The sequence below is a fragment of the Chelonoidis abingdonii genome, chromosome 9 (genome assembly GCF_003597395.2).
Source record: "Chelonoidis abingdonii isolate Lonesome George chromosome 9, CheloAbing_2.0, whole genome shotgun sequence".
NCBI classification, from domain to species: domain Eukaryota; kingdom Metazoa; phylum Chordata; order Testudines; family Testudinidae; genus Chelonoidis; species Chelonoidis abingdonii.
Window position 1 is genome coordinate 32,140,248 of NC_133777.1, and position 51,115 is coordinate 32,191,362.

General features: G+C 47.4%; 1 protein-coding gene across 1 annotated transcript; it reads left to right on the top strand.

Annotated features, from left to right (window-relative positions):
• The first annotated feature begins 19,745 nt into the window (after nt 1-19,745).
• Nucleotides 19,746-41,732, top strand: METRN (meteorin, glial cell differentiation regulator). Its single transcript, XM_032774012.2, has 4 exons — nt 19,746-19,933; nt 26,939-27,366; nt 36,082-36,141; nt 38,752-41,732. Exons 1-4 carry the CDS (start codon nt 19,845-19,847, stop codon nt 39,066-39,068), a joined length of 894 nt encoding a protein of 297 aa, XP_032629903.2. The 5' UTR covers nt 19,746-19,844; the 3' UTR covers nt 39,069-41,732.
• Nucleotides 41,733-51,115: the final 9,383 nt, after the last annotated feature.

The window sequence follows — 51,115 nt, forward strand, 5'->3', positions numbered from 1 at the left end:
TAGATGAATTTTAGTTATTAACTGGGAACATATGTTGGAGTAACAGTAGTGAGTAAGGACCTTGGAGTATTGGTTATCACAGGATGAGTATTGAGCCGCCATGTGTAGCGTTAAAAAGACTAATGCTGGTTTATCTCTCTTCTGCGCAGCTTGAGGTCTTCAAACCACAATTTGAAGACTTCAATAACTCAGACATAGGTTAGGAATTTGTTATAGAAGGAGATGGGTAGGATTCTGTGGCCTGCTTTGTGCAGGAGGTCAGACTAGGTGATCATATTGGTCCCTTCTGATCTTAAAGTCTATGAGTCTATGAGAGTGTAGTTACTGCTGAAAATGTTTCATATTAACCCAGACAAGTCAATCTGCATGGCATTGTATTAAAGGAGGTCCAGTTCTTGTACAAGCAGGACACAGTCCCAGCCAAACTGGTGTAAAATAGAATGCAGTCATTTAAAACAAAGCAGGGGGCTTAGCCAGAGAACTCCAGAGGTCCTAATGACTCAAGGAATAGCCTACAGGGAGTCTAGGGCAGAGCAGGAAATGTAGCCTTCCAAGTCCCAGGCCACTGGACCATCCTTCCTCTTCTAGAGTACCCCTATGGCAATGATGTCATAAAGAAGGAATTTGGGACAAACATTTTCAGACTTGGGGCCCTCAATTTACGTTCCTAAATCCCTTGTGAGGAGTTTAACTTTAGGCACACAGGTTTGACCTTTGATTTTAAGCATGACATATTAAGCCAAACTACGAACTATTCCTCCAGGGGCTGACTGAATCTAGTTTTTTGTATGCTAGAGCCTCTACAGGCCCCAGCGAAGCTCATACAAGTTTCACTGTATGAAAATTTTGTGGACTGTGCAGGTCATTTCCAGGGAGTTAATGATCACTCCAGCAGCCACTCGGAGCTCGGTGGGGGGGATCCGGCCCCCCTCATACCCTAGCATTCACTGAAGAAGAGGATGATGTGGTAGAGGAGAAAGGAGAGTTCTAGAATTCTACCCTGATACCTTGTGTATCATTACTCTGCTCCTAGCGGATTGGGGTGAGTTATTAGTTAGGTCCGGAAAGGCAAGGCAGGGTTTTTCTCATTTTCAGGAGGGAGGAGACTAGAGAAAAGAGCTTCTTCAAAACAAATCTATCAGCTGGAAAGCAAAGGAAGAAAAGCACTTAGGGCTGTGTGTCGCTGACCTCAGATACACATATCACAACAGTATCCGTGCTCAGGAGCACGGTGCAGTGTGAGAATTGCAAAGAACTGCAGGTGATTGGCCCTTGTACAGCACCCAGTACAATGGGGCTGTGACCCCAGCTGGGGCCTCGAGTTGCTATTGTCATGTAAATAGTAATAAACTGGACAGCCTTCCTAGCTGCTGGATTCCACCAAGACCCCAAACCCCCATCCATTGACCCCAAGGCCAACAGCCTAAGCTTCCTAGAAGAGCAGAAAAGGATTCAATAGGATCATTGGTGATTTGCTTATTTGCAGCTTTCCTATGGAATAGCCTTTCAAATACACAGGAGGTCCAGCTAGCTGCCATGTTTCTGGGGAAAGAAACAACAGAGCCATGGTTAATGATGTTGACATTGTAGAGCTCCTAATTAGGTTTCAAACTTAACACCCTGTTAAGATGAACTGTGGATTTTCACACATTCAGCTACTGTTTGCGGCTGACAGCAAACTCAGAAATGTCTCCATTCACATCCAGACTTTTCAGCACCAGTAGGGCTAGGAACTCAGCTTGCAGGCTGGTGGGAATGGTTTAGAGGTCATGATGGCTAGATCCCACTTCCTGGCAGTGCCCAGATGGTGTTATCATCTGATGGCAGCACAGTAGGTGGCCTGGGTGAAAATGAGTTGGTGAGTCTCCATCCAGGTCACAATGGGCAGGCAGCCATGTCACAGCCACCACAATAGCTGGTAGGATCCATAGAGAGGGAAAAGGAATGAATGGGCTGCAGGGACTGAACTCCCACCTTCTCTCCCTCTGAATCTTGCTAGCAGGGCAGCAGAGAATGCTTGCTCGTACTACCCCTGTTCTGAGAGCAAGGAAGAGTCTTTAGTCACCAGGGCTTCTCTCACCTCCAGCACTAAATCCACTTTTTAGATCTGTCAGAGAAGACATGGATCAGGACAAAGCCTGAGGCTGCTTCAGCTCTGAGTTCCTGCTGCCAGCTTCAGAGTGCTTCCTGCATTGGGAAGGGCCTGGCGTGTAGCTGTCACCACGGCAGAGTGTGTGCTGAGAGCTCTCTTGGGAACTGAGTAACCACATTCCTGGGCAGGCTGTGAGTTGAGACTATGTGGCTGCCAATCTGGAATTTCCCAACTATGCAGTGGAACCAAACCTATTTACAAGGATCTAGTGCTCAGAACAACACCACTTCATATTTCCAGAGAGAAGCAGCCAGGCCTTCCACAATAAGAGCCTGTACAGTTCTGACAGAACTGGGGTTGTGCCTGATGCAAATACTGCAGGACCCTAGGAACATTTGGAATCAAGATCTGGGCTTGTCAAGGTTCCCTGCCCACTCTGAACTTTAGGGTACAAATGTGGAGACCCGCATGAAAGAACCCCTAAGCTTATTTCTACCAGCTTTGGTTAAATGTTAATACTCTGCCACCACCAAGTGCTTTAACAAGAAACAGGGAAAGGACCACTTGGAGTTCCTTTTCCCCCAAAATATCCCCCCAAACTCCTACACCCCTTTCCCTGGGAAGGCTTGGTAATCTCCTCACCAATTATTCCTGGTGAACACAGATCCAAACCCTTGGATCTTAAAACAAAGAAAAATCAATCAGGTTCTTAAAAGAAGAATTTTATTAAAAGAAAAGGTAAAATTCATCTCTGTAAAATAAGGATGGAAAATAGCTTTACAGGGTAATCAGATTCAAAGAGCCCTAGCCTTAGGTTCAAAGTTTCACAAACAGAGGTAAACCCTCTAGCAAAAGGAAGATTTACAAGTTGAGAAAACAAAGATAAAACTAACACGCTTTGCTTGGCTGTTATTTACAAGTTTGAAATATGAGAGACTTGTTCAGAAAGATTTGGAGAACATGGATTGATGTCGGGTCCCTCTTAATCCCAAGAGTGAACACCCCCAAAAACAAAGAACACAGACAAAAGCTTCCCCTCACCCCCTAGATTTGAAAGTATCTTGTCCCCTTATTGGTCCTTTGGGTCAGTGTCAGCCAGGTTACCTAAGTTTCTTAATCCTTTATCATAGAATATCAAGGTCGGGGGACCTTGGGAGGTCATCTAGTCCAACCCCCTGCTCAAAACAGGGCCAATCCCCAGACAGATTTTTACGCCAGTTCCCTAAACAGCCCCCTCAAGGATTGAACTCACAACCCTAGGTTTAGGGGTCTAATGCACAAAACCACTGAGCTAACCCAGTGAGCTATTTTAGTACCTCTGGCCAGGATGGATTTTATAGTATTGTATACAGGAGGGTTGTTTCCCTTCCCTTTCTAGTTATGACAGGGCTTCACAGCTCAGACCCCTCTAAACAAAACCACACGAAAGTATCAACTCAGCTGGTAGCATTACAAACAATTCTATTGAGCTAAAGTTCTCATCTGACCCCAACTGCCAGAGCATCTGAGCAAACTTGCAATATGCATCATCACAACACCCCCTCAGGGAGAACAGTGCTTTTATCCCCATTGTACAGATGGAGAAATGAGGCACAGAGACATTAAGTGACTTACCCAAGGAAGTCTGAGATAGACCAGGGAATTGAACCCAAGTCTTTCAGGCTAGCACCACAACTGATCTATTCTCATAGAGCAGGAATAGGGCTGTTCTGTATTAGGTGCACACACCCCTCCCGCAGTGGGCACTGAGCAGGCTGTTGTTTGGAGCCCACTTCACTAGCCCCTGGGTGCCCTTTAAGCCTCCTGACTGTGAACAGAATCCAGGCACTGCCCCCAGCTGAGGTATTTAGGCACACTCATGCAGATCCTCTGTCTAACAGCTGAACAACCACAGCTGAGCTACCGAGCCCCTGAGGGTATGGCTACACTTGCCGCTGTACAGTGCTGGGAGTTAAACCTGTCTTCGTATAGCTGTGCAGGGAAAGCGCTGCAGTCTGTCCACACTGACAGCTACCAGCGCACTGTCATGGCCACATTGGCAGCATTTGCAGTGGTATTGGGAGCGGTGCATTATGGGCAGCTATCTCAGCGTTCAAGTGGCTGCAACGTGCTTTTCAAAAGGGGGGGTGGAGTGTGAGAGGGAGTGTGGGGGAGAGAGAAAGTGGATTTTTGGAGCAGACACTGTGTCACTTCCCTGCCTTGCAAGTTCTGACCCCCTTCCGCACCCCTCTTTCTCTCAAACAACAGCTGTTTGTTTTTTTCCTCACAGACCAGATCTCCCCCTCTCCTCAAGCAAGCACTAGCTGTGGGTGTTACAAAGGGAGCCCCCTGCCTCTGCTCATTCACAGCAAACAGTAGCTGTGGGTATATTCCAATTTACATAAACCTATTGTAAAAATTGTATAAAGTGAGTGCACGCGCCACACTAGCACATATTCCCAGTGTGCGTCCCATGACCGATTACGCGGATTCTGGATTCATCGGTACATCCAAGCTATCACCTATCCTGCAGTCCCCCAGCCCATTGGAAGCTGGAGATCCCAATGCAAACATGCACCGTTATTCGAAATTCGTCACTTTCAACTCCTCCTCCGTAAAGCAACGCAAGACAATCATTTCGCTGCCTTTTCCCTGAGCCTGCAGACCTCATAGCATGCACCAACCCTTTGCCTTTGCACTTTCACCGAGTGACGGAGCACAGACAGAGGCGGCACGCAGTGCTACACAGCAGCAATTCAATTTCTTGGCAAGTAGCAGAGATGGTACCATCTTTGCCTATTGTACCTGCTGCCATGAAACGGGAAATAAACACTCTTAACGCTGCTGTATGGTGCTCCCGGCTGGGCTCGCGGAGGTCAGCTGGGGGTGCAGACAAACCAGAAACCGCCCGTCTCCCTCCCTTTAGTTCAAAAATAGTCAGTCTTGCCTAGAACATGGGGCAAGCGTACAAGAGCACAGCGCTGGTCAGAGCCCCGCCAAGACACAGAAATGAGACTCATGCCATTTCTAGAGGGTCCCCTCAAACAACCCCACCGGTCTTCCCCTTCCCCACATACGGCTACCTGCATGTCCCCAATGGAGAATAAAAAGAATGCAGAAAAAAAACACGACTTTTATAGAAAAAATAGGGGGGGGGAGAAAGCCCCACTGCATGAATCCAGGCAGAAATAAAGGGAGAAACCAGCCTCCCGCGCTATAAGTCCCAGGGAATACAGAATTTCTTTAACAAAGCGGGGAGATGGACCAGCTCCAGCTAGAAAGACGGTAAAACCACTCGTAACCATCCCAGAAGACCATCATCCCATTTTACCCAGCACCTCTGGCCGACCTCACGAGCCACCAGGAGCACTCACGGGCTGAATATGACTAAATAATCAATTGTACAGTCTCCACCCGAAGGGAACGTTCACGCTGCACACCCGTCTACAGCACACATAGACATAGAGTACATTGAAAAAAGCGAAAACATTTTTTCCCCTTCTAGTGCGGGGGGAAGGGTAAATTAGACGACATATATCCTGAACCGGAAAAGTTTCGACCCTTCAGGCATTGGGCAACTCACCAAAATAATATTTTAAGACGAGGGACGAGAAGCTGGAGTCCCAGTACGCCCCTCCCCCATACATCCATTATCTTTGGCTTTCCGGTTACGACTTGTCACACGCACGGCGTGCTCTGACCATCATAGCTGAGAATTTTTCAAAGCATTGTCATTTGATCTCTGTAACGGAAACGTGAAGAACAGATTGTCTCCCCATACAGGCGATCAAGATCCAGTACTCCCAACAGCCAGTAGGCCTCTTTTGGATTGGACACACGCCACCATGTGCTGACAGAGCTCCCGCTGGCAAAAGAAATTCAAATTCTGGGGCTTTTCCTACTACCAGCCAGCAATCCAGTAGTCAGATGCTTTCCAGACGATCACAAGGGCACGTGGAATATCCGCCTGAGGCCAATACCGTCAATTCGGCCACACTAACCCTAACCCGACATGGCAATCCAAATCTATCACATACTCCTCTCGCGGGAGGAACAGAAATCGTTTAAAGACCTCTTATATCATATAAAAGGGCCTCGGTTGACGGGTGCAGATCGTTTTAGGGTTAAATCGGTTTAACGCTGCTAAATTCAGTTTAAACGTGTAGTGTAGACCAGGCCTGCGTTTGTTTTTTTGATAAGCAGCTCCGGAGCCTGGAGTTCACAACAAAACAAACAGAGGCATCACAACAAAACAAAAAGAGTAATCTTTACTTAAAAGCATTATGGGAAGCTTCCAGAGGTCAGTAACAGCATACTAAGATTATTCCCTGTTTACACTGTCACCCCAGCACTGCAGGAGCAGCGCTATACTCTTTATTCCTCTCATGGAGGTGGAATACAAGCAACACTGTAGCCACGGAGATATAGCGCTGTATGTGCCTTGCCAGTGTGGACGGGGAGCGAGTTACAGCGCTATAAAGCCACTAACAGTGCTGTAACTCTCAAGTGTAGCCAAGGCCTGAGACCAGTGCTGACCCAGTAGCTTAAAAACACAACTTTCTTCAGAGTTTGACATTGTGGGTACTGGAGTTTTACAGTTCCTCTCTTCAGAGGCACATGGAAGCAAAGGAGACACCCAGATATTGCATAGGATTCTAAACAACATTACTCATTACTTAAGTTTGAGCAAAAGAAATACGTAGATCTACACAAAATAATAAAAACATCTATATACCTTTCCCTGCCTCAGTTTTCTCACCACCCAGGAGAGTGCTCTGGGCTGTGGCAGAGCCCTCCAAGCAGTCCAGGACCCCCTTGCAGTACAAAGCTTCTTTTCTGAATCTTTTCTTTGCTCTGACCTCTGTCGTCAATGCCCTTCCACTCTCCCGCTCAGGCTTTCACTGCTTCTGCTTGTGATCACTTGGGCTCCTTAAAATGTCTGCTGAGAGATCCTCTAGTCTATAGCCATCCACTCCCTTTGTCAAGTGACTATCTGTTCAATCTCATCAGGTGATCAAAATCCCTCACCAGGTGATCCGTTACTTAGTTACCAGCCCAGACAGGTTCTTCTGGGCAGCAACAGCTCTATGTGCAGGAGTGATTCTGTTTGAATAGAAGATGATCAAGATTTAACAACCCTCCAGTATTAGATCCAGGCCCTCATACCTTGGAATTTCAGTCCAACATGGAGATGAAAGGACAACAGCGTAGACAGCAAACCATTCAAAAAGGAGTTTGCAACCTGGCACAGAGCCATACAGAACGTTAATAATCTCACTCATACGTAGATAGATCCCCACATCATCACTTAGGATTTGCTGCTCCAGATCAGAGCAGTGCCTCTACTGAACCATTTACCAAGTGCTCTGTCATGCCAATCACTATAAATAGGAGGGAGGGTATTTTTAGTTAGATATATACGTCATTGTTCTACTTAGTCCCTCCAAAAAGCTTTCCCAGTCCAATGCATTTCAAGAAAAAGAAAGGCCTTGTCCCTGTTTTTTTCTCCCCTGATGTTCCCATTTATAGCTTTCTGATGTTGGCAGGTGTATCTCTGGTCCATCTAGTCTGGTTTCATGCAGTGGCCAATACCTGGTCTTTCTGAGGAAAACTGGAGAAAACAACAACAACCAATGAACCAAATTAATCCCTGCTGTAACTCTATAGACTTCTACAGTATTACACCAGTGATGCATTTGTCTCAGTGCACTTGTGCATGTGGAGGACCATGTCCTTCATGACCCCCTTTATTTATGCCCTGAAACATAAGCTTTGAGTGCCACGAACTTAGACCCAGATCGTCAGACGTATTTAGGCTCCTAACTTTCATTGAAATCAATGGAAGTTAGAAGCCTAAATAACTTTGAGGAGTCTTTTTAGCTCCCTGCCACAGCATTTGACTCAATGACCTCCTGCAGCAGTGAGTTGCACACACCACCCAGGATATGAAGGGCTTCTTTATATCTCTTTTAAATGCACCTGCCATTAATTTCTGTGAGTGACTCTCTATTATTACTGCTTAACTCTAGGTCCTTTTCTCCTATGTGCCCATATTCGCCCCCAGGTATCCCTGTGGTACCTTGCTTAGGTGAAGCCAGCCATTTTGCTCTTAGCCTGTGACCATCAGGCAGGCTGTTGCTCTTCATTTGACCAGAAGACAGGAATAAAGTTCTCCCTGAAAGAATCAGACAGTGTTTTTGGCTCCAGATAAAGTAAGAACAGTTCTGTAGTTTTTTTAAACAAGTTAGATTTCTAAAACCAAGTTAGGTGGCTGAGGAAACAGAGACTGAATGCAGATTGGCTCACTATGCTAAATGCAGTCTCCTAGACAAGACTTATAGGAACCGATGGCTTGACAAGAGCAAATCAGATCAGAGGACCTTATTGTCTAGTACCCCATCTCTGACAATAGTGAGCTCTAGTAGAAGGGCAAGAAACTCCGGGGGAATTATGAGATAATCTCTCCTTAGGAAGTCTCCTCCTAACCCTTGTGTGACGTTGCAGTCTATATGATTTTACAAAAAATTGATAACGAGTGAATATAATGTAACTGGAATATGTTTCATGCAAAAGTCTCTTGTAAGGTATCAATACAAAGCTTATTGTCTACTGAGTATCAGAGAGGTAGCCGTGTTAGTCTGGATCTGTAAAAGCAGCAAAGAGTCTTGTGGCACCTTATAAACTAACAGACATATTGGAGCATGAGCTTCCGTGGGTGAATACCCACTTCGTCAGATGCCACAGGACTCTTTGCATTGTCAGCTGAGTTTGGTCATCCTATTTGTATAAATGTATCATTCTTGTATCTGAAACTAGAAATATGAAATATAACTCTGAGGGCCTATTGTCATTATGCAAAGTGTGGGCCATTAATGGTGATTTGGAATCTTAATATCTCCCATCAACCAGGACAATTGACTGGATGGCTCTGTTTGCAGGCAGGGCTTCCTGTGAGTCAGGCTGGGAGGAATGAAGGCTTGGGGTCTTACAGTGACATGTGATCATGTCAGATGAACTGGAATTCATCTTTAACCTGGTGCTTTTCCAGTGAGAGGTGGGGGTGGAAACCCACAGGGACAAAGGATTTGCGCCTTATGCAAAAGGTATATAAATGGGTGGAACAGAACAGAAGAGAGAGCCATCATGAAGATTCCCCTAGCTACCACCTGAGCTGGAACAAGAGCTGTACCAAGGGAAAGAATTGTGCCCAGGCCTGGAAGGTGTCCAGTCTGAAGAAAAAACGTACTGAGGCATATCTAAGGGTGAAATTATCTGTATTCAGTTTGATTAGACATAGATTTGCACATTTTATTTTATTCTGCTTGGTGACTTACTTTGTTGTCTGTTACTACTTGGAACCACTTAAATCCTACTTTCTGTATTTAATAAAATCACTTTTTACTTATTAATTAACCCAGAGTATGTATTAATACTTGGGGGGCAAACAGCTGTGCATCTCTCTCTATCAGTGTTATAGAGGGTGAACAATTTATGAGTTTACCCTGTACAAGATTTACACAGGGTAAAACGGATTTATTTGGAAGTCATTGGAAGTTTGACATCTGAGTGTTAAAGACAGGAACACTTCTATTAGCTGCTTTCAGGTAAACCTGCAGCTTTGGGGCAAGTAATTCAGACCCTGGGTCTGTATTGGAGGAGACAGGAATGTCTGGCTCAGAAAGACAGGGTGCTGGAGTCCTGAGCTGGCAGGGAAAGCAGGGGTAGGAGTAGTCTTGGCACATTGGGAGGCAGCTCCCAAAACAGTTTCTGTGATCCAACCCGTCACAGAGATTGGCTTAAGCCTCAGTGCAGGAGGCTTTGTGTCCCATCCAGAATCTATTTACTATTATAACTCACATTGACATCAATGGGAGAAAGACTGAGCCACAGAACTTTAAAAGTAAGACTCGTCCCCATAGAAAGGGATCTGTGAGAGCATTATACTTAGTTGCTAATGTACAGTGCATGCTGTCTCCCCAAATATGGCTGAAAGCTGCCGTCTCACAGCCCCCCACCCCATGCATGTGGTAGCTCTTAGAAGGAACGTGCCCCTCTAAAAAGAACTTGGCTTAGTTAATGCCAAGTTCTCTTTGAAGATCTGGATAATGTATAAGGGCTAGCTTGATGGAATATTCATATCTACTCTGCCTTCAAACACATCCCTTCCTGACACTGCCATTTCCTTAGGACTAGCTGCAGACCTAGCTCACACACACACTCCACTCCTCCTTTGTGCAGGGGCTGCCAACATCAGACAATTCAAAATGCTAGCCTGCTGGCAGGGAGTAGCCACAGGACTCTGCTTGGCTAGCTCACCTGCAACTGTCAGCATGCTGCCATGTGGCCAGCGTCTTCAGCAGCTGCTTGTTTATAGCCTAGACAGTATTAATCTCTCATTGATTTTCAGTAGGAATTTTCCTGAATGAGAGCCAGAGGATGTAGGAGCTAATACGATGTAGGTTTCCCATCTTTACAACTCAAGTGATGGCCTTTGATAAAGAAGAAGGTAAATTCTATCATGCCTGACACTCACAGGTCCAGGAAGTAGCAGCTGCAGTAATATCTAGCTCTAACGTAACATTCTCCCATCATAGATTTCTAGGGGCACTTTACAAAGGAGATTGGTAGCATTACCCCCATTTCAGAGATGGGGAAACTGCAGCACTGAGAGATTAAGTGACTTGCCCAAGGCCAGTGACAAATCCAAGCATGGAACCAAGGCTTTCTACAGCCTGGCCAAAAGCTTTCTGCAGCTTCTCATTCACATTTCCCAATAGGTAAATGTATGTAACAATCACACCTCGGTCCTGCGCCTCTTCCACATCTTGTCTGGATGAAATCCACTACATCTGTGGGACTCTGGGAAGGGAATGCTGGAACAATGCACACACTTCTTCCCCTGCAAGAGAAGCATGCCCATCCTCACCTATGGAAACTCATCTGCTCCCAGCCCAGTGAATAACATGTTATACAGCTACTTTTCCCTCCATATGGGTGACATGAGGCTGGTCATTCCAGAGGAAATAACTCACTAGCTCTTTCCCAGTCTGCAGACATATGCTCACTTTGCTGAGTTAGCTGCACCTATTCATGTCGGTAAACAATAAGTTGGCCCTTCTTGCTTGTGGTTCTTCTCTGATAAGCGCTATATATACTTCAAGCTGTATGTGCCTCCCTAAGAGATCAGGGATCTCAAGAGGTCTCAAATTTCTCAGTGGTGGAATCTGAGCAGTTGACATGAACTGTTCATGCCCTGGAAGGCCAGGAAGAGAGATCCAATCAGAGAATCAGGGAGGCATCTCAGAACTGAGCAAACACAATGACTAGACCCCCTTCTTCCACTCCGAGTGGGTGATCTCTTCACAGTGGACAACATGAGGAAGCTCAGAACCTAATGAACGTGGCACCTGGTTTCCCTTCTCATTGCAAGAGAGGGCGATCCTTAGGCTTGATATCAGGGTTGGGAGATCCATTGTCAGAGGAAGGCGAAACTCATTTCTCAGAAAGCATTTCGTGCAAACTTCCACCCCAACACCCTCCATGCGCAGATCTCAAAGCATTATACAAACACTAGGCATTCTCAACCCAGCTGGCCAACCAGGAGAAACTGCCACAAAGCGGTTACATCATATGTAACCTATAAAATGGCACAGGTTAAGAAATAATTAGCCTAGATGTAGAGGAGTATAGGAAATTAAAGTTGTTAGTGTGAAAAAGTTAGAATTAAATTGGAGAAACAGTGTTACGGCAAAGTAAGAATTAGCAAGGCTCTGACCCGGGGTTATGTTACTGTTATGTTAAGGTTTGAGCAGGATTGTTAAGACTTGTGAATGTTTTATTAACATGCTATCTATATTTATAGTGTGGGAAGGGTGCTAGTGCAAATGTTAATTGAAATACATGTAATGTAAAGAGCTATTAAAAAGAGGCAGAAATATAATTATGGTAAAGTGTAGTTTAATATTAATTAGCATTATAATAGGTCAGAAAAAGAGTAGGTTTGCTAACTTGAGGAGCACTCCAATTAATATCCAAAGGGACCCATCAGGTTCCAGGGTGATAAGGCTGTACTTCATGCTGTTGTCAGTGGACTGAGCACTCCTTGATACACTATTTCATCACTGAGTGTCAGTGGTAATTGCATGCCCATCTGCTTACCTAATCACTAATCTACTAAACACATTTTGTGTAACTGAAATAGAGGCTTGAACCTGCGGTTTTTTGCATCCTTGTCTTTAACAACTCAGTACTGATTGGGAACATTTCAACCTAAAGGTTACCTATGTGCCAAAGGGCACACCCAATGTTGACCAATAGATGGGCTCGCGGTTAGGGCCAGAGGCGGATTAAAGTATACTGGGGCCCTGGTCACAAAGAGCAGTTGAGCCTCCCACACCTTGGCGGCTCAGAGGTGCTGGAACTGGGGGAGGGCAGGAGGGCCAACCCTGTCCGCTTTTTAACATGGGAGTATTGACCTCAGGCTGGTGAGAAGTGGCAGTGCCGGCAAGGGCTGCCCTTTGTGGCAGTGGAGCTGTAAGATGATCAGATTCCCCGCCACGAAGTGCAGACCCTGCTAGCAACACATTCGCCATGGTGCCCCACCCCATGCTGCTCTTCTCCCCCCAAGGCCCCACACCCTGGCCCAGCTGGAAGCTGGAGCTCCCCACAGCAGCACAGACTCCCTGGCTGGCTCTTACCACAGCCTGGCTCTGGCTTCCAGCCTGGCCAGGTGGCAGGCCTCAGGGGGGAAACAGGGGGAGAGGAGGAGGAGAGGGCAGAGCCCTGGGGGAAAGATGAGGAGCAGGGGTCAGGGCCACAGTTCTGGCACCAGTGCCCCCCCTTCTACACTAGTTTTGGGGCCCCCAAATTGGCCAGGGCCTCTGGGCACAGGCAACAGGGGCTCATGCATTAATCTGCCATTGGTTAGGGCCCCACATGGACTGCACTCTACCATAAGATCCCTGTAGGACTGTGGGCCAGTGACTTCAGCCCAAGTCCTCAGAGGTATTTAGGCACTTACCTCGCATTTAAGTAATTTTGAGGGTCTGGGCCTTAATCTCTCTGCATCTCAATTCTCCACTTGAAGACTGGAGAACAGTACTCATTCCTTTCTCCCACACATTATCTGCCCTGCCTTTTTAGATCAGAAACTCTTTAGAGCAAGGCTTGTCTCTTACTATGTGCGTGTACATGCATAGCATAGTGGGCCCTACTCAGACGTTACTTTAATGTCAATATAGGGCTGCTAGGCATCCAGTTTTTGATGGGAACACCCAGTCGAAAAGAGACTGTACCAGCTCCGCTCAGCACCGCTTACCAGGCCATTAAAAGTCTGGTTGGCAGCGCAGCAGGGCTGAGGCAGGCTTCCTGGATGCCCAGGCTCCATGTGGTTTTTTGAAGCGGCCAGCATATCCTCTGGCTTCTAAGCAGAGGCCCAGCCACAGAGGCGTCACACACTGCCCTCTGCCCTGAGTGCTGGCTCCGTAGCTCCCATTGGCTGGGAACCGTGGCCAATGAAAGCTGTGGGGGCGGTGCCCATGGATGAGGGCAGCATGTAGAGCAGTCTGGCCTCTCCTCCACCTAGGACCTGGAAGGAAATGCCAGCCACTTCCAGGAGCTGCCTGAAGGAAGCAACACCCGGCACCTGTACCCCAACTGCCCTCCTGCACCCCAACCCCCTGCTCCAGGTTGGAACCCCCTCCTGCACCCTAACTCTGTCCCAGATCCCACACCCTCTCACCCAACCCCCTGCCCAGCCCTGAGCTCCCTCCCACACCCAAACTCTCTCCCAGAGCCTGCACCCTCTCCCACTCTTCGAACCCCTCAGCCCCAGCCTGACACCAGAGCCTACACTTCCAGCTAGAGCTCTCACCCCCCCCACACCTAACACCCTGCCCCAGCCTGGAGCTTCCCCTAGCACCCTGAACCCTTCATTTCTGGCCCCACCCCGGAGTCCACACTCCCAGCACAGAGCCTGTACCCTCTCCCATACCTTATCCAGCTGCCCCAGCCTGGAGCCCCCTCCCACACTCTGAACCCCTAATTTCTGGCCCCACCTCAGAGCCCTCACTCCCTCCTACAACCCAACCCCCTGTCCATGCCAGGGAAAATGAGCAAGGGTGAGAGACAGTGAGCAATGGAGGAAGGGGGGATGAAGCGAGCAGGGGCAGGACTGCAGAGAAGGGATATGGCCGAGGTGGGGTCTCGGGAGGGTGCAGGACAGGGGTGTTCAGTCTTCTGCAATCAGAAAGTTGACAGCCCTATGTCAACAACAAGAACAGTGGCCAAGCAGGGACCAGAACCCAGATTCTCCTGCCTTTCTGGACTATGTGTGAGACATAAATCCTTCCTTGTACACAATTCAGCTAGGCCCATCACTTCATCAGGAATGGGCTGAACAGAGTGGGGAATCTCAGGTTCAGAGATGCTGTTAAGCAAGAATCCAGGACACCCAGATCAGAATGAAGGGGGGAGGGGGCTTAGCCCTGCAAATCACAAATCACCAGCCTTCATGCTTGTGTTTATGGGTAGGGCAGGTAGCTGAGAGAAGGGCCATGTCCACATGCCCAGGCCCACGAGAAGCTAGGATTGCATGAGCTCAGGGGAAAACCAGAGACTGTTTTTGTTCAGGTTGTTGTGGGTGCCCAGGTGGGCATGACATTGTGACAGGGACTTGTAGTGGTGACTGCAGCTCCTGTTGCATGGCTGCTTTCAAATAAAGGTAGCTTTATTTTCCCTTGTGACAAGGGAAATGCCAGGAGGCAGGAGCACTGCCTAGCCCCTGAAGAGCACAGCTGTATCAGCTCTAGGCCGGAGGTTAAATAGCTAAATAAAGAGCCCTGGTTACAGACTGCTGTCTGGGAATACTGGACACAAAAGGCGACTCAGCAACAAACTAGGGGGGCGCAGGAGGGGGATTGCACTCTGACAATGTACGCTTACGGACCCCAGTGTGCATCACCACATAGCAGTGGGGCTAGTGCTTATTTGTGGAGCCTGGGCAAATGTTCTCCCAAGGGGACACAATACTACAGTCTGAAATAAAACATCTGCAGGATGAACTTAAAACCGGAGCAGCAGCCGGCTTGTCCAGCCCCTCATCACCCATGGAGCTCCTCTTCCTTCAGACTAAATGGAGCAAACCTGGTGGGTTCCACCTGGCCAACTGGGGGGCCCCAGAAAAATGGGCACCCCTGCGCCCAGACCCACCCTCACTTATGGAAACACATCTGCTCCCAGCTCAGTGAATAACGTGTTATCCAGCTACTTTTTCTTCCATACGGGTGACATGAGGCTGGTCATTCCAGAGGAAATAACTCACTAGCTCTTTCCCAGTCTGCAGACACATGCTCACTTTGCTGAGTTAGCTGCACCTATTCATGGTCAGAAACAATAAGTTGGTCCTTCTTGCTTGTGGTTCTTCTCCGATAAGCGCTATATATACTTCAAGCTGTATGTGCCTCCCTAAGAGATCAGGGATCTCAAGAGGTCTCAGATTTCTTAGTGGTGGAATTTGAGCAGTTGACATGAACTGTTCATGCCTTGGAAGGCCAGGAAGAGAGATCCAATCAGAGAATCAGGGAGGCATCTCAGAACTGAACAAACACAATGACCAGACCCTCTTCTTTCACTCCGAGTGGGTGATCTCTTCACAGTGGACAACATGAGGAAGCTCAGAATCTAATGAACGTGGCACCTGGTTTCCCTTCTCACTGCAAGAGAGGGCAATCCTTAGGCTCGACATCAGGGTTGGGAGATCCATTGTCAGAGGAAGGCTCCTGCTGGGGAGCAGAGTCAGGGTAGAGGGGCTTGTCCCACTGTGCCTGGCCAGTGCTTCTGCCAATCCCCCTCACCTCGACCCCTCTCCCTGGCAAAAGCACCAGGCAGGCAGAGTAAGTCCATGTGTCCTGACTCCATTTCCCCAGGAGGAGCACAGGGGGGAAGGAGGGGGACTGCAGGCGGAAGGGGTGGGATGGGCTCCAGTTGCTCTGGCCCAGGGCCCCACAAAACTATAATCCACCTCGGGGAGAATGGGGGGATTTTTGTTACAAATACTCTGGTCAGCACTAAGCAAGGCCTCACCAGCTCCTTCTGTGACACGAAATAGCACAGAGACAGGGGGCCCCATTGAAAAAAATCAGTTTGACGTAGAAACTCTTCTCTGTCTTAGACATGTTGTGGCCCAAAGGATCTCCCAGACGTCAGTGAGATCACAGGAAGAGAGACTTTTCTCTGGGCATCACTGCCTCATGCCTACCGTGTACAGATCATTTCAGAGCCACAATAGCTACAGGATCTATCAGCATTTGCATTAAAAAAGGGCTGTACCTCAGCCATGTTCATTTGCTTGGGGGAGTGACTTGGCCAAGAAGACAGCATTAGTCCTGTCACAGCCCTCTCCCACTTCAGGTTTAATAGAGACATGGTTAGGAACTTGGAGAGGGATGGAGGGGCATAACCCTGAGCCATGGGGCTCATTCGTGGGGCAGCATTGTCAAGTTGATTGAAGTGGAACACCGGACACTCATTCATAAGATTCAGGCATTTAACCCCACTCTGCCACTGCCCTTGTACTGTGACCTTCAGCAAGTCACTTCGGATATGGCTATGCTACAATGAGATACCCGCAGCTGGCCCATGCCCGCTTACTTGGGCTCACAGGGCTTAGGCTCCAGGGCTATTTAATTGCAATGTAGATGTTCAGACTTGGGCTGAATCCTGAGCTCTGGGACCCACCCACCTCGCAGGATCCTAGAACGCAGGCACCAACCTGAGCCCAAATGTCTACACACTACAGTTAAAAGCCCCTTAGGCCAAGTTCCATGAGCCAGTTGTCAAGGGCTAGCTGCAGGTGTCTAACTGCAGTGTAGACATACCCTTAAGCTCTCTTAGTTTCAGCTTCCCCATCAGTAAAAAGAGGCTAATGCACACCTCTGTTATATGAGGTCTCATTTGTAAAAAGTAATGTTTGAGGATGTAAGTATATGCATGCTAAATGTGATCTTTTCATAGCTTTTAAATTATTTAGTATTTTACATTGGCTGTAGTATGGCACTTGTGAAATAAAAACGCTGTGATTAACTAGCCACTATGTATATGTGCTGCTGCCATCTAGTGGATGGAATCAGAACTTCTCAATGATATATCATAGGCCCCGTACTGCTAAGAGAAACTCACCTTCAGCACAAGTGGTAGAGGGCTTGTGGTTTTGGAGCAGGAGGTCTGAATTTTCTCCTTGCCATCACAGTGAAGGAAGGAGCAGCTGCTGTGATAATCTTAAAGTGGTAGGTTGTCACAGCCTGTTACAAAATATACCTGCTTGAAGACAAACAACAGTATTGATATAGACAATGTTTTCATCAGGCACATGAGCTAAACCAGTAGTACTCACTAAGGTTTAGCCAACAAGCCAATTATCCCAAGGGGCACTGCCAAGGGCTATGTCAGTGGTGTCCTTGTCTGAAGCTGCTAAATAATTACTCTCTTAAACAGAGACAAATCTGAACCCAAATCCCTTCCCCTAAAACTTGGGAAATGTTTGGCTCTGAATCCAAGCTTTGCAGCTCTGGCTGTTCTTAGCTGGGTGCAGGTTACCTAAACTGTCAAGCCCTATTAACAGAAGGAGAGGAAGGGTGGTCTAGTTTAATGGATAGGATTCTGGGACTAGGAGACTTAGGTTCAGCTTCTGGCTCAGCTGTACACTTCCTTTGTGACCTTAAGTAAATAATTTAATCCACCCTGCGCCTCGTTTCCTCATTGATCAAACAGTGGCTAGATAACACGTCCCACTCTCACAGGGCTGTTGTGAGGATAAAATTCTTTAATGATTGTGAGGTGTTCAGGTTCTATGGGGATGTGGGTCATATACAAACCCAGACAAATGAATGTGAAATGGTTTTTACACACTAAAGGAAATCTTGATCAGATCCATCCACCAAAAAGATCTTACCCAACAAACATGCCAGCTTCTGGGCTGACAGTCACTGTGACTGGGGCGGTGTCTCTGGCATATCTCAGTATTTAATTTAACACTAATTTAACAACAGTATCCTTCTGTGTGCATCTTTCCTCTGGCTCCTTTCTACTCACAAGCATTCCCCCAGGACTTGGTCCACCTTAAACTTCTGCTGCTGCTGGTTTATTATCAGACAAGAGCATAATAATGGACCATGCCACCACTTTCAGATTGGACTCATTTTCTATGGATTCCAACAGATTGACTTCTTTCAGTATCATTTCATGGCCTGAAGGCTCTGAATCCAGATTGCAGCCTTCTTTTCCCTACCCCAACCCCCCTTCCCTTTCTTTCTTTCTTCCATCTAAATTTACAATCCCTCATTTCCATTTTGCTCCACCCTCTCCCTAGAGACTTTGTTCTCTTGCCTGTATCATTGCATTGAAATTGTTCCATGTTTATTTCAAACATTTTGGCGGGCTATCACTCCAATGGAAACTTAATTAATTGCAGGGCTTGTGGACCTGGGACAATAGTGTCTGAAAAAAATAAAATCACTGGGAACAGCTTTTGTAAGAAAGAAAGAAAGAAAGGAATTTTTTGCTATGCTGGTGAACTAATAACACTAACAACTGGGTAATAGGGAACGTATTCCCTGTATGTTTTCAGAGCTCTTAACAAACCTGGAATGCAATTCTATTGTGTTGCTACAAACAAAAAAAGGGTTGGCTCAGATACACAGTGGGCCAAACTCCAAAGTTCTAAGTCAGGAGAAAATCCTGTTACAAAGTTAGATGATCACATTATAAGAATCTTTCTTAAGATTGTACATGGCTCCATTGGCTTCATGCTCTGAATAAGGATGGAGTAAAAACTGAGCAGGGACATCAAATTTGGCCCTTTTTGCATAGTTTAATATTACTTAACTTATATTGTAAATACCATTTATAATTCAAACAACCTGCATCCTGATTAGATCTACCCAAGCTGGCATTTCCTGTTTAGCTCACCTCAGAACAATCACATTTTCCAAGATAAATATTAGTCCTAGGGAGGTCAGATCCTATGTGCAAAAGGCTCATTGATTCAGTGTATTATTCATATTGTGCACATGTGTAATAGAAAGGGGTTTGTTTACAAGTTGTGTTCATGTATATTTTACCATTTAATCAATCAGAGTATATATATTTCCCAAAACCGTTCTCAAAAATTAAACATCCTCCTTCCCTCAAATCACCGTGCACACCAGCAGCTGTCTGTGTACTGAACTCCTCACATCTGGATAACAATCATTTCAAATCAGCTTTTTCACTCTTTTTTTTTCTTTTTCATTATATTGTTCTCCAATTCTAGTTGTTTTTAGGGAAAGGGAGCCCACCTCTCATCCTTCTCTCGGCTCCGATTGGCTGAAAGTTTCCGAGCCCTGCTCCGATTGGAGAATCACAAATCATCTCCCTCTCCCCCTCCCCACCCTGCGCATTCACCCCTTAGTCCGCCGTCGCTGAATTTGACCAGCAATCTGTGGACACCTTAGACAATTTCACTATAATCCTCTTGGTCACTTTCATCTCCACTGCTTTTCCTCTGGCTCTGAATTACAGCATCACTCCGGACTAGGCAGGAGGAAGGAGGGAAATCCTGCTTTGCATCCTGACAACTTTTGCGGCGGAGGCCTGGGGAGATGGATGGCGGAGACATGCAGGCGTTAATTCCCCACGCACATTCCAGCATGGTGTCTGTTGGAGAAGGATTTACATTAGTCGCTGGCATTTGATTTCTCTTCCTTCTGCTTTCCTGGGAGACGAGATCTCCGAGAAGATGCCTTTGGTGCTGTGGGCTCTTTGCCTTGGTGTCCTGGATACGGTCCTTTGCAGTTACTCAGAAGACCAGTGCAGCTGGAGGGGGAGGTACGGACTTCGGTCCTCAATTAAAAATACGTAACCATTGGCAAGGATCGCCAGAGATCGCACTGTGCTAAATGTGCCCTATTGTGGGAAAGTATCTGCTTTGTCCAGAAACTCAGATAACTTTCTGTTAATAATGCAGCCTAAGATCCTCCAGCCCCATTGTCTTCAGTGGGAATTTGGATGGCTGGATGGATATTAATGAATAAAACGCTGGTGCAGGAGAGTTTACGGTGTCACTCTAAGAAAGGAGCTGGTGGATGGGGTAGCGCATGTTCTGCCTGAGGTGCTATAAATATCAAGAGAGGGGGCCTGATTTTGTTCGTACTTATCCTGGTGTCAATCAGGAGTAAACCCACTGAAGTCAATGGTGTAAAGGAGAGGAGCTTTTAACCAGAAATTTGCATTCTTCTTACTAACCTGTGTCCCGGGAAATATTGAACTTCCACTTGAGAAAAGGAAAATTCCAATTCTTATGGCTGCCGTTTTTAGTCAATTGAGTTTAAGTTTCACAGAGCCTCTGGAGAAAATAGATTGCTTTTCCCTAAGGAGGTGATGGTTTGGGTTCTGTCCCCCATCCCCTGGCTGCTATCAGAGGGGGAAAGTATCTCCCTCAAAGCTAGCAGGGTGAAAGCTTACAAGGTTTTAACTTAAATCCAGTCTGGGAGAACAACATCTATCCTCTTAAACCGTGTCTCTGTGAGCGGCAGCATCTCGTGTCCTGCGGCAGAGGTTATGGTCTCTGCACCACATGAACTCTCCCGCTGGCTACCCCAGCTTCTCTGTGCTCCGTAATGGTGAGTTTTACTTGGTGTGCTGATTGTTTTATTGCATCGTAGGGCTGCAGACTTCTTATTGTTTCTTTGCAAGGTGGAGGTAGGGGAGAAAGAAGTAAAGAAGTGGAAGCGCGGGAGTTTGTTTACTCTTCCTCATCTTTATGGCATGTCCCCTTGGAAGATCAAAGCTGCCCCCTAGAATACTCCCTGCAGTGTTACAGGGACAAGTGAGAGTTACAGACCTCTGCCACTTGCAGTTTCTTGATCCCTGTCCTCTCCAACCTGTTCTGCAGTTCATAATAATATCAATAGTGAACAATAAAATCGGATGCAGCAGTAGCTGATCCTTTCCAAATACACCATACTGCCTGCTTTCATGGGAAAATAACTCAAGTGAAAGCCTCAATAAAAAGCCTCTGAGCAGCCTGCTTTAATACATGAGCCAAATTGCTCTTTGACAGGATTTTGTTGGGAGGTTGCAGAACTCCCAGGCCAAGGAGCCATTTAAAACCACAAACATTGTTCAGATCTGAAAGCAAAGCAAGGTTTGTCAAGCAGTTACTGTAAGAGCCCTGGGGGTTGGAACACCTTTTCATTGTGTGGGTACAGTGCCTATAGGGTGATCAGACAGCAAATGTGAAAAATTGGAGCAGGGGGTGCGGGGTAATAGGAGCCTATATAAGAAAATGACCCAAAAATCGGGACTGTCCCTATATAACCAGGACTTGTGTCACCCTAAGTGCTTAGGACAGTGGGGCCCGACTGAGGTCTCCAAGCCATGCTGAAGTACCAACATGGAAGGAGGCTGGATTGCCATCTGTCTTGGATGGTTTAGATGCAACAAATCCTGCATCCTGGTAGGGGGTTAGACTATCTGACCCTTGCGGTCCCTTTGAAACCTATGGTTCTATATGATGAGAGACAACCCAACTGCTGTGAAAATGCCTTTGCAGAAAAGAGCGCTAGACCTACAGATGGCAGCACCAAGGGCACTTTAAAGAACATCCCCAGGATAGTTCAGTGGCAGCATCTGTTTCTCAGTGGTTTTGCCTATGTGCAATTCTACAGATGAGTTAACTACAAAAGAGCAAAAAGGTGGTCAAGTGACTGTCACTGGTTCAGTTTGGATTAAAGACCTATGCCCTTCCACCTCCTGCTGAGACTTTTGCTTGCTTATCAGTGCGGTAGTGCAGAGAATGGAGAAGTATTCATACTGCTACACTCTTACTGTTCCAAAAGCTTTGGAACTACTTTGGAAAAGTTTGGCTGTTGCTTTTACGGCAGAGATTTAACACAATCAGTAGCCCCCAAAAGGTTTCCAAATAAATGACTTGGACCCTCTTTTGTATCATATGTGAAGATCTAGTGAATGACTGGACTAGTTTTTCCTGCCAGGCTCTAACTGTGAGGATTTCAATGTTTTGTTATGAGGCCTGGCCGCAGAGTCACAATTTTGGGGGACTAACCTGGGCAGATATTTCTCTCCCTCCTTTCCCTGGTCAAAGACTCAACTTGTATTAGAATAGAATACTGGGGAAGACTTGTTGGCTGGTAGACTGAAAGCCCTACTAGCTTAATGTATGCACTTTCTCAAACTACTCAGAGTTGGGCTGGGTCAGTACTTGGACAGGAGATCCCATTTAAAAATCCTAAAGATTATTCTTCTTTCTTAAGCCTCTTAGCACCTTTGAGATAAGATGGCAAACCAAGATCCTAGCTATTTGTTCTCATTAATGATCCCCTGACATTCTTTGTCAGTATTAAGTGCGTGTGGACCAAATTCCAAAGCAGATAATTAGTGTTTGTCTTCCAAAATCTTACCTATAGTTTAAATCAGATACAGCTACAGTTTTCTGCACTTCACTTAACATCACATAGTCACACTACAGCTTAGCAACTGCTGTGTTTTATATCAAAGGTATTTCAATACAGGTGTGAAGTCCTCCTTATATATCCCTGTCTGCTTTGAGTTCTTTGGGTGGAAAGAACTATAGAACAACACAGTAGTTTTATATTATAATTCTTTTTTGTTTAAAAAACAAACAAACAGGAGGTAGAATGGCTAGGGCACTAAACTATGACAGGTTCGGTTCCTGTCTCTGCTTCTTAGCAAGTCACACCCCTGCTCTGTGCCTTGGTTTCCCCTCAAATCCTTTGCCTGTCTTCTCTACTGCAAGCACTTTGGGGCAGAGACTGTATCTTGCTATGTGTTTGCTATAACGGTCCCAGCTGGGTGCCCTATCCATTAGTGCATGCTGCCTCTCAGAGCCTCCATTCTGTTCACACATATGGGATTCTAATGTATCTTCATTTGCATTATAGATAAAAGATAGTCTTGTGGGTCAGGAACGTGATTAGGAGTTGAGCTGCCTAGGTTGTGCTACAGGCTCATGGTGTGACCTTGCACAAGGCTCTCTATGCCTCACTTTACTCATCTTATCCACCTCATCATGCGGGAAAGGGGATCAATGATTAATTGCTTGATTGCTTAATGCACTTGAAGATCCTTAGCTAAAAAGGGCTATTAGACATCAAAGGATAGATACAAAATACAATCCTGGAGCCTTAAAATTCTGCCTTCCCTGCAGGGGAATGTCACTGAAAGACACCGAGTTCCTGTACCAAACGGTTGTTCCAGGCCTGCAGGGAGATTAAGGTTAAGGCTCCGGGAGACGCTATAAATTCTAAACATTAGCATGGAGAAAAGTGGAGGCCATAGGCCATCCTCCAGCAAGGGGGCTCCCCCCTGCACTTTCTGTTCTTTATACTGTGCACACTCTGCATGCCTAGAGATGTATACAAGGCAGCAGCATAGTAGAGCAGCAGGATTACTTCGCCCAGAGCAAGCATCTGCAGGCCTGCTGCTCAACTAAGTTTCCTCTGAATGGCCTCAAATCTCTTCTTCCACAACAGGTGAGAGCAGAAGGAAAGCAGAGTAAATCCCATCTCGGAATCAGGAGAAAGCTAAGCTTTAATTTGTAAAAGACAACAGGAGCATGCAGGGGCAAGCTACCCCCCAGAGCCCCCACAACCTGTCCTCCCCTGACAGCTCCCTCTGATGGACACCTCTTAGGAGTTCGCCCAGCTGTACACGGCTCCAACCTTCTCCGTCGCTTCTCAGCCAAACCCCTCGGGTCCACCTTTGAGTAAGGGGAATACTATACATTGCCATTTATTCTGGAAGGAAAGGCTTGCTGACCAGGGCCCCATGCAGACTCCCTGTACTTAGCTCCTGTCATTTCAGTTAGGAAAGCAAAAGCCAGGAGACAACAAAAGCTTCTGAGTGGTGTGTGAGGCCTGGGATATGCAGGGGATCAGACTAGATGATCTGGTGGCCACTTCCGGGCCCAAACTCAATAATTACAACAAAACCTTAGGCCAACAATGTCACAAAAGCCAGTGATTTGTAGGTACCCTCTAGAGGTACCTTGAACCAGGAGGTGCTGAGCATCCACAAGTGAAATCTCTACAAGTTGTTGGGGCCTGGTAGCTCAGACAATGAGGTGCAAGATATTAGCCCCACCAAATAAAAAAACCTGAGGGCCTCCCATCATAATCAGAGGCCAGGCTTAAAAATTCTGGCCATGGGAGGGAGGAGTTTGGTGGTGGCCAGGCAGCCAGAAATAGGAGAGGTCTTAGGAAAAGAGGAGCTGCACGTCCATCGCTTGGGAGGTTCAGGCATAATTTGGATAAAGAAGAGCATGTGACGTCCAGGCCTGGAGCCTGGTATGCCATATATTCAGACTTAGTGGTGGCTTTGGTTGGGAGATGCTGATATAATAGGCATTCCAAACCCATTGGGATAGGAGCAACTTCATTTCCTGGAGCCTTTGCACCTCATAATGCTGCATCTTGGCAGGGGGTTAGAGTAGCTGACTCTTGCAGTCCCATCTAGCCTAAGATTCTATGATTGTCATGCTGTTTCTGCAGCGAGGTAGAGAAAGGGGCCCTCAGCTCTGCGTTTGTGTCTGAACTTCACCAAAGCATCAGGGTATCTGGAGCACCAGAGAAAAATGGGGAATAGCTATGAAGTTTGGAAGGAAGGGTGGATTTGGGGATCCAGGGTCTGATTCAGGTCCATCTCCACCTGGAACATTAATGATCTGGAGGACAGCGTGGACTGCACTCTCAGCAAGTTTGCAGATGACACTAAACTGGGAGGAGTGGTAGATACGCTGGAGACTAGGGATAGGATACAGAGGGACCTAGTCAAATTAGAGGACTGGGCCAAAAGAAACCTGATGAGGTTCAATAAGGACAAGTGCAGAGTCCTGCACTTAGGATGGAAGAATCCCATTCACTGTTACAGACTAGGGACCGAATGGCTAGGAAGCAGTTTTGCAGAAAAGGACCTAGGGGTTACAGTGAACAAGAAGCAGGATATGAGTCAACAGTGTGCCCTTGTTGCCAAGAAGGCTAACAGCATTTTGGGCTGTATAAGTAGGCGTATTGTCAGCAGATCGAGGGTCGTGATCATTCCCCTCTATTCGACATTGGTGAGGCCTCATGTGGAGTACTTTGTCCAGTTTTGGGACCCACACTACAAGAAGGATGTGGAAAAATTGGAAAGACTCCAGCAGAGGGCAACAAAAATGATTAGGGGGCTGGAGCACATGACCTATGAGGAGAGGTTGAAGGAACTGGGATTGTTTAGTCTGCAGAAGAGAAGAATGAGGGGGGATAATATAGCTGCTTTCAACTACCTGAAAGAGGGTTCCAAAGAGGATGGATCTAGACTGTTAGCAGTGGTACCTGATGACAGAACAAGGAGTAGTGGTCTCAAGTTGCAATGGGAGAGGTTTAGGTTGGATATTAGGAATAACTTTTTCAGTAGGAGGGTGGTGAAGCACTGGAATGGGTTACCTGGGGCGATGGTGGAATCTCCTTCCTTAGAGGTTTTTAAGGTCAGGCTTAACAAAGCCCTGACTGGGATGATTTAGTTGGGAATTGGTCCTGCTTTGAGCAGAGGGTTGGACTAGATGACCTCCTGAGATCCCTTCCAACCCTGATATTTTATGATTCTATGATTTCCAAGCTGGTTGCACAGTAATTGAGCAGGCTGCTCCATGAGGAAGGAGCAAGTAGGCATGAAGCCAGCCCAGAACTGGAGGAGGAAGACAAGAGGAGCAGTCAGGAGGGTGTTCAGCCTGACTCTTTGTTACAAGCCATGCTCCCACATTCTAGGTCTGTCGTGGAGTGCCTCAGTCACTAAGACCCAGATCCTGCAAGGGAGTTAAGCGCTTAACTCCCACTCAGACCAATGGGACGTAAGCACCTAACAAATACTTTGGAGGATCAGGGCCCAGTCCTACTCCCAAGGCTCTTGGGCACGTGAGGTCAGTGCCTGTAGCTGTGGCCATTGAATGCTAGTTTAATCTGCTGCATGGCAGGGTCATTGGGAGATGAAGTGGCCCTGGAGCATGCTGGGATAGACAGCCTTGTGCCAAAGGGCTATTACAGTGGTTCTCGACCCAGGGCCTGGGGCCACATGCAGCCCAGTTAGCATACAGATGTGGCCCAGCTCAGCTGTGTGCTAAAGGCCCCCCGCATGCTGGAGACTGCTAGGTTCCTGGCATGGAGGGATCTGGCTGCCCCACCACCTAGCACAGCGGGGTCAGAGTATGAGCTGCCATTCTGCCCCACATGGCGGGAGTCCGGAGTTTGGGCTGCCAGCCGGCCCCATGAGGTCAGGTGTCTGGGGCTGCTGGCCAGCCTCACAGGGTCGGGAGTCTGGGGCAGCTGCCTGGCCCCACAAACTCTAGGGTCCAGGGCAGTTATGGGGTGGGGATCCAGGGTCGAGGCAGCCAGCCCACCTTGTGTGTTGGGGTCACGGCAGCCAGCCCGCCCCACGCAGCAGGGGTCCAGGATCAGGGTAGGCAGCCGGCTCCATGAGCTCTGGAGTCCAGGGCAGATAGCCGGCCCTGGTCCAGGGAAGCTGTGCGGCAGGGGTCCAGGGCGGAGGTCCGGCTTGCCCTGCGGGGTCCAATCCCACCAAGGTTCATGGCAGCTGTGTGGCAGGAGTCTGGGGCAGCCGCATGGCAAGGGTCTGGGGCGGGCAGCTGGCCCCACGCAGCAGGGGTCCAGGTCGGGGTCCGGGCTGCCACTGCCCTGCCATCTGGCCCCTGCGGCCCAGCTAACACATTGTGGGCCACATATGCGGCTCACAATGTGTAATAAGTTGAGAACCACTGGGCTAGCACTATGGTAACATTCGTTTGTTCTCCCCTTGCAGTGGCCTGTCCCAGGAATCAGGCAGCGTGGAGCAGATCTCTCTACACTGTGCTGAGGGCTCATTGGAATGGCTGTACCCAGCTGGGGCTTTACGCCTCAGCCTCTCCCCCCGCCTCCCCACGAGCACTGCAGCCGAAGGGAAGAGCCCCAGACAGGTCACAACCTGTATCAAGCCCTCCAGCACCTTCCGAGGAGCTCAGATCTATCTGGAGAGGAATGGGATCCTGGAGCTGTTGCTGTCTGAGGCAGATGCATCCCTCCGCCCCAGGGTGCACTGCTTCAGCTGGCAGCCCCAGGAGAAAGTGGCACTGTTCCTTCAGTCTACTCTGCACCAGGACATCAGCCGTCGGATCGCTGCCTTCCGCTATGAGCTGCGGGGAGACTGGAACTCACGCCTCTCACTGACCTCCAGCAATCTCAGCATGGAAGGTAAATAGCCAGTGGCATGGCTCCACAGTTTGCAAATGTAACATTGACAGACTCTGGTCATCTGTGGGCGGGACTGGACTCGGGACCTCTGGAGCTAAAAGCATGAGCCTCTACTGCACGAGCTAAAAGCCATACAGCTGTTAGCTAAGTCTGTAAAAAAGACTCATTAATCTCTCTCTCTAAGCAACCTTTAGAGGGAACAGAATACCGCACCTAGGAGGTGTGTGGGTTACACCACGATTATTAACCAATTTCGCTACTAACCCGTATTGCTCTCCTGTCCTGTTCTGTAAGATCCACCACAGCAGTGCCCTCCTGACACAAGCAGCTGCTCCAGCAGGATGAGATTCCTCACTGCATTGTTCTACCAGGGCCAGCTAAAAATGGAGGCTTGTGTGTATCCTTTTAGAGAGGGAGGCTGGCTGGAGCAGGGCACAAGGACCCAGGAATCGTGGGTTCTATTCCTTATTCTGACACTGACTCACTGTGTAACCTTGGGCAAATTGCTTCATCTCTTTGTACTTCAGCTTCCCTCTTTGTACCACTGCTGATGTACCTTACAGGATAATTAGTTAATAACAGGCCAGTCCTCAAGGCCTTACTTAGTTTGCACTCAGGCAAAATTCCCCTTGATTAATGAAGACAATGGGAAGCTTTGCGTGAGTCAGGTGCCAGGATTGGGCCCATTATTGGCAGTGATAGCAGGGCCCTGAGCCACGCAGCTGTTACACAGTGTGACTTTGGTCAGTGGGAATCTTCTTGGGTTTCTTGCAGCTCCAGGCTGCAAAGAGGCACAGGCTGCAGGAGGTTCCAGCCACTGGCTGCATCATGTGGGCCTCCTGTTAGGGACTAGGAGGGGACGGTAACCCAAGCTGGCCTCTCTGCCTAAGCATGTTCAGAGAGCAAAGCCAGGAGCCAGAGGAGGATCGGGAAGCAGCTCCTATCGGCATGTTTAATTGGCGCTATCTTGCCTCATGGCTGAGCTAACGAAAGTCCACTGTGGGGCCTGCAAGAGACATCCTTACCATTCATCCACCCCAGAGATAAGGGGTCTCCTGGTCACCATGGCAACCCAGGCATTCCCCCCATGTGAACAGCAAGAGCTGCTCTCTCGCAGCACTCTGGGAACCCTAAACATGGGATTAGTGTGACTCGTTTTTCAGGAGAGGGTTTTTGGAAAGAAGTAGCCTGGCCCTGCAGCAATGGTTCTTTCCCCCCCTTCACCTTCCCAGCCATAGGAACAGCCTCCGATGGCAGCAGAGGTGGCCCCTGGTCAGGGAAAGAGCACAAAGATCTGGAAGCTGTGGGCTGGACGAATTAGCAGTATGTTGCCACAGAGCTAGCAACAGACCAAGCATACTCTTCCCTGCCTGGAGAGCTAGTCTGTCCTAGTCAGGTACCCCATGTAAAGGTACCATAACACCATCACCTGCCTCAAGGGCTTGTCTGGGAATGTCAAGACAAGATACACCCTGAGCCTTTCTGTATAAGAAGATAGAAACCGACTGTTGAATCCCAGGCACCTTGAACACTGGGAAAATTCTCCTACTGCTCTGGGTTCTCAGACCTAAAGCTCAGCAGTGTTTGAACTAGGGAGGGACGTGCGTGTGGTAGGGGTCATCCAGACCAAGGGAAACTTGGGCTCAAGCCAAATCCCTGGCTCCATCTCTAGCCTATATCACAGAAGGGGAGCATGTCATTGCCTTCCTCCACTGCCAGCTGTAAGTCACTGTGTATTTCTGATTATTAAAGAACACTGGGGCTGGGGTAGAGGAAACATTTCCCCTTGGTGAGAAATAGCATTCATGGTCCTGTTCAGAATGTCCCAAGAATGGATGGAGCTGCCCCTTTCCCATCATGGCTGTCACTAGTTCTGTTTCAAAGGAACTGGTTTCGAGGTTAACAGATGATTAAGTGCTGCTATGGAGCACATTTGGCTCTTACCTCCCAGTTTGTATGGGTAGTTTCTCCAGTAGAAGAGCCTCCTCCTCAAAGGGCACATGGTGGTCCTGTGAGTGTGCTCTGAGTCAGGGACTCTGTATTCTGTTTCCAGGGCAAGCCACTGAACTGCTTGGTTTCCTGCTCTCTGCACTGGGGATGCCAACAATGAACTACCATCCAGGGGAGGGGCAAGGCTACATGAATTGCAGTTTGTAAAGCACTTTAAACTAACAGGTTGAGGGAAGGCTAAACTGTACTGGGAGGAACACAGCACCCTGAGAGTCAGTTCAATTCCTGGCTCTCCACAGACTCCTTGGCTGACCTTGGGCAAGTCATTTAAGCACTTTGTTCCCCAACTGTAAAGCAAGGGTGGTCATGCTTGCTTTCTCCCTCTCCTTATCGATCCTGTCTGTTTAGCCTGTAACTGCTTTAGGCCAAGGCTGTCTCTTGCTATGTGTACACACAGCACCTTGCAGAATGAGGGGTCTGTGAACATAAGAACAGCCATATTGGGTCAGACCAAAGGTCCATCTAGCCCCGTATCCTGTCTTCTGACAATGCCGGGTGTCCCAAAGGGAATGGACAGAACAGGTAATCACCAAATGATCCGTCCCCTGTCACCCATTCCCAGCTTCTGGCAAACAGAGGCTAGGGTCACGATCCCTGGCCCATCCTGGCTAATAGCCATTGATGGATCTATCCTCCATGAATTTATCTTGTTTTTTTTTAACCCTGTTATAGTCTTAGCCTTCACAATATCCTCTGACAAGGAGTTCCACTGGTTTACTGTGCATTGTGTGAAAAAATACTTCCTTTTGTTTTAAATCTGAAGCCTATTAATTTCATTTGGTGACCCCTACTTCTTGTGTTATGAAAAGAAGTAAATAACACTTCCTTCCTTACTTTCTCCACACCAGTCATGATTTTATAGACCTCTATCATATCCTCCCTTAATCATCTCTCTTCCAAGCTGAAAAGTCCCAGTGTTATTAATCTCTCCTCATATGGCAGCAATTCCATACCCCTAATCATTTTTGTTGCTCTTTTCTGAACCTTTTCCTATTCCAATATATCTTTTTTAAGCTGGGGCGACCATATCTGCATGCAGTATTCAAGATGTGGGCATACCATGGATTTATATAGAGGCAATATGATATTTTCTGTCTTATTATCTATCCCATTCTTAACAATTCCCAACATTCTGTTCACTTTTTTCCTGCTGCTGCACATTGAGTGGATGTTTTCAGAGAACTATCCACAACTCTCTTTCTTGAATGGTAAAAGCTAATTTAGACCCCATCATTTTATATGTATGTTTTCCGATGTGCATTACTTTGCATTTCTCAACATTGAATTTCATCTGCCATTTTGTTGCCCAGTCACCCAGTTTTGTGTGATCTTTTTGTAGCTCTTCGCAGTCTGCTTGGGACTTAACTATCTTGAGTAGTTTTGTATCATCTGCAAAGTTTGCCACCTCATTGTTTACCCCTTGTTCCAGATCATTTATGAATATGTTGAATAGGACTGGTCCTAGGACTGACCACCCCTGGGGATGCACATCCACTATTTGACCTGCTCTCCATTCTGAAAACCTGACCATTGGATTCCCTTACCCTTTGTTTCAGATAGCTAAGGGTTAATGTCTCTTTCACCTGGAAGGGTTAACAAACAGGACAAACACCTGACCAGAGGACCAATCAGAAACAAGATACTTTCAACCTCTCAAAGGGAGGGAAGCCTTTGGTTGTGGGTTTTTGGGTTTGTGGTTTTTTCTCTCGGGGTCCTGGACAGGACTGGAGAAATGAAATCAGGTCTCTGCCAATCTCCCTGCTAAGTTCTTATCTATTCAGAATAGTGAGTAAGTAAAAAGGCGATTTTAGGCTTTTTGTTTGTTTTACTCTATTTGCAAGTGTGGATCTGGCTGGTTAACTTTTATATGTGTAGTTGCTGGGAATATTTTTGATTTGTATTGGTACTGGAGGAAATGTTTCTTCCTTTGTCTGTAAACTATAGGACCCTGTAATATTTACATCTTGAAGTTACAGAGATAATTCTTTACTTTTTCCTTTCTTTATTAAAAGATTTTTTTTTTAGAGAACCTGATTGATCTTTCCTTGTTTCCCTTGTTTTATCCCAGAGAGTGGGTGTAAACACCAGGACTGGTGGGGGAGGAGGGAGGGGGAGAGAGAGGCTAATTTCCTCTCTGTGCCAGGAATACTGTCTCTCTCAGGGAAAGTCTGGGGGTGGGAGGGGGAAGGGGGAATGGTTTATTTCTCCTTGTTTTAAGAATCCAAGGGATTTGGGTTCTTGGGGTCCCCAGGGAAGGTTGGGGAGGTCAGAGTGCCCCAAAACACTATATTTTTGGGTGGTGGCAGGCTATCAGATCTAAGCTGGTAATTAAGCTTAGAGGTTTCATGCAGGTACCCAAATTTTGGACGCTAAGGTTCAGATTTGGGAAATATACCTTATGACAGCATCACATTAGCTATCCTCCAGTCATTTGGTATAGAAGCTGCTTTAAATGATAGGTTACAATCTACTGTTAGTAGTTCTGCAATTTCACATTTGAGTTCCTTCAGAACTCTTGGGTGAATACCATCTGAGCCTTGTGATTTATTACTGTTTAGTTTATCAATTTGTTTCAAAATCTCCTCTAATGACACCTTAATCTGGGACATTCATCTGACGAAGTGGGTATTCACCCACAAAAGCTCATGATCCGAAACGTCTGTTAGTCTATAAGGTGCCACAGGATTCTCTGCTGCTTTTACAGATTCAGACTAACACGGCTACCCCTCTGATACTCAATCTGGGACAGATGCTCAGATTTGTCACCTAAAAAGAATGGCTCAGGTTTAGGAATCTCCCTCATATCCTCAGCCATGGAGACCGATGCAAATAATTCATTTAGTTTCTCCGTAATGGCCTTATTGTTCTTGAATGCTTCTTTAGCATCTCGAATGTCAAATGACCCCTCTGGTTGTTTAGCAGGCTTCACTGTGACCCAGGGACCACTTGATGCCAAATGACTGAGGTCGCAGAGGGGATGCATAATAATAATATTAGAAATTGGAGATCAGGCAGGACCAAAACTCATGTGTATGTGGACTGCCCAGCCTGCAACTCAGGTGTACACAGCTTGGAACGTCACCAGACAGCCCTTACAGGAAAGATACTGCAGTACTGTAGGATGATGGGGCAGAACACATCAGCCTATGAGTGTGTTTTTGGGAGGGCACCATGCCACAGAAATGAAGCAAGTGTACAAAGTTTTCCATGAGGAACATGATACACAAAAGCTGTGTGGTCTAGTGACTTGAATTAAGTGCTAATAGTCAAGAATTTGTGAGCTCAGTTCTTGCACTCTGCTGCCAATTCACTCTCTTGCTTTGAGCAAGTCACTTTACCTCTCTTTGCCACCAAATGGAATAAAGCTTTCCTGAGTCCTTGGAAAGGGAGATGGGAAGATAAATTAATGCTTGAGAAATATGAATGCTAAATATTATTCCTCTTTTGGCCAAGTAGTGTGTGGCCCAAGCAGGGTTAGCCTATGAGATCTGGCAAAGCTCAGAGAGGGTTATGAACAGCAGTTAGTCCTGTTGCACCTGCCCATCCTCATGTCCTCAGCCCAAGGGGAAGCCTGGCTCAAACAGATGTGCACCCCAACTTAAGGATTCCTTTCAGTCTCTGCTCCAGAGTGTGAACTCCAGGGGTGGAGGGGTGGGTAGTTGTGTCTTGACTTGTTTTTCTAGTTCCAGCAGCTAGTGCATCAATTCTGAAATGTGCTTTCTCTGGTCTCTTAACTCCTTATGCAAGGAGTGGGCAAATTTTTTGGCCCGAGGGCCACATCTGGGTGGGGAAATTGCTTGCTGGGCCATGAATGTATGGCTGGGGCAGGGGTTTGGGGTGCGGGAGGGAGTGTGGGGTGTGGGAGGGGATGCGGAGTGCAGGAAGGGGCTCACGGCAAGGAGTTGGGGAAGAGGAGGGGTATGGGGTATATGAGGGGGCTCAGGGAAGGGGGTTGAGGTGAAGGAGGGGGTGCACAGTGCAGGGTGGCCTCAGGGCAGTGGTGCAGGGAGGGGTGCGGAGTGTGGGAGGGGGCTCAGGGCAGGGATGCAGGGAGGAGTGTGGGAGGGAGCTTAGGGCAGGGGGTTGGGGTGCAGGAGAGGTGCAGGGTGAAGCAGGGGGCTCAGGACAGGGGGTTGGGGTGCAAGAGGTGTGCGGGGTTTGGCACGGGGTTGGGGTGCAGGTGGGTGGCTCAGGGCAGGGAGTTGGGGTGCGGGGTGTAGAAGTAGTTCAGGGTGCTGGCTCCAGCCCAGCGCTACTTACCTGGAGTGGCCCCGGGGTGGCAGTGGCATGCAGCAGCCCTGGCCCCAACCCCGCACTGCTCCGGCCCTGGGGGGGGCAGGGCAGAAGGCTCCACATCCTGCCCTTGCCTGTGGGTTCCTCCCCCAAAGCTCCCACTGGCCGCAGTTCTCCATTCTTGGCCAATAGAAGCTTCAGGAGAGGTACCCACAGGCAAGGGCAGTGCACAGGGCCCTCTGCCCCCCCTCCCCAGGGGCCACAGGGACGTGGTGCTGACTGCTTCTGGGAGCGGTGCGGGGCCGCAGCGCCACAGAGGTGGCAATCCCATGGGCCAGCTCCAATGTCCTGAGGGGCCGGATCTGGACCGCGGGCTGTAGTTTGCCTTATATCTCTGGAGGGGCAGTGGAGCAGTCTAAACAGTGCCTTACACCAAAGGTTCTCAATCTTTTTCTTTCTGAGGCCCCCTCAACATGCTATAAAAACTCCACAGCCCATATGTGCCACAACAACTGGTTTTCTGCATATAAAAGCCAGGGCCAGTGTTAGGGGAAGCAAGCAGGGCCACACCACAGAGGACCCCGCAAAGGTAAGTTGCTCAGACTTCAGCTTCAGCCCTGGGTGGCAGGACTTGGAGCCCCAGGCTTCAGCCCCGTGCAGTGGGGCTTCAGCTTTCTGCCTTGGGCCCCCACAAGTCTAATGCCAGCCCTGCTTAGTGGGCCCCCTAAACCCTGTTCACAGCCCCACAGGGGGCCCTGGACCCCTGGTTGAGAACCAGTCTTACACAGCCATTTGCTCAATGGAGAGCTGCCCTGCACTATGGAGAAAGAAGGGATTTTGCTGAAAGTGACCTTGCCCAGGGGGCTCAGCCAATTGGGGTGCCCTGGAAAAATGAGCACCATGTTAGAAATCCACTATGGGGTGGCAGAAGCCAGGAGCCCTGGCAGAAGCCGTGGGGCAGGCAGGGGAAGCCCCAGCGCCAAGACCCTGGTCCTCAGCAGAAGCACAGGGTGGCGGGGGAAACCCCAGCACCTGGAGCTACAGCCCGGGGACTTGAGGAGCTCTCACTCACCACTGTGGCCCCAGGGCCATGGAGGGGGGAAAGAGCTTCTCTGGTCTTAGGGCTGCAATGGGGAGGGAAAGGAAGGAGCAAACCGGGGATAGGGCCACAGTGAGGGGGCAGAATGGGCTGGGACTGTGGGCAAAACAGGGGCAGGGGCACCGGAGAAAGGGGCAGAATGGGGGCATACCAGGGCTGTGGGGGAAGGGAGTGGAATGGGGTGGGGCCATGGGCGGGGCTGCCAATGGAAGGGGCAGAATAGGGGCAGGAACCCAGGCGGAAGGGTGGGGTGGGGCCACAGTTCTGGTGCCAGGGTCCCTCCACTTGCTCTGACCCAGGAGACCTTAATCTGCCTCTGCCTTTACATACCATATGCAGAGCAGGAGTGGACGGCAACAGGAGGATCTGTTATCTCAGTAGAGTCTCGGGCAGTAAGGAATTGGGATGCAGTCTCCCAAACTGGTACTATACCAGAGTTGGAAGGCAGCAGCTAGAGATCTAGGGAAAGGGAGACAGGCTAGAATGGAAACTAGTATACCCAAAGACTGACCCATATCATCACCTTCCTCTGACAGGGCGGTTGTATTTTGACTGAAGGGTAAAGCTGGACGCTTGATCTAACTCTCACAGGTGTTGCATGTATGAGCACAAGCTACAAAGTACAGAGCGAGGCAGGGAGAGCACAGCTGCCAACTTGTGGCTGCCCAGGAGCAGGAGTGAGGCCTAAGAGGGGAGAGTGTAGCTAAACAGCTCATTAGCATGATGAGGGTCACACTTCAGTCCACATTTCCTCCAACACACTTGTTCTCTGCCCACAGAGGGCATGATGCTCTGTCCCTCAGTGCAGAAGGTACTGTCCAGCACTGCTTATGTTCTGCATGCATAGCCTCTGCTTGCAATGGCCCATGGGCCCCTTGCACATCCTGTGGAGCACCATGGAATCACTTGGATACAGCCTACCAGCAACCCCCGTCTTGTTCTTCCCTTCTCCTGAGCAGTTCATTGCAACTCCTGACTCACCCAGAGGGGACACTGCAGAGCTCCCCAGAGCACATTGCCTCTGCAGTTTTCCCCACACAAATTCAAAAGCGCTGAACTTGACTCTGGGACCTTTGTATTTTCTCTGCAGAATCCACATCCCTTGTGCATGGTGCTATTGCAGGGGGAAGCTGCATTCCAGCAGGCCAGCTTCCAAGGAGAGGGACCCCCAAGAGGGCACTGGGCAGCAGAGCAACCCTTGTGGGAACAAAGGCAGAGCCCCAGGCACCCGGTGGTTTGAGGAGGCCAGATGGCGATGCTGTGTGTCACCTGCAAACAAAAGGGATTAAACCAGCATTCCCACCTCAGGAATATCTGAGCAGGAAGCCTGGGACTCACTTCTAATATAACTTCTCTCTGTTTGGATGCTGCAGGGGCATGCCGGCCATGTAATGACACCGAGATCTTGATGGCCATTTGCACCAGTGACTTTGGTGAGTACAGCTTCTGCCATTTCTGCATTCACTGTTGCCCTCTTCTGCTTCACATTCTCTTTCCCCAAGGGTTCTTTTTCCAGGAATTGGGGGTGTTTGACATCAGTGGATCCAAGAATTAAACACAGAACAAAGAAAAATCCAGTCTCTGATGTCCCCACATAATACACAATACTATTTACCAGTGGCCTCTACTAGAGAGAATGAGAACAGCTCAGTTATGTGTCACAGACCCTATGACAGCTATGGAGGTTCTTCCTTATCTCAAGTGGTAAGGAACTGTGCTGATAGATTAAAAGGCTTTGAAATCTATTCCCCATGTTGCCAAGGAGTTCTGGGAGATCTCTGGCAAACACTAGAGTTGTGCACAACACAACAGTTTCATTCTGTGGCAACTCTCAAGGTTCTGAACTTTATTTTTGTTCCACGTTAGAACATTTCACACATTTTAGCTAAACTGAATCATGTTGAAACATCTGTTTTTGGATGGAAAGTGTGAGCTTTTCGATCTGGCTTCCCTTCCCTCGTCAGATGTGACCAGAGAGCTCTTGGCCAAAAAAAGCCTTGCCTATGAAAGCAGGCTAAACTGATACATTTCTGCAAAACGTTTCTGCTTTGACAAATTTGCATATTTCAGTAAAAGTCATTTGATCAAAAATGTTCCAACACGCTCTAGTAAGTATTGGAATGAAAGCTGGAGTACTGTGTGGCCAGATTTGTTACTTAATATACTCTGTGTTGAGTGTTTCATACCCCCCTGCATTCCACAGGTCTTCCCAGTGAAATAATTGGTGCAGAAATAAAAGACAGAGGAAGAGGGAGAAATTCAGCAGCGTAGGCAAAGCAGAAAAGCCTCTTCCCTTGCAGCACAGGGGCCAGGCACTTGAAATGGAAAAGAGGGGTCATCTTTTCATCCTCCCCAGCCACCTGCAAGCACACACAGGGTTGGGCATAGTCTAGATCTGACAGAGCATGTGCATGGGAGCTACTCACAGTATGAACTTTCCAAATGCTGAGAAAAACAAGGGGCAGTTCATGTGGAATCCCAGAGAGCCCAGTGTGGCAGCTTACAATGGCAAATAACCCAGCCATTGCCCTTTGTTCCTGCCACTTAATTAGCTGACGCATAGCTGGCAAGCCAGGCCAGGCAGGTAGCCTGTTGTAAGTGCTGCCAGCATTTGCTCCCAGGCTGTGATCACACAGCCGAAAACAGTCTTGCTCCCAGCACACATGGCTGTGCCACAGTGGACAGTTGCCAAGCTGTTAGCCTCCTGATTTGCATCTCTAAACAGTAGAAGGAAGGTCAGGGGTCACTGGCTGCCTGGTCTGGAGTTGCCATGGCAATGAGGAAGTCAAAGGTAAGAGGAAGGGATTTGCCAGGCTAGATCAGATCATAAATCCATCAAGTGGTCTGGCAGAGGCCAACACCTGCTGATTCAAGGAAGGCCAACCCCACTAGAATGCAACCAGCTAATTGTGCAGTATTACACGTAATATGTGCAAGGAGAAGAAAATCCCTTTCTGACCTTCACAGGTGATCAGTGCATGCACTGAAGCATGAGGCTTCATATCCTTTATCTCAGTACGTAACTGTGAATGCTCAGAAATGCCCATGAGTATCCAGCCTATGAATTTGATTCAATGACCCCCAAGTTGGCTGTCCTGTGTGTGAAGGGGGATTTTCTTTTATGGTCTCTCTAAACTTACCAGCCATTCCTTTCAAGGAGTGACATCCCCACTAGAGCAGAAGGAGAGGGGGCGGTGATGATCCCTTTAGAATACAGCACTTGACATCCATCTGCTGCATTACAAGGGGATTAACATAGGAGAACCCACTGAGTCCTGGTCTATCCTAGACTTTTGGGGGGATGCAGTTCCAGCAGTGGTAGTAGGGATCAGAGCACGGCATGGATAGAGCATGGGTGTTTTTGCCATTGTCCCCTAGATTTGCTCAAGTATCTCCCCTTCTTATTTTGGCCAGTGAACCTCAATTCTCTCCTGCAGCTCCCCCTCACCGCAAAGCACTGCTAACTGAGTTCAGTGCAGGAATCCCTGGGAGAGTTTCTCTGGTCTGTGTTATGCAGGAGATCAGACTTGATGCTCACAGTGGTCCCTTCTTGTCTTACAAATCTATAATGTATCTCCATTGTGATCTGCAGTCCCTTCAGCTATTCCAGCACCACATCCCCATGCAGACCTGCCAGTGCACTGAACATGTAAATACATCAGGCTTTGGGCCCAGGTCTCCAGAAACAAGAGGCTGGTGCACTGACCCCCTGTGCCACCTATACCTAGTCAGTTTTTCCCAGATAGCTAAGTGTTCCCAGTTAGGGATGCAGAATAAATAGAGATATCCTGTCTCCCAGAGCTAGAAGGGACCTTGAAAGATTATTGAGTCCAGCCCCTGCCTTCACTAGCAGGACTAGGTACTGATTTTGCCCCAGATCCCTAAGTGGCGCCCTCAAGGATTGACTTCGCAACCCTGGGTTTAGTAGGCCAATGCTCAAACCACTGAGCTATCCCTCCCCTCCTGGAAAATCATAGCAGTGCAACAGTTTCCAGCTCTGGATCAGTGAGTAATTGTGTCTGTCCTACCACCTTTCCCCTCAGTCATTCGTGGCAACATCCGGACTGTCTCCAATGATGTTGAGATGCAGGAATCCATCATCAGCATAAGCGCCATGCGCATTCACCGGCAGAAATTCACTTTGTTCCAGCCTGTCAGCAAATCCAGCAAATCCACGGGCAGCATCCACACCCTGCTGCAGTGTGGAGTGAAACCGGGACCTGGCAGCTTCCTCTTCACGGGGTGGCTGCACTTTGGAGAGGCCTGGCTCAGCTGTGCTCCTCGTTACAAAGACTTCCGGCGTATCTACGAGGATGCGCACCAGGCTCATGAGAACCCCTGCGAAGTCTCGCTAGACTGAGTGATGAGGGCAGGGGCATTCAGCCTGACCCTTGGGAATGAGGATCACCAGCTGCAACAACGGTGTCACCAAGGGCTCACATCCACCAGCCTGGGGCTAGCAAGATTCTCCCTATCCCATACACACCTGCAGTGGTCCCCATTCCTGCTTCACTTGCTCTGTGCTGAAGAAAGTTGTAAGACACCTTCAGTGCTAACAGTAACCTGGCCCTGCGGAGGAGATCCTCAGACTGCTGGTTATGATCGGGCATAGTAATACACACAGGACTGACTAATGGAGAGCAGGACTTCTAGTCAACCCTCCCTTCAAGTAGCTTGAGGGGACAAAAAATGCCAGTGAAATGACACAGTCTCTCCACAGTTGGTAAGTCATCCTTGCTATCCCAGGATTCATTGCCAAGCGAGTGCCAGCACTGAGGGACTCTCATCCTGTACTGCGCCTGTTCAGATTAAGCATGGGAGTGGGCTGAGCGCGGAGAGGAGATGATGGATCACCAGAACTGGAAACCAATGGATGAGCAACTCTGCTCCTCATTTTGCACTGAAACACACCCAAACATTGCAGAAAAGGCTTTGGCAAAACCAGCCAATGATGGGGGAGCCAGTCCATGAAAATCCTGCCCAAAGAAAAAGGCCATTCTAACTGCACCTGGTTTGATCCGTAGGACCTGATTCAGCAAAGTTATTGAGCACATGCTGTCAGTCCCATTGATTTCAAAGGGACTAAGGCCTAGAGCCTCAAAGGTATTTAGGCATCTATATGCTTTGTAGAAGCGGGGTCTTGTTGCCCTGACAAAGTTTGGTTCTGAAGTAGCCCTGCTCCCTCTCCTTCCCCCGGAGGAACTTCACCCCTCTAGGGAGGGGAGGAAGACCCACGAAGTGGCAGCTACCATGTTTACATTCCATTTAGTATTTCTTTAGGTAGAAATGTGAAGACACTGCTCTGTACATACTATGGGAAAGTGAGGGATAGCCATACCATAGGAAAGTGGGGGAGAGTTGGAACAGGGTTGGGGATATCTGCTGGGTGGGCTCTTGAAAGGATGTAAATTAATGGATCACAGCTAAAAATTTGCCTATCTGTGGTTCTGAACTTGGCTGCCAAAAAGTTGCCCCATGGAGTCCTCACAGGCACCCTTAAGACTTTGATTAAACCATTATGTGAATGTATACACAAGCTCAGTGCTGCTCTTCAAGCTCTTGCCAGCAGAGCCCTCACTCAAAGCCTCATGCACAGACTTTGGCGCCACCTCCTTCCACACATTTACCTCCATCCCTCAAACCTGGCATTGTCCCTGCCTTCAGCAACACCCAAAATGCAGGATCACCAAAAAGCTTCTAGGAAACTTTAAAGCAGAGGCAGGCCCAGGCTGAGATTGTCTCTAAACTTCCCCAGAGTTCTGCTTTAGATCCAGATCCAGGATTCTGGTTCTGATGTGCCAGTCTGGTTTCATTGCTGCACTAAAGAAGCTGACACCATTTTAGCATCACTTCTGTGCTGTCTCTGGTCTATGATCATCATCTACGGGCCTTGACAGGACAAGAGGGGTGGGAAGAACCTCTGTGAAATTCAGCTTGAAGTGGTCCAGAAGGCAGTCCAATGTGACTCATAGAATGATACAATATCAGGGTTGGAAGCCAGGGCTTTGTCAAGACTCCTGTGTGTACAGCCGCGAACTCTGACCAGGGAAATCTTTGCTAAGCCATTTATTCTGCTTTTTTAACATGAAGATTTGGGTAGACTGTAGTTTGAAGAAAAGGCTCCTGTATAATAGACCCCATAAACTAATGGCACCTGTAGGAGCCAGAGTGCATGGAAGAAATATGACTGGAGAGCCTAGGTTTGTCTTTCTGCAGCTTGTGTATTTCTGAGCAGATGGAATCTCAACACACTATAGATATACAGTATTGCCAACCATGTGTGTATTGTAGGAGATGGACTTGCAACATTGTGAGGAGTCCCTATGTAGAATCTCTATGTGTGGAACAGAGATTGTCATGGCATCCCAGATCAGTGTGCTTCAGCCTTAATCTGCTACCACTGGTGGTGGAAAGTGGGGAGGCAACAGCTGCTGATGGAAGTATTCAGGCAGAAAGAAGCAAAGATCTTGGGAGGAGTGAGCAAGAAAGCAGAAGCCTGTCATTGGAGAACAGGAGATAGGACTAAGGATCAAGAGATTCAAGAGACTCTTCTCTTCTAAGTCATTGCTTACAACTGCAGAGAACAATCTCTTGGTTTGATTATTGAGGTACGTGGGAAAGAGATCTGGGTTTTCAGTTTTAAGCTGACACATCCACTTTGTGCTCAGTAGTTGTAGAACGGAAATTTTGAGTTAAAGGAACAGGTCTGAGGGGAGTTTGGGATGAAGTCAGTCACACCAGTTAACTATCAGCAAGTTCCTAATTTAATGTGGAAACTGTTGCTAAAAGCCCAGGAGTTTTAGCCCTGGGCTACACTACAACTTTCAGTTGAGTTTGTAACTCATTAGTGGCACAGCTGACTCTAACCATGACTTGTGTCTACATACACAACACCATTAACACTCAGTTAACACTTGTGGCAGTTACCTAAATAGTTTTGGCTCAGTTAGGATCTAGGCTGGAACCTGGCTGGTCTTTTGTCACCAGTTCGTAACATGTTTTTGTTGTGCAGGTGGACAGCCCAGCATGCTTTGGTCCCCCTGCTGCAGCATGTACTCTACTCTAGACCCTGTTGAGGTGTCATGAGAGTGGCCCAGATTTTCCCACAATGCACTGCTACAAACCTAGGATAAGTGTGAACACACAAACATCTGTAAGATGGTTGCGCTGTGAAAAAATCTGCAGCACGGAGACATGTCTCTTGTAAAGAGTTGGACGAGACAGGTTACAACACCATTGTTTCACATTTAGTGTTGGATGGGACCAGAGGCCAATGAATGACAGTGCACATGATTCTGGCCCACTTCCTATCCAAAAATGCTTATTTGGGAGAGGAGAGATATTTGACAATGGAGTGTGGACATCATATGTGCACTGAAGTTATAATGATACCAAATTTGTGATTTTTTTTTAAGACTAAACTTTATGTGTAGTGCATGGTTTTGTTTTGTTTTAATTTGAAATCTTAATATAAAGTGCATCTCCACAGCTGTAAAACACTGCCAGGCACATTACTTGTTGCTGTTATGTAGGGTGTAGTCAATGGCCGTGAGAATCTTTGTAATTGAGTTTGTACATATAATGTCTATTTACAAGATAAGGAAGGAAGCTCTGATTCCGCGTAGTTTGTAATAATGAGATTTCTTGTCATCTGTGGTTTTGAAACACCATATAAAAAAAAAAATCAGTATTTCTAGCAACTCTTGCATCTGTGATTTTTTTTCTGGGGACACTGGGTCAGGCTGTGTTCCTGTCTCACTAGATTAGAAACAAAACTGAGTTTGGGAAAGTTAACAAAAACTAATAACTGAGATTTTGTAAGAGCTTAACAAGTTGGAGAGAGGCTTTCACAGGGCTTCCAGGTGGATAGCAGCTAACAAGCTTAGCCCATGAAACACCGAGGTAGAAGCATCATGTGATTGGAGCAAATTCAGTGCCAAATTCAGCCCTGGTGTATCTCTGTTTAACTCAATAGCCTTAGTCCTTTGGTTTAACCTACCCTGATGTCAATGAACCTGTCTGCTCTGAACCAGAAAAGGAGTCAGGGAGTAGCTGTAGTGCAGCATTCAGACTTCCTTGGCATTCCAATGACAGCTGTGTTGGTTTCATTGTATAGTGTAGGTAGGACCGTCACCTCATTCCTGAAATATGCTACAGCCTTAAGCCTTAGCATGCTCTATGGACATATCTACATTACAAACTGGAAGTCACACTTTATATTAAGGTTCTTTTAATAGAGAGTTAATAGACATTTTAATAAATGGTTGATTGTTACAGAGTCCAACAAGTTACTTATAACCTGACTTGTTACCCTCTGTAACACCTTCTGTTGATATGCTTATAACCACCAATTGCACAATACTATTCATGTCTGTAACATGCTTATACCTCTACCAATAATTTATTAACCATTTATATACAGAAGACTGTTGTGTCTGTGAAAGGCAACATTGTGGAGCTCTGTTACAATACAGGAATGCCCTGACCAGCTGTGTAATAACATGGATTGCTTTGGCCCTTGTAGATTGAACCAACCCATAGGAGACTTTGATTACAGGACTGCAACTGGTAGTGAGGAGGACATGTAAACAGTGGTTGCACTTTCAGAGATTTGAGCCACAGAGTGGCAGCTAAGTGGCTGTCCTCTTAGATCTCTTGTCTGTTGAAAGGAAGGGGTCTGAATGGGAGGCTAGTGAAGTATATGGCCAGGTACTTCGCCCCATGGCATAGGGCTTCCATTTTCTTAATCATCAGGTCCCCTTACCCCTCCTGCAGGAGCATCTGCATTGAAGTTTCTGCCTTTTTAACACAAGCTAGGGGCCTGGCCTTAAACCCAACGGAAGTGAAATGAGGGAGCAGGAGAAGGACCTTGCCCGCTACATTTCTGACCCCCCTCTCCCCCCCACCCCTTACACACTTCTAACAGGTCCAGCTGCAGCCAGGCTGTGGAAAACACATTTTTTGGAAGTGAGCAGCATAAAGGGGCAGCTTGGAATTAGGTTAATGATGGCGACTTGGTGGTGCAGAGAGTCGGGCTCACAGTGTGGGGGAGGAGGGAGGGTCGCATTGCTGAAATAGCTCTGGTGGAGGAAGGGTAGGCAAGAGTGAGAGAGACTCCCATCAGAGGTGCTGTCAGACCTAATTCTTGTCATACATCACAAACCACAAGGCCTTATTGAGCTGGGCTGTTAAACTCAATTTTCCCAGCGAAGCACAGAGATCACGTCTTGACACTTCCATGCTCCCACATTGCCAGCCCTCCTTTTGCCTCTCCCAATCTTTTCTGTAAATTAATTCATACCCCTAATTTTTGCTTTCTCCTTCTCTCCTTCCCATACCCTTCTCCCAAAGCAGATGTTTCCCTTGGACATGACTTGCTGGGGGTGGGGAGAAGGTGGGGGGGTAAACATGGCTGTCTGATAGCACTCCCACTCCTTCCCTGCCCCTTTCAAATTTTCCTTCTGGCTTCATCAACCCCCTTGACCCAGGGATAAAAAAGCTGCAAGTCTCCCTGCTGGGAAAGAGAAATTTGTAATGATTCCCAAACGCTTTGGCCTCCCCACATTCTCACAGGATAGCTTGCTCCTCTGGTCAGCCCCTCAGCCTGACAATTCACTTCCTGGACCATCAATTCTCTTAACTGGAGCTGTAACATGCTCCAAACTCTCTCACACAGATAGGCCAAATCCACTGTCCCACAGCTGTTCACACAAGGAAGGACTAAACAGAGGTGCTTTACAGAGAGAGAGAACCAAATAATTTCCAAGCCTCCAACACAGTACTCCCAGAACGGGGCAGAGGGGGCTGTGTAGGCAGGAGGGGCAGGGACTCCCCCTCCCAGGGTGGGGCAGAGGCACCCTCCTGCTGTCTGCTAATAGTTATCATCATCATTTGCTTTGTGGCACTGCCTAAGAACTCTATGGGGCCAGGTGCCACACAGCCAAGAACCCAGTCCATTGTGGTATTCCCTGTGCCATACAATAGTCAGCAAGTGCATGAAGGTGGTGAAAGGCACTGGGCCAATAGAAACCCTCTAATAATTGTTAGCAGCAGTACCCAATTCCTGCACTGTTGCCAACATGCGGCAGCCCTGACTCGGGGCCCAGCTATACAAGTCAGGCTAATTTGCTCTCTGGCCCATTAGCTCCTTGACCTCTCTGCTGAGAAACTGCCACAGTAGGAGCCAACTAGTGCCACATGTGGAGGTGCAGTTTGAGATGTGGACACTATGGGACAGATGTTCCAGTCCTTTGCTCAGCTCAGCACACCAATGGGGAAGTAGGTGGCTTTAAGCCATTGTCTGCCAGGGCCTGCCTGGTTCCTGATGCAAGTTGCCACAGGGCTGTTTTAGCTTAAGCTCTGGCTACAGTGGTCTTTGGGGCTACCCAGCTGGACTCAGGCCATCCCCTCTCTATAGTACATGTCTACACTGGGAACTGCAAATATGAGCAGCATAAAGCCATTGTGACAACTCTAAATTGTCCATAGAGCGCCCTTAAGCTGAGGCTATTCCCCTCTGGGAAGGAGGCTCTGTCTCCTTTACACTAACAGAGGCCAGAATCAGGATCCCTGTGCATCGGGAACTGAAAAGAAAGCACCAAAACCATTTTGCACCAGGCCTAAACTACAATCAAAAGGTGGCTTTGAATTGAGACCCAGTAGGTGAAAGACTCAATCTCACTAACAATTGGAAACCAAAGTTTTATCCTATAGAAGTGACACTTCCGCTGTCTTCCTTGGAGGCCAGAGAGAGATGTGCATCTCTGGTAGGGAGCAATTGAGGTGATTCAGGTAGTGCCTTTGGGAAGGACAATCTGAGTTCTGGTCCCACTGCTACCACCAAGTGGCTGTTGTGCAGCATAATGACAACACATAAGAAGTTCATCTAGGACTGCAGATTTGCTATAGTGGTTTGCAGGGGCCCCACCTTTCATCCATGGATCTCAAAGCACTTTACAAACAGGAGTGAATGAAGCCCTGCATGGCACGGTAAGTCTGTATTAGCCCCATTTTACATGTTGGGCAACTGAGGTGACATGACTTGTCTGATGTCACAGAGTGAGTCAGTAGAAGAACCAGATAGAAAATCCAGAACTTTTGGCACCTAATCTCCAATTCTAAGCACTAGACTAGACACACACCTGTGACGCATGGCTAGAAAGAGTTAAACAGCTTGCAGGCTGAATGACCCAAAACCCACCTTTAAAGTCATGTTAGAATGGTATGTGAATGATAATTAGGGCCATTCATGCTAAATAGGCTAGAACTTTGAAATGCAAACCTATATTGTTAGAAGTAATACTAATTGTGTGTATCTTAGATGCTACCCCTAAAAAGACAGTTCCTGTCTGTCACTATAACTATTGATTGAGAGGTCAAAAGGGACTATTAACATTTGGGTGAATCTTGGGTAAAATAATGTCATTGTCTATATGTCTCTTTGAAGTTTGTAATAGACTGCCTAATGGATAAATTGCCCTATGTTGATTTGTGTAACTAATTATTGGTGGAGTTTAGAAAGCAAAAGGTTACATCAATTGTTTAACCAGGACTGTGTGATCAAGTGGATTCCAGGACACTGTATAAAAGTCCTGATCCTGTTCATCTCAGATCTGCTTAAACTTCATCAAGGGGAAGTTTGAGTTGCAAGACTGAGGTCCCAGTTATGTTGGTATGCCCTGAATATGATATTTGAGCATTGGACTATAACCTATGAACTGAATTCTAAAGGAACTCTTTGCAACTACGTTCACCATCTCTGTTATGAATGTGAACCTCAGTGGATTAACTCATGTCTGTATGTGTATTGATCTTTTAACCATACCCTCTCTCTCTTGTTTTTTAATAAATTTTAGTTTAGTTAATAAGAATTGGCTGTAGCATGTATTTGGGTAAAATATGAAACATTCATTAATCTGGGAGGTAATGTGTCCGATCCTTTGGGATTGGTAGAACCTTTTCATTTAAATGATTAAATAAGATTTTCAGAAATCATCATATTTGACTTAGGTACCTGGATGGAGGCATGAGGCTGGATCACTTTAAAGGAACTGTGTTGTTTGGACTTCTGAATAACTAGTAAGGTAATAAAGAAGCTGTTTCATGCTGGCTTGATAAATCTAAATATTGGAATATCCTCCAGCTTTTTGGGGTTTGTCTGCCCCATTCTGTGCAGTTCACCCTAACTGAGTGACCATAGCTGGCCCTCACTGGGACCCTGTGTCATGGACTCACAGGTCATGCCCACTTTTGGCCCGTACGGTCCCTGGGGAGAACCCTTTTCAGTGTGACAGCCCTTCTTGGGGATCCACTCTCTCGGGGATTAAGCCCTTCCACCTCCTGGAACCACACCTTTCTGAGCCTTAGCACACCTGTCCCTCACTGTGGACCCCCTCAGGGAGTCGACTCACTCTGGGCCCCTGGGGCCTCCACTCCCAGAGGGAATAATGCAATCCCGTTCTCTAGACCAGAGTGACTCTCAGCCAGTGTAAAATAGGAGGGTTTATTGAGTGTTTGAACACAGCATAGGAAACTCTCAGGGCCTACAGGCCTGGCCTCCATCAGCATAGTACATCTAAGTCTCTCCTGCATCCAGGGTGGGCTCTGCCTGCTCTCTTTCCAGTCATGAGCCCCTCTTCCCCTTTTCAGCTGGCTAACTGATATCACCTCCCACAAGTCTCGCCTCTGTCCATTGTCACACTCCTCTGGTTAGAACTGGCTGGTCACACTACCGGGGTCCTCTCTGCACAGCCCATTGTCCTCCCACTGGTCAGAACTGGCTGTGACTCCCGAGCTGGGCCTCCTGGTCATCAGGTCACCTGTTCCTGGGGTATCCATTCTCCAAGCCATTGGCTGGGGTCCCAAGTTCCGTTGCTGGTACTCTATAACAACAAACTCCCTCTCCCATCACCACGTTAAACCAGTAACACCCAGGGAAACTGTGTCCCACCCCCTCTGCATGCAAACCATTGAAAAAATCAAAAGAACCCCCTCACTTCGTCACACGCTGGCCACAACACCCCTATGACATCTAGAGGCTGGCTGGACATTGAACCAAATAGACTACTCCACAATCTGAAAATGCATGTGGCAATGTATAAAAAACAACAACATTGTGCCTCCATGAGGGTTTAATCACACAAGCCTAATGACTCATCCAGTTCATGAGACACACACACACATGCACACACACACACAGTGGCTTGTTACTAGCACACTTAAGCCACAACTGGCTTTTTGGCCTAAAGCAGAACAGACAGACTGCCAGCTGGAGCACTCAGAGCTGGTCTAAAGGACAAAACAGATGACAGAGAACAATGGGTTGGTGCAGTGAGACACAGGGAATTCCGTTAAAGGCTTCTTGTGACATAAACCAACAGTGCTGAGCCAAAGTCCTCATAGTATGGAAGTGGGAGACCCTGCTGGCCATAGATACATGCAGAAAGGAATGATGGCGTGGTGATTAAAGAGCTGGTAATCCTATGGGAAACCTTTTATACAATCTCTTTTAAGGATGCCTTACCCAGATGAAGACTGGTCCAAGACAAATAGGATGCTAAAAGCATCTGATGGGGAAATTACCTGTATTTTCACCTGGTCTGTTCAAAGCCAGTTAATGTTGCTAAGTGATAACAGTGTCCTTATTTATCCCATCATTTACTGAATCCAAGCACTTAAAAATGATTAAGGCTAGTATTATTCTTATACTGACTATATAATGAGCAAGCACATTCTTCTTATGAAGTATAAAGAAATGCATCTCTTATGACAATCACCTTAATTCTGACCCCTGGGGTGCTGTTTTATATTGAATTGTTCTTCAGAGTATTTTTGTTATCTTGATTTAAGTGCTTGCATATTTTTCTTTAAGGATTACAATTAAATAGGAAATATTATTAGTTTATATTTATCAGCCAGCAGAAGAATATTGTGGTAAAGCCCTTGCAATTACTGATCTTAAGAATGATGTTGTATATGTAGTTTAAAGGGAAAGTGAGTAACGTTATCAATTTATGATAAATTATTTATGTGGTCTTGCATTTGAGATTAATATGTTTATTACACACACACACGGGTTTCAAAATTTGTGTGCATATTATGAGATTACAGAAGAAAGAATTATATTTCTTTTGGTTCAGAATTAAGGCTGTTGTATTATGTTAAAATATGCCCTGCTTTGTGCATCAAAAGAATGTGTGTTTTTATTATGAAGGCCAGATCCTGCAAATCTTTACTTACTCAAGCCATTCTCACTCCCTCTTGGCTTTAACAGGACTTTTCACATGATAAAAAAATGTAGGGTTGGGCCCTAAAACTGATATCATTATACTGGAATCAAACTGAAAAATGACAGAGAGACATAGGGACAGGGACCTCTATGCTATAAACACATAAATGTGCTTAACACTACCATTGGATCAATAGGATTACTCACAGTAGTAACATTAACCATGTGACAGTGTTTGTAGGATCAGGGCCAGAAAGAGAGGAAAAAGGGTGAAAATTTTGTTTGGAAAGTGTAAGAAAGAAAGAGAGGAGGCTGAAAGTGAAAATGGAAAGACAATAACTGAGAGGCACAAATAAAGGGAAATGCACTATCCATGTGGCCTTTTATTTAAACCTTATATAAATGTTTCTTTGACCCCTACCTCTATCTAATACATTCCTCTTGTTTAAATTATTGCACTTAATGTTCAGAACATCCGGTGGGGTTTCTGCCCAGGAAAAGAATATATTGTTTTTCTTTAAATATGTTTATTTGGCCAAATCAGATTGTTTTTCTTTGGCAGAAAAGAATGTTATTCTGCTTTTTCACCAACGCAGATTTTTTGTGTTGTTTTTGGTGCCCTTTGCTCTTTGTCAGAATCAGTCGCCCATCCCCATTTCCGTCATCTCTCTCATTCCAAAGGCGTTTGGGAAAAGGCCAAAGCTGCAGTGTTACAGAAACGCTTCCTTACAAGAGTTCCAGAGGAAAGGAGAGAAAACAGAGTGAGCCCCAGGAAGGCTACAAACTTGGAACAAAATCAGAAAAAAATTATACCATAGGCAGAGAAATACAGTCTCCAAATGTATATAGTCCTACAGGAACTTAAGAGACATTAGGGGAGCTCTTAACAGCCTGGGCTGCTACACCATTCCTTGCAGTGAGTCTCAGTGGGACTGGTGTAGCCATCAGCTACTCTGTAGTCAGAATTCCTGCATCATTCTTTCTGTAATGGGGAGAGAAGGGTCTAGTGTAGGGGTGGCCAACCAGGGCTCTGGAGCCACGTGGCTTTTCAGAAGTTAATATGCCTCTCCCTGTATAGGCACCGACTCCAGAGCTGGAGCTACAGGTGCCAACTTTCCAATGTGCTGGGGGGTGCTCACTGCTCAACCCCTGCCCCTGCCCCAGGCCCTGCCCCTGCCCCAGGCCCTGCCCCCACTCCACCCCTTCCCACCCCCTCCCCTGAGCCTGTCATGCCCTCGCTCCTCTCCCTTCCTCACAGAGCCTCCTGCATGTCACTAAACAGCTGATCAGGACGTGCAGAGAGGGAGGGGGAGGCGCTGATTGGCGGGGCTGCTGGTGGGAGGGAGGTGCTGGGACCGTGGGAGTAAAGCTGATGGGGGGCTGCCGATGTATTACTGTGGCTCTTTGGCAATGTGCATTAGTAAATTCTGGCTCCTTCTCAGGCTCAGGTTGGTCACTTATGGTCTAGTGGTTAGAGTGCTAGCCTCAAACTTAGGGAATCATGGTTCAATTCCATACTCTACCACAGACTCCCTGTGTAAACTTAGGCAAATAAATTAGACCTAGACATTTAGGGGCCTAACTATCTCTTTGTGCCTCAATTTCCCCATCTGCAAAATGGGGATAATAGCATTGCCTAGCCTCACAGGGGTGTTGTGAGGAGAAATAAAGTAAAAATTGAGAGGTGCTCAGATATTACAATTTTGCCAGCCATACAAGTACATAAAATCTAGATGGATAGATGAGAGGCCTGAAATGCAAGAGCTGTGAGCTCCCTCATCCCTATAGTCCCCCTCCCCTTCCCTTGGGCATAATCAGAATGCCTGTACCATGCCCTGTTGCTGGAACTGGAGTTACTATGACTCCTATGCTGCCAGAATATATACAGCATTCCCTACAGCACCTCCTGCTGGCAGAGAGTATACCTGGGTATAGCTGAGAACTCCCTATAGCCAGAGCTGTTACATCATTTCCTTGTGACACCCTGTCATAAACAGATAGTTAAGGGTTAATGTCTCTTTTACCTGTAAAGGATTAAGAAGCTCAGTAAACCTGGCTGACACCTGACCAGAGGACCAATGGGGGGACAAGATACTTTCAAATCTTGCTGGAGGGAAGTCTTTTGTTTGTGCTCTTTGTTTTTGGGGGTTGTTCGCTCTTGGCACTAAGAGGGACCAGAC

Excerpts from the sequence above, each read along its gene's own strand:
- METRN (XM_032774012.2), top strand. The coding sequence starts at position 19,845 with ATGCCTTTGGTGCTGTGGGCTCTTTGCCTTGGTGTCCTGGATACGGTC. Across the intron at positions 19,934-26,938 it reads CAGTGCAGCTGGAGGGGGAG|TGGCCTGTCCCAGGAATCAG; the intron begins GTACGGACTTCG and ends CTCCCCTTGCAG. Across the intron at positions 27,367-36,081 it reads CAGCAATCTCAGCATGGAAG|GGGCATGCCGGCCATGTAAT; the intron begins GTAAATAGCCAG and ends TGGATGCTGCAG.